The 72089-nt window shown below is 36.4% G+C and overlaps 2 protein-coding genes across 2 annotated transcripts; both read right to left on the bottom strand.

Annotated features, from left to right (window-relative positions):
- Window positions 1-25655: 25655 nt before the first annotated feature.
- Window positions 25656-34799, bottom strand: LOC145011189 (disease resistance protein Roq1-like). Its single transcript, XM_078969849.1, has 5 exons — window positions 34125-34799; window positions 32542-33625; window positions 32181-32456; window positions 26444-27217; window positions 25656-26356 (listed from the first exon to the last, which is right to left on the bottom strand). The coding sequence occupies exons 1-5, from the start codon at window positions 34622-34624 to the stop codon at window positions 25787-25789; spliced, it is 3204 nt and encodes a 1067-aa protein (XP_078825975.1). The 5' UTR covers window positions 34625-34799; the 3' UTR covers window positions 25656-25786.
- Window positions 34800-64332: 29533 nt separating this feature from the next.
- On the bottom strand, window positions 64333-70879 carry LOC145011275 (TMV resistance protein N-like). The gene is made up of 6 exons (XM_078969961.1): window positions 70729-70879; window positions 68505-69211; window positions 67053-68157; window positions 66737-66958; window positions 65416-66236; window positions 64333-65337 (listed from the first exon to the last, which is right to left on the bottom strand). The coding sequence occupies exons 2-5, from the start codon at window positions 69122-69124 to the stop codon at window positions 66135-66137; spliced, it is 2049 nt and encodes a 682-aa protein (XP_078826087.1). The 5' UTR covers window positions 69125-69211; window positions 70729-70879; the 3' UTR covers window positions 64333-65337; window positions 65416-66134.
- Window positions 70880-72089: the final 1210 nt, after the last annotated feature.

Genomic DNA, 72089 nt, shown 5'->3' with positions numbered 1-72089 from the left:
CAACAATAGTCATATGTGATTATATGCATCTAATCACATAAAGTTTATTTGGACAAGTTTCAATAGTTATTGTATTTAATAACATTTGATTATATGTATCTAATCACATACGATTTATGTGGGCAAGTATCATTTCCCTGTTCTGGATTCATAGTTGTTGTATTTAATCACATGTTATTATATGTATAATGTATCTAATCATATATTATTTATATCGGAAATATACGGTTTGTCTTTCTCGATTCAATATTTGTTCCCGTGTATTTAATGAAATATGATTTATGTACACAAGGTTTTTGTATTGTAGATTCAAAAGTTTTTTTTGGTCTAAATTAATAGTATATGATTAAATACATATTGTCACATGTGATTAAACACTTGAGAAAAATTATTTAGTTGAAAACATGAAAATGAATCAAGTCTATATAAATCATATGTGAGTAGATACATATAATCAACTATGATTATATGTATTTAATCACATGTGATTTATATAATTAAATACATATAATCACATATGATTTAGTTGATTATATGTATTTAATCACATATGGTGTTGATCGTTGTAAGTACTGGGAGGTGGGTGGTGGTGGTGGGTTGGTTGGTTGGTGGTAGTGGTGGATAATGGTGATGGATGGTGATTATGGTGGTGGTGATAGGGGTGGGTGGTAGGTTATGGGGGGTCATGGTGATAAATGGTTGGGTGGTGGTGGTTGGTAAATGATGATGGGTGATACTAGTGTTGAAGGGTGGTGGATGGTTGTTGGTGGGTGGTGGTAATGGTGGATAATGGTGACGGATGGTGGTTATGGTGGTGGTGATGGGGGTGGGTTGTGGTGGTGGTACTGGTGTGTGGTAGGTGATGGGGGGGGGAGTCATGGGTGATAAATAGTTGGGTGGTAGTGGTTGGTGAACGATGATGGATGATAGTGGTGAGGGGTAGTGGGTGGTAGTTGGTGGGTGATGGTTGTATGGTTGGTGGGTGGTGGATAATGGTGTTGTTGATGGGTGGTGGAGGTGATGGTTAGTGGCGACGTGTAGTGATGTTTGGTGGTGGGTGGTAGTTGGTGGTGACGAGTGATGGTTTATGTAGATGGTGGAAGCGGGGTAGTGGTGATGGGTGGTGCTGGTGTTTGGTGATGGGTGGTGGTGGGTGGGTAGGTGGTGGCGAGTGATGGTGATAATGGTGGGTGATGGTTTTGGTGGATGTAGTGGGGGTGGTGGTAGAGATGGTGGTGAAGGTGGATGGTGGTAAAGGGTGGTGGTGGTATGTAGTGATAGGTGATGGTAGTTAGTGGTGGCGGGTGGTAATGATGGTGATGGGTGGTGGTTTTGGTAGGCAGTGAGTAGGGATGGTGGATAGTAGGCGTTGGTGGTTGGTAGTAATGGCGGTAACAGTGGAAGGTGGTGGGTGTAGGTGTGGGTGGTTCTAATGGGAGGTGGTGGCGGGTGGTTGGGTGGTGGTAGGTGTTGGGTGGTGATGGTGGTGGCAGGTGGTGGTTTTGGTGGGTGGCGGGTGGAGGTGGTGGTGGTAAATGGTTGTAATGGGTGGTGGTGGTTGGTGGTGGTGGCTGGTAGTGGTGAGGGTGATAAAGGTGCATGGGGGAGGTACTAGTAGGTCATATTGGTGGGTGGTCTTGGTTGCTGGTGGTGGCAGATGGTGGTTTTGGTGGGTGATGGGTAGGGGTGGTGGTGGTAATAAACATTGATGGGTAGTGGTGGTGGTAGGTGGTGGGTGGTGGTGATTGGTGGTGGAGGTGGCTTGTAGGTAGTGGTGGTGGATTGTGTTGGTTACTGAGTTTTTTACTTGTTTGTAACCATTTTTGATTTATATAAAAATTATTTTATAATTTTAATTAAAAAAATTATGTGAGGTAAATTTGTTCTCAAATGTTCTCATAAGAAATGTTTTCGATTGAGCACTCATATATATATATATATATATATATATATATATATATATATATATATTATCAGTTAGTAACCAATGCCAAACTACGTTAATTGATAAATTATGTAATTATATAAAGATTATTAAAAATAAATACCTCAATTAAGCAAAAGCAAGTATGTTGACTTGATAAGAAAAATATTGTACCAACTTGATCAAGAAAACAAAAGGATATGACAAGTATATACTATAAATCCCTATTCTAATAAATGAATTGTTTAAATCTCCTTTATCCAAGTGTCACTCTAATACAACATCTTATTTATATTATGCTATGTATCATGTGTTTATATTAGGCAACTCATTTCAAAATACAAATTTATGTTTTCTAAATATATTTTAAATTTGAAGTTATAAAAACTTTAAAATTTTGATATATCTCTTAATTAATAATTTAAAACTTTTCAAAATACTAGGTTAAATTTTAACAAAGGAAAATAATCTTATCATTATCCAAATTTAACCAAATTCTTTAATTATGATAAGGATATCATATTACCTTTTAGCAAATTCAGTTTTAGGCATTAAAAACGAGTTAAGGCAATTATCCTAATCAAACTAAGATATCAAAGTCGAAAAATCAGGGATCTGGAGAGTCAACTGATAGAGTCAGGCACTGAACTTGTCGAGTTGGACCCAACTCGTTGAGTTCCTGTATGAATTGGTTGAGTTCCTGGATCAGACAACAAAAATCGATGTGCTTCTTCTTTGGACAGTTCACTATTGCATCAATTCAATTGAAAAGCATCATAGGCTCTGATACCACTGAAGGGTTTTGAGAATAACTACAAACCTTTGTGTTCATGCAACCCTAATTGCTTCGGATCTAAGTTTTTTTTTTTACTAATTAGACATGCAAATTCAATACCAGAGCAATACCACTAGATCTAGCATATATATAATTTGAAATTCATATATAAATCAGGGTTATGATGTTACCTTGCTTGTTATGTAGTAATAACAAGAACACCTTTGTATATCTTGACTCTTGAATGCTTAGTGCCTCAAATGTTTTTACCTCTAATGGCTCACAAACACTTATTGCAAGAGGATGATATAAGAGAGGAGGAATACACTTAGAATTTCGGCTAGGGTTTTCCAGATCAAGTAGTGGCCGAATTCCTTATGCCTTGGGTCTTTAAATAGTTGAGGCTGCTAGGGTTTTTAGGTGGAAACCCTAATTTCTTGCTTAGGCTTTAAGCAACCCATGGACCACTCCTCTTGAAACCCTAGACGGAATCTATAGGACCTCCCTATAGTTTTAGTCCCCTCCATTCTAAGGAAGCCATCAGCCTAATTTTGCAACTATCAATGATTTGCAAAACAGCCCCCGTTCTTTTAATCAGTTCCTTTAATCGCAAAATTAATTCAAATTTATTTTTGTTTAAATACTAATTAAATAATATGATTTCTAATTAATATATTATTTTCATAATATATTAACAAATCATATATTAACCTTTCTCTTTCCATATATCATCCTGTTAACTGGCTAAAGTGAAGGCAATGCAAAAGCACCATGCTACTATCAAATCAAGCACATAGCAATTATAGTTAAGGGCTTAGATACGTAATCCAACAATAATCATATGTGATTATATGCATCTAATCACATAAGATTTATTTCGACAAGTTTCATTTTGGCATTTTGGATTCAATAGTTATTGTATTTAATAACATTTGATTATATGTATCTAATCACATACGATTTATGTAGGCAAGTATCATTTTCCTGTTCTGGATTCATAGTTGTTGTATTTAATCACATGTGATTATATGTATAATGTATCTAATCATATATGATTTATACCGGAAAGATACATTTTGTCTTTCTTGAATCAATATTTGTTCCCGTGTACTTAATGAAATATGATTTATATACACAAAATTTGTTTTTGTATTGTAGATTTAAAAGTTTTTTTGGTCCAAATTAATAGTATATGATTAAATACATATTGTCACATGTGATTAAATACATGAGAAAAATTCTTTAATTGAAAATATGGAAATGAATCATGTCTATATAAATCGTATGTGAATAGATACATATAATCAACTATGATTATATGTATTTAATCAAATCACATGTGATTTATATGATTAAATACATATAATCACATATGATTTAGTTCATTATATGCATTTAATCACATATGGTGTTGATCGTTGTAAGTACTGGGAGGTGGGTGGTGTTGGTGGTTTGGTTGGTGGTAGTGGTCGATAATGGTGATGGATGTTGGTGGTGATATGGGTAGGTGGTGGTAGTAGTGGTGGGTGGTAGGTGATATGGGGTCATGGGTGATAAATGGTTAGGAGGTGATGGTTGGTAAATGATGATGGGTGATACTGGTGTTGAAGGGTGGTGGGTGGTTGTTGGTGGGTGATGGTTGTATGGTTGGTGGGTGGTAGATAGTGGTGTTGTTGATGAGAGGGTGGGTAGGTGGTGGTGGTGATGGGTATTGGCAGCATGTAGTGATGTGTGGTGGTGGGTGGTAGTTGGTGATGAGGAGTGGTAGTTTATGTAGATGGTGGAAGCGGGGTAGTGGTGATGGGTGGTGCTGGTGTTTGGTGATGGGTGGTGATGGGTGGTGCTGGTGTTTGGTGATGGGTGGTGGTGGGTGGGTAGGTAGTGGTAAGTGATGGTGATAATGGTGGGTGATGGTTTTGATGGATGTTTGGTGGGTGTCGTGGGGGTGGTGGTAGTGATGGTGGTGGAGGTGGATTGTGGTAATGGGTGGTGGTGGTATGTAGTGATAGGTGACGGTAGTTAGCGGTGGTGGGTGGTAGTGATGGTGATGTGTGGTGGTTTTGGTGGGTAGTGAGTAGGGATGGTGGATAGTAGGCGGTGGTGGTTGGTAGTAATGGTGGTAACAGTGGAAGGTGGTGGGTGTGGGTGGTTCTAATTGGAGGTGGTGGCGGGTGGTTGGGTGGTGGTAGCTGTTGGGTGGTGATGGTGGTGGCAGGTGGTGGTTTTGGTGGGTGGTGGGTGGAGGTGGTGGTGGTAAATGGTAGTAATGGGTGGTGGTGGCTGGTAGTGGTGAGGGTGATAAAGGTGCGTGGGGGAGGTACTGGTGGGTGATATTAGTGGGTGGTCATGGTTTCTGGTGGTGGCAGAGGGTGGTTTTGATGGGTGATGCGTAGGGGTGGTGGTGGAGGCGGGTGGTGCTAATGAGTAGTGATGGGTAGTGGTGGTGGTAGGTGGTGGGTGGTGGAGGTGGCTGGTAGGTAGTGGTGGAGCATTGTGTTGGTTAGTGAGTTTTTACTTGTTTGTAACCATTTTTGATTTATATAAAAATTGTTTTATAATTTTAATTAAAAAAATTATGTGAGGTAAATTTGTTCTCAAATGTTCTCATAAGAAATGTTCTCAATTGAACACTCATATATATATATATATATATATATATATATATATATATATATAACGGGTGTTGGTGGTTGGTGGTGGTGAGGGTGATAAAGGTGCGTGGGGGAGGTACTCGTGAGTGATATTGTTGGGTGGTCATGGTTGCTGGTGGTGGCAGATGGTGGTTTTGGTGGGTGATGGGTAGGGGTGGTGGTGGAGGCGGGTGGTGGTCATGAGTAGTGATGGGTAGTGGTGGTGGGTGGTGGTGATGGCTGGTGGAGGTGGTTGGTATGTAGTGGTGGTGGATTGTGTTGGTTAGTGACTTTTTTACTTGTTTGTAACCATTTTTGATTTATATAAAAATTATTTTATAATTTTAATTAAAAAAATTATGTGAGGTAAATTTGTTCTCAAATGTTCTCATAAGAAATGTTCTCGTCTGAACACTCATATATATATATATATATATATATATATATATATATATATATATATATATATATATATATATATATATATATATATATATATATATATATATATAGTATCAGTTAGTAACCAATGCCAAACTACATTAATTGATAAATTATGTAATTGTATAAAGATTATTGAAAATAAATACCTCAATTAAGCAAAAGCAAGTATGTTGACTTGATAAGAAAAATATTGTACCAACTTGATCAAGAAAGCAAAAGGATATGACAAGTGTATATTATAAATCCCTATTCTAATAAATGAATTGTTTTAATATCCTATTCAATTGCATCAATTCAATTGAAAAGCATCATAGGCTCTGATACCACTGAAGGGTTTTGAGAATAACTACAAACCTTTGTGTTCATGCAACCCTAATTGCTTCGGATCTAAGTTTTTTTTTTTTTTTTTTTTTTTTTTTTTTTTTTTTTTTTAATTAGACATGCAAATTCAATACCAGAGCAATACCACTAGATCTAGCATATATATAATTTGAAATTCATATATAAATCAGGGTTATGATGTTACCTTGCTTGTTATGTAGTAATAACAAGAACACCTTTGTATATCTTGACTCTTGAATGCTTAGTGCCTCAAATGTTTTACCTCTAATGGCTCACAAACACTTATTGCAAGAGGATGATATAAGAGAGGAGGAATACACTTAGAATTTCGGCTAGGGTTTTCCATATCAAGTAGTGGCCAAATTCCTTATGCCTTGGGTCTTTAAATAGCTGAGGCTGCTAGGGTTTTTAGGTGGAAACCCTAATTTCCTGCTTAGGCTTTAAGCAACCCATGGACCACTCCTCTTGAAACCCTAGACGGAATCTATAGGACCTCCCTATAGTTTTAGTCCCCTCCATTCTAAGGAGGCCAACAGCCTAATTTTGCAACTATCAATGATTTGCAAAACAGCCCCCGCTCTTTTAATCAGTTCCTTTAATCGCAAAATTAATTCAAATTTATTTTTGTTTAAATACTAATTAAATAATATGATTTCTAATTAATATATTATTTTCATAATATATTAACAAATCATATATTAACCTTTCTCTTTCCATATATCATCCTGTTAAGTGGCTAAAGTGAAGACAACGCAAAAGGACTATGACACTATCAAATCAAGCATATACCAATTATAGTTAAGGGGTTAGATACGTAATGCAACAATAATCATATGTGATTATATGCATCTAATCACATAATATTTATTTGGACAAGTTTCATTTTGGCATTTTGGATTCAATAGTTATTGTATATAATAACATTTGATTATATGTATCTAATCGCATATGATTTATGTAAGAAAGTATCATTTTCCTGTTCTGGATTCATAGTTGTTGTATTTAATCACATGTGATTATATGTATAATCTATCTAATCATATATGATTTATATCAGAAAGATACGTTTTGTAACATCCCGAAAAATCAGAGGTAAAGTTGAAGGAGTAAAAGTGTAAATAAGAGGGTTAACTCGGCAAGTCGATGGATAGACTAGGCGATTTGAGTCGCGTTTCAGGTCGCGTGTAAAGTGACCAACTCGGCGAGTTGGTGCTGTATGGAGAAAACCCTAATTCCGGGGGTTGAGCCCTATATAAAGAACATAATACCCTTTGCCCAGCGTCTTTACTCTCCCTTGAAGTCCAGAAACCCTAGTTTTCGGTTGTGAGAGAGTTGGAGAGCATTTAGAGCCTTGGAGGAGGAAATATTGGAAGGGAAGTGAAGAACAAGAAGGTTGGAGCAAGGGCTTTTCAGAGATTTAGCTTATTCTTCAGTTGGAGTTTTCATTTGAGGTAATAATCGGCTGTTTGAGCTTTTGTGCATCTAGATCTATCAATTGTGGGGGGTTTTTTGGTGAGAATGAGGTCCATCTCAAGTTTGGTGTAAGATCTGAGCTTGCTACCTCAGATCTAGGTTGTTAATGATCCAGAAAGCCATAAAGTCTATGGTCAAGAGTCGCTGGTGAAGTTCTTTTGTCCCAAACCCTAGCCCTAGAGTACATTATGCTTAGATCTGTTTGGATTCACGTAAAGTTTGCAACTTTACGTGAGGAATAGCTTGTGGAAGAGTAGATCTATGGATTGGAACCCCTGCATGGCTTGGAAAGCCTCTGTATGGGTTAAGAGCTAGTGGTACTCGGCGAGTCACATAGGTGTACTCGGCGAGTTGCATGAAGACAAGAAGAAACTCAACGAGTTGGTTGAAGATAGCCTTGGACTTGGCGAGTCTGTTCTTGGACTCGGCGAGTCTGGTCTTGAGGTCTTAGCTTTTTTTGGTTAAGCTGAGAATTGGTGAGTTAAGGGATGACTCAGTGAGTTGAGATGGGATTTTTTAAAGTTGAGGAACTCGGTGAGACAGCGGGCTGACTCGACGTGTAGGGTCAGTCAGGAAGTTTGACTTTGACTGAGGACTTTGACTTTGACCAAGAGTTAACTAGTTGACTTCCAGGGGTAATTTGGTGATTATTGTTATTTATTGAATTCAGTCTTTTGGTATTAACAGTGGTGGAGTTCGTGTCGGAGGTTGCAGCAGCGTGAAGTTATCTCTTCAGTTAGCAGTTGCGAGGTGAGTTATCCTCACTATACTATGGGGTCTTAGGCACCAAGGCCAGCCCATTGGATTTGATAACCTAGTAGTTGTTGATATGTTGAGTTGAGATAGTAATGTATGCCAACTGATATGCTAGTCGGGTAGATCTGTAGGACTGCCTGTGATACTGATTGATTACCGGTATGTGCATTTATCTATTACGTGTCGACATGTTATGTGGGATGGGTTAAGGTTGTACTACTCCGTGCTGTAGCCAACAAACCCTAGAGTATTCCAGATATGAGCTGAGGGCCCGGTAGGCATTCCAGACTCATACTGAGGACTCGGGACTATTCCAGATATGAGCTAAGGGCCCGGTAGGCATTCCAGACTCATGCTGAGGACTCGGGCGCATTCCGGATACGAGCTGAGGGCCCGGTAGGCATTCCAGACTCATACTAAGGGCTCGATGGCATTCGAGATATGAGCTGAGGGCCCGGTAGGCATTCCAGACTCGTACTGAGGCCCCAGGGGTAGTCTAGCTTGTAAAGTTGTGGACCCAGTACATGTTCTGTTTTGATTGATATGATATGATAATGTTGATATTGCTATGTGGACTGTATGTGTATCGGTATTTTGGGGGTATCTCACTAAGCTTTCGGGCTTACAGTTGTGGTTTAAATGTTTTAGGTACTTCAGGAGACCGTGGCAAGGCGAAGGCGTGATCGTACCACTCCTCATGTTCTTGTTTTATGATATGGTTCTGGGAATACTCTGATAATAAATGTATTGAAAACCTTTTTGTAATAGCTTAATGAAATTGGGTGGTTTTTGAAAAGTTTAAATTGGCTTGAATTTTTAGAGTGTTACAAGTTGGTATCAGAGCCTTGGTTTGAGTGAATTGGAGAAACATTCGTGTGAATCCAGTCTCAAATCAAGGAGAGTTTTCAAAAGAGAATTTAAAATGGTTTTCAAAAATGAATAAAGGAGGACGTGGAGGTACGATTAGCCGGAGCCAGTAAGTAGCCCAAAATACCATACAAGTTATTTGTTTATGAGATATGATAGAACATCATGCTAGTACTAGGCTAGGGATCTTCAGGAATTGCATTATAGAATTGCCTGATTATATGATCCCTGCTAGCCTGGGGTTTCCTTGTATGAAATTGACATCATTATTGTAGATATTTAGTGTATGCATCATGGCCATATGTAATTAAGATCTTATAGCTTGAGAATGTTTGATTTGCCCATTTGTTCTGTTCTTGTTTGATTGGGAGCTTAGGGTAGGATTGAATATTCGAAAGTCTATAGGTTCCAGCGTTATGTATGACTTGCATACACTAGTGCTGCAGGAGTTGGTGGAAGTTTCATGGTCGGGTGAGTTGTGGGACCGGTAGGTCAGTATGAGATATCTAGTATTCCTCTAGGATTGAGGATTTGTTGCTTGTCATGTATATTCATCTCTAGGGTGCTGTGGTGATACTTGATATAAATATGGGTAGGTGTGGAAGGTAGTATGGGCCCGTACTACTAAAAGCACATGACCCATACGCGTATTAAGGACGTCACAACCCCTAGGGTTGGGTTGGGGGTTGATTCCCGGATTAGTGGGAGGTGTGTGATGTTTTGCGATGTTTTTCAGTACGATGGTTACGACGCATGTTGGGAATGGATCCGGGTCAGGATCGGGAGTCGGAGAAGGCGGTCAGGGCGGATCGGTGCCACCTGAGGTCATCGGTCAGATGAGTACAGATGAGTTAGACGCTAGGATTCGTGTGATCCTGCATGATGAGGTTGCGACTATGTTTTGGGACGAGCTACCAGAACTGTTTGGGTCGATCAAGACCGCCATGGTCGAGTATTTTGATGAGCGCTATGTGGCTCTAGCAGAGACAGCACCCGCGGCAGCTGCAACGGATGTAACAGCAACAGGGGGAGGAGCCAGTCGGGGCTTCTAGTATCGGGACTTCGATAACACAAAGCCCCTACCTTTGATGGAGTTTAGGATCCGATGTTGCTATGAGTTGGTTGTGTGACGTGGAGGGATCTTTCTTCACATGCTCATGCCCTGCTGATCAAAGGGTGAGGTGTGCTCTGAACCTTTTGAGGCTCGGGGCGAAGGATTGGTGGAGGTTGATCACAGGATCGTATTCTGATGCGCAACGAGCTGCGGTTTCTTGGGATCAGTTCAGAGAGATATTCAGTACTTGCTATATTCTGCGAGTTGAGAGGGAGAGATTGTTGGATTAATGTCTAAGTCCATAACTATAATTGGTAAGACTTGACCTGATCCGGCATGGTCCATTTGGGTTGCATGGCATCATGCACATGGATAGACTAAGTGAGAGAAATAAGACACTTATGGTTATTAATATACTATAAGTTCTAGTATATTAATAATAAGAATAATAATATTTAATTAGTATTGATCAAGAATTAATTTAGAACTAATTATATGATCAAAATAAGACTAATTAAATATATGGGTTGATTGTGTAAATCATCCATACTTATATAGTGGGCTAATGCTCCATGGATTATCTTGTTGGGTTGAACCCATAGGATACTCCATGGATGCTCCATGGAGGTTACATAACCTATGGGTCATGGAAATGAAAAGTCAAGACAATTAGGTCTTACATGGTGTAACCATAATTGTAACACACTATATAAGCATCATATTATTCACCAAAATGGGCCACTAGTGTCTTTAAAAGGAGGGCTAGCCGATTTCATGAGTTGTAGAATTCTCTCAAGTTATTCCAAGTGTATTTGGTGTTGTGTGAACCATTTGAGGTGTCACACTTGAGGCACTAGGCACTCAAGCTTCATGAAGACATTCTACATCAAAGAGGTATGTATTCTATCTTGTTATATTAATTGTTTTGTATGCTAGATTAGGATAATACCTTGAAAGTTCATATTTGCATGTATAATAGCGAAAACATAGATCCAAGGTATTTAGGGTTGCATGTACACTTAGGAGTGTTAGAATGCTCAAAACCCAACAGTGGTATCAGAGCCTAGGCTTGTTTTCTTGTTATACTTGCAAAACTGCTTAAAAAATCGAAGTTGTTTGCTATCTGATCGTCAGACTCGGCGAGTCCATCAGGAGACTTGGCGAGTACATGCATAAAAAGTGATCAAATCGATCCAACTCGCCGAGTTGGTCCATGCACTCGACGAGTTGGACCCCCAGACAGAATAAATTCGACTTTTTTGGCTGGAATTGGACTAGGAACATTACCCTAAGATGTTTTTTGACTTACAAACTTGTTTTTGATGTGGTAATGTTCATGCTAATCCAATTTCAAAGATAATTGTCAATAGATTCATGTTTTGTATTAGTTTAAGGTTTAGACTAATTACATGAAAAAGTTTGATTTGAATTAACTTGTTCTTATGAGTTGCTTAGATTAATAGAAAAGTTGAGTGAAATAGTTGTTTTCAATCCAAATTAATCTAAGAGTTGATTATAAAATGTGTTTTTGTAACTTGTCCTCAAGTTATATGAAAAGTCACATTTAAGTTTCATAAAAGTCATAAAATTTGGCAAAGGTTACAAAAATGAAGAGTCTTGTCTCATTGAATGGTTTTATGACTCCAATACTTGTCCTCAAGTTATGGAAGTTCAAGAGTCACTTCATTAAGTAATAAAATGTGTAACCTTAATAATTCCATAAGTTATAAAATAAAGAAAAGTTACATTCTTTTATTAAGTTTAAAGTCTTCCATAACTTGTCTTCAAGTTATGGAACTTGAAGAGTTTTTGGATTAAAACTACTTTAAACACATAAGTTATGGAATTAATTAGTTTTTCTCTTATGAATATTTTAATTCAAAGTTAGCCCTTAGAATTTTAAAAGTTAAAATTCAACCCTTATACTTTATAATATTATAAGTTAATAATATATATATATATATATATATATATATATATATATATATATATATATATATATGTATGTATATATGTATAAGAGTAAAGTCAGTCTTACCGTTAGTAGGCCTCATTCACGAAGCCGGTCTATAAGGGGGTATAAGGTTACTGCCTATAAAATGGTCATTTAATGGGTGTCCACTCTCACCCACCGCTTCCTTGACCGGTGGAGGGTCGTTAGCTGAACGGGTTTGACAAGACTATAAGTCTCCATTCATTAAAAGTATTAATGATAAATACTAAGTAACTAAACTCTTAATAATACCTAATCTTAGTTACTTAGGAAAATGTGAATAAGGTGCTAATCCATGAAATTACACTTTGCACTTTGTTTAAGTCGGTTAGTGGAGTGTGTGTGGTTAACCGGCACACTAACTCATATTTAACAAGGTAGGAAAAGGGTAACTTAATGTTTATCATAGTATCGATGGAGCGTGTGTGGTTAACCGGCACATCAATTAAGGGGTAAACACTTAAGGGTACCAAGTAATTTGCATGGTTACTTCACACCTTGTTTTGTGAACCTCGGCATCTCGGTCAAAAAAACCTGAAAGGCACACTCGAGATTGAAACATGTCATTGAACAGTTCAATGAATCTCAAAAGATCTAGGAGTTTCAAATCCAATTAAAAACCTAATCATACATTTCGTTTATCTTGGTGGAAATTGGTGAATCGTCATTCACCTACCTTTAAATATTTTATAGCTTGGATTACGACATCCATCTTCTAACTTATAAAATAGTTTGTTGGGTCCTAGCCTTAATATTTCATATTGGGTGTCATATTAAGGACTTAAGATCAACTATCTTAAATATCTCCCAAAAAGATGTCTGGTCTAGACATCTATGATCTTCCCAAATCTCTTGAAACAAGCTTTCCTAAATGAAGATGATGTCCTTTGGAAATCATACTTCTTTAACCTCCTCCAATTATTCTCCCTAACCCACAAGTTCAAGGTCACTCAAGCCCTATTGGCAAGGCAAGGTCTAGGTGTGATCACATCTTGGAGATGTAGTCACATTTTGACAAGCCGGGAGAATTGGGTGTCGAAGTCTTGAAAAAGTTTGATGTTCAATCACTTTCTAAGTCACATAGTGAGTTCCTTTGGGACTCCTATGAAATAGACTATGACAAGACCCTTAATGATCTTATCTATTTGCTAAGATCAACTCCCTAAATCCTATGGACATTGACAATAATGACATTGGATATCAAGTAAAGCTCTCTCTTCCCAATGGAAAGGGATCGGCCATAGTCAACTCGTTTGACCAAATGGTAAAGAGAGAGGCTAAGTCTGAGATAGTCCCATTATCAAGGGTCTATATGTAACTATTGCCAAAGGAAGGGGCATTGGTTGCGAAGCTGCCAAATTTACCTAAGGATGTTAAAGTCAATAAGTTTGGCTCTACTTCAGGTAAAGTCCATTGTCTAACTCTATTAAGTACATGCTCGCGAAGATGGATTTCAATCGCATGGTTCGGTGATCAGAATTTTGGGCTATTACTTAAGATTTATGATATTTATATTGCTTAGGAATAGATAACAACAAGGTTTTCATATGGATTGTAAGGATAAGTTTTTCCGCAAAGTTTTAAAATAAAAGAAAAAGGTTTTGATTTTATTTATTTTAAGTATCCTTACAATGACATTTGTCAAAAGTTATTGCTTATAAGATTCCACTGATAACAATATTGGAAAAATGGATTTGATTCTTTCGGGTGTGGTGGTGTCTAATATTACCAAATAAGGAAAGATTCTCATCACCCAAGGTTCAATTGGACCGAAACTTGGAATCATGCAAGTTGTATAGTATGATGAATGAGAACTTTCAGCTTGGAAAATTAAGACTAATTCCTTATGTGAATAAGGAAAGGACTAAGGGATCGAGTACACATTCTTGTGCACTGGTCAAGTCCACCACAAAAGATCAAGAAGACTATTCGTCATGATTTACTTAAGTTCAGTAAATATGGTTATACCTATAAGTTTACGTATAAGTCTGTAGCATTGGAGATGTTTCAATGTGAGACGGAACGAATAAGAAGAATCAAAGTATGGCAGAAAGATAAAAGTTTCTCAAGTCTGAAAAGATAGGAGAGTACTTTAGTATCATGTTATATGATCATCTTAATGATTTAGAGACCTTATCACAATTCATCCTCTAAGTGCATTCTGATAGTTAAGAAGAGGAGTATTGTTGAAGTCGTTAAAATCAAGAAGATGAGTCATACTTTATTCCAATACAAGTCTTAGAGTTATACTCTAAAATTGTAACTTGAGTGACATATCTTAAAGAAGGTTTAAAACACTTGTTAAATGTAAGAGTAAAAGTTATCTACTCCTATACATTTGAAATTGGTAAGTTCTAATGTTTTCGATAAAACAAGACCAACTAAGGCCAATTGTGTGAAGTGTTTGTCTTGATTAGAATCCACACTATCTCTTGAATATTTGACAAGAGAGCCTTATATGTCAAGAGGACAGTGCGAGTATTAATGCTCTTGAAAGTTTCAAGACTTAATCAAGAATAAAACCTAAAGTCCTTCACTAGCACACGACTTGAGGTTTATAACCTATCATGTTGAAATTTTTGTGCCTATTCACATTGGCTTTGCATAGGAGTTATGAGAGTTCTCAATTGGTTGCACAACAACTTGGAAGCAATGGAAGGCCCTTGAGCTGCCAGATGGCAAGAATTTAAGATTACACAAGTTTAATCCATATGAGTTTAATTTGTCACTAACATTGTCTTGTGATTATGGTTTTGACAAATTCACATGGATAAGAACACATCACTATTAAATCTAAGTGTCATAAGGTTTCTCTCCAATTCATGAAAATGATGGTGAGGAAACACTTTCACTAAGTAGATTTTAGCTAGATAGCAATTGTGATATTTGCGTTCTCAAAGTCGTTAGTGGAGCGTGTGTGTTTTACCGACACACTAACATGGACTTGTGAGAAGTGGCAAAGGTCTAAACAATAGAGATTATGATTACGGCATCCATTTTCATAGTTCTAAAATTTTTTAAACACACATGTGACCTATCTAAGAGAGGTGTATGATTTTGATAAAGTTTTATCAAAACAATCTACTATCAGAAATCTGAACTTTGGTAAGAAAGTCAATAAAGTATTGATTTCTAGAAGTCCAGCTGATTTCTAAGTATATGTCAAAGCTAGTGGGAGCATAAGTGTTATGCTAATAATCATTAGTGGGAGCATGATAATTATGATAAAAGTTGCAAGTTAGCAATGTTAGTTATAGAAAACAAAAGTTTCAATTGGGAAAGAGTTGTTTTGCTATAAATAAGGGAGAGGAAATTATACTTCATCTCAAATCTAAAAGTTTAGATTGAGGTTTTAATCGTATTTAGTCAAGGAAATATATATGAATTTCATGTTGGAATGGCTCAACATAAGGAAATTCTGTATATGGGTCCATTATTTGCGTTCTAAAATTCGATTATGATTACGACATCCCTTTTAATAATCTGAATTATGAGAACTTGGCAAATTGAAATGAAAATATTATAGCAAAAGACTGGTTTAGTCTTTATGTGATACATCATGAATCGTGTCCCATATGCTTCGAATATAGGATCGATTACATGTGCTATATTCATCCGTTCTAAAATTTTCCAAACGCCTGGGGCATTAAGAAGGGAAAAGGTCTAGAATTGGATATGACTAAAAGGATTAAACAGTTGTTGAGGACAATCTAAGGTTTACCAAAGATTGGTTGCTCAAGGATAGTTGGAAGTATAATGATAATTCTAGAAGGACCATATTGACATAATCTGTAAGGAGGCAACTCTTGTTTAGAAGTGATAGTCAAAATGGAATATGGAAATGTTTCAAAGTTAGAAATTATTCAATCTGTGTAAGATTAGGAAACTTAATTCAAGAAGGATGTTTCCAAGGAGTTGATCTCCTTTGGAATGCTCTGTAATGTTTATTGTCAAGTCTTTGCGACTTTATGCATAATCATTACAAGAGGATCTATGCATATAAGTTTAGAATCCAACAGATTTCGGTAAATGGCATTAATTTGGAATTCTTGAATTTGCGGTAGGGATTTTGGACTGTGAAATGAGAATCATTAGAGTTACGTTCAATTGATTTGTTTCACAAAGTAAAGATCATAGACAAACATAGTATGCATACTTGGTGTGTGGCATGACTAGTGTTTAGAAAAACATAGTGTACATGCTTGGAGCATGGGACAACTATTGTTTTAATTCAAGAATAAAGTTGATAGTTGAAACAGTATACAATGAATAATGTGTAATCATATGGTGATAAATAAAAGGTGTTTTATTTATATTCATAAGTTTTGAGACCATATTGGATTCGATTATTATTGTGTTTCACTTTGCATGTTTTGACTTCCAGAATAACAAGGTTATTGTTCTGATTGACTAAGTTATTCAAACCATCCACAGTCGATCATATGTTGGAAGTAGATATGAATCAAGACTGTCATGGGTTGGGTCTGTAGAAGTCTAAGATGTTGGACAAGGTGGTGCTACAACACTCATGTGTGCTCATAAGTTATGAGTATTGGATTCAACCCGCGCTCATTGGAATCACTTCATGGATTTTTATCACGAGTGATCATGAGACGATAGTATATTATATTCTTCAAACCTAGAGATATGAGTTGTTACTATGAGTTGATAGTACATTGATTGCACGAAAACGCATTGGTAACTCGATGTTATAAAACGTGCCTTTGTGTATGATTCAACAAGTAGTAGAACAAGCCATATGAGTCGAAGTTTATCCATTCCTTTTACCTTCGGGATAAAAGCGATATCCGTGGGCCCCTCTATGATTTGATGATGACAAATGGAAGTGCTCGGCCGGGCCAGGACTGATTTGATTTGTTTAATTAGTCAATCGTCATAAATCGGAAATCGGGAAACAACAAATGGACAGAGAGAATGATTATAATCCATGTCCCAGTCCATATGATATCTAGAATGGAGGAATATATGATCCCTTATCTAATGGACAAGTCATTGACAAAAGGTCAGAGTTCATCTACAAGGTCAGAGTTCGACGAAAGCTTTTGAGAGCTACGATTGCCAGTCGGTTCTTTAAGTCATACGCAATAATAGTTTTAGACTTATCCAAGTGGGAGACTGTTTGATTAATATCTAAGTCCATAACTATAATTGGTAAGACTTGACCCGATACGGCATGGTCCATTTGGGTTGCATGGCATCATGCACTTGGATAGACTAAGTGAGAGAAATAAGACACTTATGGTTATTAATATACTATAAGTTCTAGTATATTAATAATAAGAATAATAATATTTAATTAGTATTGATCAAGAATTAATTTAGAACTAATTATGTGATCAAAAGAAGGCTAATTAAATATATGGGTTGATTGTGTAAATCATCCATACTTATATAGTGGGCTAATGCTCCATGGATTATCTAGTTGGGTTGAACCCATAGGATACTCCATGGATGCTCCATGGAGGTTACATAACCTATGGGTCATGGAAATGAAAGGTCATGAAAATTAGGGCTTACATGGTGTAACCCTAATTGTAACACACTATATAAGCATCATATTATTCACCAAAATTGGCCACTAGTGTGTGTAAAAGGAGGGCTAGCCGATTTCATGAGTTGTAGAATTCTCTCAAGTTATTCCAAGCGTATTTGGTGTTATGTGAACCATTTGAGGTGTCACACTTGAGGCACAAGACACTCAAGCTTCATGAAGAAATTCTACATCAAACAGGTATGTATTCTATCTTGTTATATTCATTGTTTTGTATGCTAGATTAGGATAATACCTTGGAAGTTAATATTTGCATGTATAATAGAGAAAACATAGTTCCAAGGTATTTACGATTGCATGTACACTTAGGAGTGTTAGAATGCTCAAAACCCAACAGTGATTAGCCCAGGAGTTCCTGGAGCTGAAGCAGGATTCCGAGTCGGTGACGGAGATCACTAGGATGTTCACTGAGAGGGCGATGTTTTGCCTTGAGTTTGCTTCTAAGCAGGCCCAGATGTCCCGATATCTGAGCATGCTGAAGAGGGATATCAAGCAGTTTGTGTCGATACAGAGGTGCGAGACATTGTTGGAGTTGCAGGAATCCGCCAGGCGGCGGGAGTTGGAGATCGAGTTACAGTTAAGAGAACAGAGGCAGGCTCCGGTAAAGTCGCAGCCGGCACCGAAACGGTTTAAGACTGTTGATTTCAGTTTGAGCAGTCAGGGCAGCCACACTTGTGGGAAGTGCGGGAAGGGACATCGGAGTTGTAGCACTAGAGGTGCATGCCGCAACTGCGGGAGAGAGGGGCATTATCTAAGGGATTGTCGTCAGTTAGTCCCGGTTCAGGATATGAGGATTTGTTACCAGTTCCATCAGGTTGGTCACATGAGGGCCAACTGTCTGCATCTTTCTGCAGGACCGGTGCAGGCTCCAGCACCGGCCACGTTGAGGATTATCGGTGGAGGTTAGGGTGGAGCAGAGCCCCCGAGGGCTCAGGGTCGTGCTTTTCAGCTTACAGCAGAGGAGGTCAGGGCAGTGCCGGATGCAACTGCAGGTATGTTTCCTTCTTGATATATGTTTATCTTGTGATTATTATGGAGTATTGTATATCTACTAGTCTCGTGGTGTGATTTTTGGTATTGTAATTGTTTTTCCTCGAGGGTTATGGTATGGTTAAGGGTCTTGGTATTGAGAGTTTCGTTGGTTATCATTCATGGAGTTTATCAGTGGGGAATCAGGTTCCTGATCTGTATGTTGGGTAGCATATGCAGTCTGAAGAATGGCTAGCTGAAGGTCGGACTTCTTTCAAGTCCGAGTTGATCAGTGTTGATATGGAATTTTATGAAGTTTGTTCGTTCGGGTGGGAATCGGTTCGCGTGTAAGGGAATGTGTTGTGTAGGGATGCTAAGGGAGGTCGGTTATGGCGATTGGTGGTTGATAGTCAGAGCTCTAATTGGAGAGAATTGGAAAATTTTCTGGAAGGTCGACAAGCATGAAAGGTTGATTAGTTGTCTGGGATTCAGCAACGATTCTGTTAGCAAGAGCGTAGGCTGGTTTGAGTAAGTGACAGGCAAGCAAGGCGGGATACAGACCAAAGGTTTTGTAAAAAGGGCGATTGATTGGGGAAGGCCTAAGATTAGGCCGGGAGTGAGTTTGTAGGATGGAGTTAGAGTTTGGAACCCCTAGAGGGCTAGAACAGTATGCATGGGAGAGTTTTTCCAAAGGGATAAATTGGGATGATAATTGCTAGTCGAGCAGTCCGGATAGACTGAAGGCCGGTGGGCGGACCAGCCGAAGGCTCGGGGGCGGTCCAGACATTCTGAAGGTTCTGAGAGTGGTCCAGGTTGGCTGAAGGTCTGGAAAGGCGGTCTAGTCATGCTGAAGACTCTGCATGTGTTGATAGATCTGTATTAGGGGATGGAATGAGTATGTTGTGATGTGATAGCATTAGAAGGTCTGGCCCTGGGTATTGATCATGATTAGTGGAAGGTAGTGCATGGACTCGAGAGTCCTTGCGAGCAGATTTAGAGTATGTGGGGTGTATGGGATAGCGGTTATGCTATAAAGGAATGGTGTAGCATGGGCAAGCACGTGACACTTGTCGTAGTGACAAGACGGCCAAGTAGATTTCCTTGGATAAGGAAAAAGGAAGGTATGTAGCTCCGAGAGGGGGTGTAAGTTCACGAAAGTGAGAACAGTAGTGTGGAGGTATGATTGAGGTGTCCCAATCATGGTTGTTGAGTAGTGTATTTGCACCGGTGGTATGGAATCTCATCTGGGTTGGATGTCTGCGGAGGTCTCGGAAGGAGTTCCGAGGGTTTAGAATCAAAGAGGCTCGGAAGGGATGCAAGGATAGAGCATTGGATTCCTAGTTTGGTGTGAACAAGAAATTATGCACGTAGTGGTAATTCATCCTGGGGGATGTTTGGAGGTGTCATCAGTGTGTCGGGTTTTCCTAACCCGAGGATGCTAAAGCTAGTTCAGCTTGTGCATGTGATTGTAGAGGAGAACTCATGGGAGTTGCTCTGAGGCTGAAGAATGTGTCATTCTGTCAGCATGGAAGGGATAGAGTTGGAATCGAAAAGGGAGCAGGTTAAGTCTCAGCCATGAATTCGGTGAAGGATATGTCTGACGAGGAAAATGATAGCAGTGCGGTACCGGGATGGGATTTCGGTGGTTCAGGGTTATATCTAGCTCGTAATAGTCAAGTGAGTGTTGTGATCTGGAACGAGTGAAGTACCATGGAGTGATACCCAGTTGACAAGTGTGGTTATCAGAGGATGAAGCCGGTGGCCAGCTTGAGGCGGTGGTCAATATACTGCATGGGAAGAGTTGGGTTTCGGGTTTTGATGGTAGTGCTTTGAGGAACCTGGTTTTGTTAATGCCAGGTGGTGCATTGCGAGAATAGTTTCTGGAGTTGTGTTGCCGCAGGCTTCGAGGACGAAGCCTAATTTAAGTGGGGGAGAATTGTAACATCCCGAAAATTCAGAGGTAAAGTTGAAGGACTAAAAGTGTAAATAATAGGGTTAACTCGGTGAGTCAATGGATAGACTCGACGAGTTGAGTCGCGTTTCAGGTCGCGTGTTAAGTGACCAACTCGGCGAGTCGCATGGGTGGACTCGGCGAGTTGGTGTTGTGTGGAGAAAACCCTAATTCCGGTGGTTGAGCCCTATATAAAGAACATAATACCCTCTCCCCAGCCTCTTTACTCTCCCTTGAAGTCCAGAAACCCTAGTTTTCGGTTGTGAGAGAGTTGGAGAGCATTTAGAGCCTTGGAGGAGGAAATATTGGAAGGGAAGTGAAGAACAAGAAGGTTGGAGCAAGGGGCTTTTCAGAGATTTAGCTTATTCTTCAGTTGGAGTTTTCATTTGAGGTAATAATCGGCTGTTTGAGCTTTTGTGCATCTAGATCTATCAATTGTGGGGGTTTTTTTGGTGAGAATGAGGTCCATCTCAAGTTTGGTGTAAGATCTGAGGTTGCTACCTCAGATCTAGGTTGTTAATGATCCAGAAAGCCATAAAGTCTATGCTCAAGAGTCGCTGGTGAAGTTCTTTTGTCCCAATCCCTAGCCCTAGAGTACATTATGCTTAGATCTTTTTGGATTCACGTAAAGTTTGCAACTTTACGTGAGGAATAGCTTGTGGAAGAGTAGATCTATGGATTGGAACCCCTGCATGGCTTGGAAATCCTCTGTATGGGTTAAGAGCTAGTGGTACTCGACGAGTCACATGGGTGTACTCGGCGAGTTGCATGAAGACAAGAAGAAACTCGGCGAGTTGGAAGAACAACTCGGTGAGTTGGTTGAAGATAGCCTTGGACTCGGCGAGTCTGGTCTTGAGGTCTTAGCTTTTTTTGGTTTAGTTGAGAATCGGTGAGTCAAGGGATGACTCAGTGAGTTGAGATGGGATTTTTCAGAGTTGAGGAACTCGGCGAGTCAGCGGGTTGACTCGGCGAGTAGGGTCAGTCAGGAAGTTTGAATTTGATTGAGGACTTTGACGTTGACCAAGAGTTGACTAGTTGACTTCCAGGGGTAATTTGGTAATTAATGGTATTTATTGAATTTAGTCTTTTGGTATTAACAGTGGTAGAGTTCGTGTCGGAGGTTGCAACAGCGTGATCTTATCTCTTCAGTCAGCAGTTGCGAGGTGAGTTATCCTCACTATACTAAGGGGTCTAAGGCACCAAGGCTGGCCCATTGGATTTGATAACCTAGTTGTTGTTGATATGTTGAGTTGAGTTAGTATTGTATGCTAGTTGATATGCTGGTCGGGTAGATCTGTAGGACTGCATGTGATACTGATTGATTACCGCTATGTGCATTTATTTGTTACATGTCGACATGTTATGTGGGATTGGTTGAGGTTGTACTGCTCTGTGCAGTAGCCAACAAACCCTAGAGTATTCCAGATATGAGCTGAGGGCCCGATAGGCATTCCAGACTTATACTTAGGACTCGAGAGTATTCCAGATATCAGCCGAGGGCCCGGTAGGCATTCCAGACTCATGATGAGGACTTAGGAGCATTCCATATATGAGCTGAGGGCCCGATAGGCATTCCAGACTCGTACTGAGGGCTCGATGGCATTTGAGATACGAGCTGAGGGTCTGGTAGGCATTCCAAACTCGTACTGAGGGCCCAGGGGTAGTCCAGCTTGTAAAGTTGTGGACCCAGTACATGCTGTTCTGTTTTGATTGATATGATATGATAATGTTGATATTGCTATGTGGATTGTATGTGTATGGGTGTTTTAGGGGTATCTCACTAAGCTTTCGGGCTTACAGTTGTGGTTTAAATGTTTCAGGTACTTCAGGAGACTGTGGCAAGGCGAAGGCGTGATCGTACCACTCCTCATGTTCTTGTTTTATGATATGGTTTTGGGAATACTCTGATAATTAATGTATTGAAAACCTTTTTGTAATAACTTAATGAAATTGGGTGGTTTTTAAAAAGTTTAAATTGGCTTGAATTTTTAGAGTGTTACACGTTTTGTCTTTCTTGATTCAATATTTGTTCCCGTGTACTTAATGAAATATGATTTATATACACAATATTTGTTTTTGTATTGTATATTTAAAAGTTTTTTTGGTCCAAATTAATAGTATATGATTAAATACATATTGTCACATATGATTAAATACATGAGAAAATTATTTAATTGAAAACATGAAAATGAATCATGTCTATATAAATCGTATGTGAATAGATACATATAATCAACTATGATTATATGTATTTAATCAATTCACATGTGATTTATATGATTAAATACATATAATCACATATGATTTAGTTGATTATATGCATTTAATCACATATGGTGTTGATCATTGTAATTACGAGGAGGTGGGTGGTGTTGGTGGTTTGGTTGGTGGTAGTGGTGGATAATGGTGATGGATGGTGGTGGTGATAGGGGTAGGTGGTGGTGGTAGTGGTAGGTAGTAGGTGATGTGGAGTCATAGGTGATAAATGGTTAGGTGGTGGTGGTTGGTAAATGATGATGGGTGATACTGGTGTTGAAGGGTGGTGGATGGTTGTTGGTGGGTGATGGTTGTATGGTTGGTGGGTGGTGGATAGTGGTGTTTTTGATGAGAGGGTGGGTAGGTGGTGGTGGTGAAGGGTATTGGCGGTGTTTAGTGATGTTCGGTGGTGGGTGGTAGTTGTTGGTGATGGGTGGTGGTTTTTGTAGATGGTGGAAGTGAGGTGGTGATGGGTGGGTTGGTGGTAGCGAGTGGTGGTGATAATGGTGGGTTGTGCTTTTGGTGGATGTTAGGTAGGTGTAGTAGGGTTGGTGGAGTGATGATGGTGGAGGTGGATGGTCATAATGTGTGGTGGTGGTATGTAGTAATGGGTGACGGTAGTTAGCGGTGGCGGGTGGTAGTAATGGTGATGGGTGATGGTTTTGGTGGGCAGTGGGTGGGGTGGTGGATAGTTAAGGTTGTAGAACTCGTTACTCGGTACCTGCTCGGCCGACTACCAAGTAGCGAGTACTCGGGAGTACTCAGGAGTACTCGGGGAGTACTCGGATTTGGTAATTCATGTAGTAATATTTTTAGGGAAATTATATATGTCAAAATCATAAGTTGATTGAAATATATAAAAAAATTAGATACATGTGAATACACAAAAACTAAAAAAACAAATAATGGTCTCACTTCGTGAATAATTACTAAAATTTAAGATATATATGTAGTAATAATCACATGTGTGTATGTTCAATAATAATAAATCATTAAGTATATTATACATATTAATCACCGCGTTGACCGAGTTTTACAACATTGCTCAGTTCAGTAAGGGGCCGATCGGGGAGTACTCGGGATTCTGTAACTCGCCTCGGCAAGGGGCCGAGTAGCGAGTACTCGGAGGAGTAATCGGCCAACTCAACGAGTTTTACAACACTGTGGATAGTAAGCAGTGGTGGTTGGTGGCAATTGCGGTGACAGTGGAAGGTGGTGGGTATGGGTGGTTGTGATGGGTGGTGGCAGCAGGTGGTTGGGTGGTGGTAGGTGTTGGGTGGTAATTGTGGTGGCAGATGGTGGTTTTGGTGGGTGGTGGTGGCTGGTGGTGGTGATGGGTGATAAAGGTGGGTGGGGGAAGTGGTGGTGGGTGGTTGAGGTAGGTGGTCATGGTGGCGGGTGGTGGTTTTAGTAGGTGATGTGTAGGGGTGGTGGTGTTGGTGGTGGAAGCGGGTGGTGGTAATGAGTAGTGATGGGTGATGATGGTGGTGGAGGTGGGTGGTAGGTAGTGATGGTGGGTCCTGTTGGTTATTGAGTTTTTTAATTGTTTGTAACCATTTTTTGATTATTATGAATATTATTTTATAATTTTAATTTAAAAATTTTTGTGATCTAAATTTGTTCTCAAATGTTCTCATAAGAAATGTTTTAGATTGAACGCTAATATATATATATATATATATATATATATATATATATATATATATATATATATATATATATATATATATATATATATATATATATATATATATATAGTAACCAATGCCAAACTACGTTAATTGCTAAATTATGTAATTATATAAAGATTATTAAAGAAAAATAAAATATACCTCAATTAAGCAAAAGCAAGTATATCGATTTGATAAGAAAAATATTGTACTAACTTGATCAAGAAAAATAAGATATGGTAAGTGTATACTATAAATCTCTATTCTAATAAATAAATAGTTGTAATCTTCTTTTGCCAAGTGTTATTCTAATACAAAATTTTATTAATATTATGCCATGTGTGTTGTAGATCTATTAGGTAATTAATTCAAATTTCAAATTTATATTTTCTAATTATATGTTAAATTTGAAGTTATAATAATTTTAAAATTTTGATATATCTTTTAATTAATAATTTATTTAAAATAATTGATTAATAATTATAAACTTTTATTATGAAAGTTTAATTAATTTTATAATCCGTGGTTTCTATGGGTTATAAACTAGTTCATATATAATAGGGTTGAAGTGATTATCAACAAGAATGTTAGTAAATACCGCTCAAGAATTTTAACGATTGAATACGATTTGTTAGATATACACGACCTTTAGAAAAAAATAAAACTAAATGGAATAAAATACACCAAACACCATCACAAATACAACACACCGAATAGAATATCCTTACTTTGTTGCTATATTCTATATCTCAAATAAAACATGGTTCCTAATCTACCCGTATTCTATTTCACAATACACCATATAAAATACGGTTAACATGTGGGAGGCAGATGGAGGAAATAAAACATTATTCATCTACGGTTGATAAATGTATAAGCTTTATAATATAGAACCTAATTAAATATGTATATACATATGAGCCTAAAATGTATATTAGTATAGAACCTTGTTTATTGGTTAAATGTCTTATTGGTAGAACAAAGGAAAACAAAACTAAAGAACAAATCATAATGGTCGAATAAGAGTCAACAAAAATAGTGAAAGAGTTCATAATGATTGAATAGAGGAATATATAGATCACCACAAACCTATAACAAATCACTAACAAGTTAGTGTAAGCTCTTTTCGAGTCGCCATATAATCTTGATAGAAGACTTTGAATCTTGTTGAACCGTAAATGGTGGTTGTATATAATTAAGTTCCTTATCCCAAAACTCTGAGGAATCTATTGCAACTTTTGTTGTTTGTTGATATTTCCGAGGAAGGAGCTCAGCTACAATATAACTCTCACCTTCAAACGGATTCCCATACACACAGTCTAAGGAAACTGAAATCATGGTGTAGGATGAATTTGAAAATGCGGTGTGCCTTAATGAACCAAATGAAACATATCCTACATATGTCCTTGTTCTATCATATTTAGGCTCCACCGCTTCATTAGACTCCTGCAAAAGCTCAAATAGAGAATCTTCATCTACCGCTTGGTTGATGACTATATTAATATACCTAGCTTTCTTTTCGGTAACAACACATATTAAGAACCCGCAAAAGTCATTGTACCAATCATCTGGAAAATGCAGTATAAATGTACTCCCCATAAACAACCTGCCGACTAACCCCTTTGGAATAATGTGATGTTCAAGAGTGACACGGATAAAATGATCTTCAATAGCCTTTCCCTGCCATGGAAAAGATATTCAATTATGATTCTTATGTTCGGGTTTAGATGATAAAGATTGAAATTTAAATGATACGTAGGGCCAAACCTTCAACATGGAGTTTAGTAATATGTCACCATCACCAAGTTTTTTCCCCCACCGGTGTGAGACGTTCCACAACCATTTACAGTTTGAAATATCACCAAAGCTTTCAAGTGATGTACACCAATCTGCCTTAACAACAGCTATACTTGATGGTAGCTCTGACAATTCAACAAGGCCTTGGCACAAAGTCAAGTTAAGCCATTTGAGTCGAGGAAGTTGCAAGAGACTAAAATTTAATCGGGAAAATTTATTTTCACTTAGATCAAGTTCTTGCAAATTGGGCAACTCCCAAACAGCAGAGGTGATTTCTTCGTCTCCCAAACTACACCGGCTAAGATTCAAATATCTTAAGTCCTTGAGAAAAAACCGCAACCCTACACAACATTGTACACCAAGAATATTGTTGCAACCACACCTCCAACAAGTAACAAAATATTTTGGACCTGATTCTATATAGGATGCAACTTCTTTCCCACTATTATCCAACTCAAGATGTGGTAAATTGTCCATGTTCTTAAAAAGTTCGATGCACCCGGAAAATGAAAGTGTCTGAAGTTTCTTTAGTTGGGTAATAGGTGGAAACATATCCAAAATGGGACAATCTTTTATAGATAAGGAAACAAGCTTTCTTATACGTCCAATCGATGGATGAACCACTTCTAGACACCGAGATCTATTAAGCCTCAATCTTTCAAGATTTGGAAGATTATCAAAATCTGGTGTCATGATTAGGTTATCCAAGCCCCAAAGTTCAATTGTTCTCAAATTTGGCAGCAACTGTTGTTTACAAGTGCAAACAAGTCAAAATTATGGCACATACATACACACACACACACACACACATATATATATATATATATATATATATATATATATATATATATATATATATATAATCAAAGAATTCTAAAATGTGTACACTATTTCTCAATGGGATGAAGATTAGGCAATAACAAAAAAGAATTCATTCTATCTGTAAATGGAAAGCATTTAAAATGTTTGTTAAATTAACAATCTATGTATCACTTAATATAAAAAAAAAGATATTTGAACAAAAATCAAAGATATCAATGTTTTGTTATAGTAATCAATCAACAAAAAAAAAAGGTATTTATATGGAGGATGATCTTTACATAAAAACTTAAAAAGTTGGTCGGTCTCGGTTGTGCTCATGGCTAGATCTAGTGAATGAGGTGAAGCACCCGTGATCTGGGAATAAAAGAACGACCACATTTTAACAACTCGGGGAGAAGCATTCACGACCTGGCGAATGAAGCGGAACTTTTAGCTTTTAACCAGAGCACTTGGTACAGGTCGCGCAATGGCCGGTTAAGGGAATGTTTGAACTCGTCGTAATATTAGCCTCTCGCTAGCTTTTTCTAATAAAGTTTTCATGGCATTATAAAAGTTGTATTGTACCAAGTTTATCATATAACACTTCAAAAAATAAATTGCATCATCTGAGCGGCCCACATCAACATGCCCCAAAACGTACATGAGAGATCAATAAAAGAACATTAGTGGTATTTTGCATGTGTCTGGAATTCCACACCCATCCACTAGACTTTCATAATAAGGAAAATTCTAGGTTATGCTTTCAATTATATATATATATATATATATATATATATATATATATATATATATATATATATATATATATATATATATATATATATATATATATATATATATATACACACACAAAGGATCAACTTAAACTCATAAAAACAGATAACTACATTTATATTTCATGATTCGTAAGCTAATTAATACATATTTAAATTATTGAGTGTACGCGTATCTGATCCAAAAGGCTGATTAACCCCGTTAATCATGTGAGATCTTAATTTCTTATTCTAATGCTTTAGACGTGACCTATTTTTCTTATACATTTTATTTAAGTGCCAAATTATTTAATCACTTCGATATGCGTAACAAAGTGATGTCCCCTGAAATGTTCTAATGTTTTCGAATTGAATTTTTTTTCTATATATTGTATGCTTTCTTTATGCTAATCTGCTCATTTATTTTGTAAGGAATTAAAAAACGATTAATTATCACCACCAAATTTTATTATTGTACTTTGATTTAGATTTATTGCTTACATGATGAGTGAACCAGTAGCCGTTGTTTATGAACACGATTTATCAAAACATTCATACATGTTTAGTTATGAACATGACTAATTTCTGTGTTTCTCTAAAATATGTTCATTTATGAACATTATCAATTTATGGATATTTATTCATATATGATCAAGAATTTCATACATGTTCAGCTATAAACATTTATTCATATATGATCATAACATTCATACATGTTTAGTGATGAACGTTATCACTTTTTGGACATTTATTCATATCTTATTACTCGTGGGAACCACGATTACAAAATAAATTTAGTTTTCATAAAAAACTAATGATTACTAATAGATTATTTTAAATAAATTATTAATAAAGATACTTTTAATGATTATAAAAATATCTTTAATAGATATTTTAGTTAAATTGAGATTAAAATTTAGTTTTTGCATTTAACACTATAATTTATAACTTTTAACTATTCACAAAATATTTTTTGGGTTTTTAAGTGGATCTGAAATTTATATTTAAGTTGACCATGTAATATTATATTTAAATTAACAATTTAAGTATTTTATCCAAACTGTTCAAAAGTTGTAGCTTTAAACTGATAATGATTTATATACAACAACATATTAAATCTAATAAATTAAGTATAATATGTTAAAATATAAAGTCATAACTTTATAACTAGACATAAAAATATTATTTTAATATTGAAATTTAGTTTATTTATGATTACAGTTTAGGTTTGATATTTATTTAACCGTATTAACCTATCTATAATCATTAATAGAAAGACAATATAACTTATCATGTTTAACTATTTACAAAATATTCTTTTGGTTCTTTAAGTTGAACTATAATTTATAATTAAGTTGACCGTGTAATGTTATATTTAAATTAATATTTTAAGTATTTTATCCAAATTGTTTAAAAATTATGGCTTTAAAAAGATAATAGTTTAAATACATAATATTTTAAAACTAATAAATTAAATATAATATGTTAAAAGTTAAAGACATAACTTTAAAAGTAAAAGTACATATATTATTTTAATATTGAAATTTAGTTTATATATGATTACACTTTAGGTTAGATGTTTATTTAACCTTATTAACCAACTTATAATCATTATTAGAAAGAAATTGAAAAATCATAAAAGTTTCAAATGAATGTTGTGAAAGGAAAAATGCTTCTTTATAAGTATATATATAGATATAGATAGATACATGCTCAATTATAAACATTTATTTATATATGATCATAACATACATGTTTAATTATGAACATTTTTTCATTTCTGGGGTTTTCTAAAATATGTTCATTTATGAAGATTATCAGGATATTTATTCATATTTGATCAAAAATTTCATACATGTCCAATAATAAACATTTATTCATATATGATCATAACATTCATACATATTTAATGATGAAAATTATAACTTTTGGACATTTATTCATATCTTATTATAACTTTCAAACATGTCAGTTATGAACATTTATTCATATATGATCATAACGTACATGTTTAATTACAAACACTTTTAAATTTTCATATAATTTTCAATGGTCATCTATGAACAGTAAGCATCAATCTTAACCTATCAACATAGTTATAATGTGAATATTTGATGTTTGATGTTTGAATTTTTTTTATTGATTCGTGTGATTAGAATTTTTTTATGCATGATGTTTAAATTTTTCATTCCTATTTTATTGAGATTAATTTCAAATAAATGTTATAATTTAGGAACATCATTAATAAGTTTTGTTTTATTTTTTTAAATAAAATAGTTATTTTACGATCATACCTTTTTATTCATAAATGATCCAATTGTAATAAGGTGGTTTTATGGTTCTATGTTGAACCCACTTTTATATATATATATATATATATATATATATATATATATATATATATATATATATATATAGAGAGAGAGAGAGAGAGAGAGAGAGACTTAGGATCATATATAACCAACAAATAGTGTGTGAATGTATGACCAATTTTGGTCTAATCAATAGTTAGGGATAATTATAGAAATTTGAAATTATTTTATTTATTTTCATTAATTAAATAAGCTATATATATGGAATTGCTAATGTTACGTTATTGTTTCCAAATATTCATCATATTTGTTCTTATATAACAATCTCACCGTAGCTATTAAAAAAAACTCACAAAGGTAATCAACTAGAAAATGAGAAAAAGCATTTTCAATCTCCTCATTGACGCAGATTATTTCAAAACTATGGGAAGGAAGGTATTTTTTTGGTATGTTTACAACTAACGTTAGTTCTTAGAGAATGAATTTTGATTAAAAAAAACTTTTTAAAATACGAGTTAAGGTTTCGATGTTGGAGTTTAATTGTATGTGATTAAGGTTCCAACGTTGGAGACTACTTGTATTGGATTAGATTATTCTTAAAGAATGTATTTACTATTAGCACGTATTGTAGGTTAAACTGGATTTGAATCTAACAAAACATATTCTTTAAGAATGTATTTATTTCTTTTACAACATACTGTATGTTTAATTGATTTTATGTGAAACTGAACACATTCTTTAAGAATATATTTAGTTTTACCATGTACACATTCTTAAGTATATATTTAGTTTTACTATGTACTGTAAGTTCAATTAATTTTGTGTGCAACCAAACACATTCTTTAAGAATTATTATGTACTAATAATTTACTTTCTATAACAAATATCTATTATGTTTATAATTTTTTTCCACAACAATAAGAATCAAATATTTTCATTTGCATGTTAGTGTTTGTTACTAATTGTAGTCTTAGGTAATTCAGTCTTTAACAATGCACCATACTCTTCAAGAATATGAAAACAATGATAAAAAGCACTTGGAGAAGATGATGAATAATACTCTCTGAGAAAGAATCTTTATCATTATGTTTTAGAATGCATATTCTTTTCATATTCTTTTAGAATGGCCATTATGTTGAAATTCATACCAAAAATGGCTTATTTACTATATATTCTTTAAAATTATGATATATTGTTTAAAATTTGATTATATTTAAAATGAATATTTCATATTCCTCAAGAATTTTCATTTGGTGTTATAACTTTTGTTTGTGTAGAATGAATATTTCATTTTCTTCAAGAATATGTTAGATAATAGTCATGAATCATTCTTAAAGAATCAAATCAACTCCATGTATGAAACTAGTTTTATGGACTTGCGTTTCTAAAACTAAATGATGTAATTATCCATGCTTAATTTTGTAAAATAAGATAAATAAGTATTTAATGAAACTCCAATTAAATTATGCAATAAATAAGTAGTCTTTCTTTTTTAAATATAGGTTACTTGACTAAAATACTTTAATAATTATCAAGTGCAGTTATACAGTGCATGTTATCCCATGTTAATCATATGTACACTCATATCATACCCATTCATTTTTATAATCCAATGGATAAGAAATGGTTATACATTCACACAATATTTGTAGTTTATATTTAATCCTAGTCCTATATATATATATATATATATATATATATATATATATATATATATATATATATATATATATATATATAATGACACCAAAAATAATGCAGGGTGAACATTCACCATCCACTTTGTTTTCATCTCTTAATTAGATAGACAATAACAATTACCTTATTACCCTCCCATAGCTGTTTTTGCAAGCTGTTATGCAATACTAGATGACAAAGTGTCCTTTGTGGAAAGTTAGTAAGCAATGGACTTGCAAGATCACCTTCCCATTCAATCCACCTAAGGTTCTTCGCGTTTGCAACAATCGGATGAAGAAGACGTTTATACCTTTTTAATTGATTCTCACTGCCGTATCTAAAATTCCTCTGAAGTTTATTCCTTTGTAGCTGACCCTCACTACTATATTTAAATCTTATTGCTTGAATCATGTCAAGTTCCTGTGGAACAAATTAAATGGTGTCAAGGTTGAGTTAGAAGTATTTCTTCATACATATATATCATGAAAAGCTAGCTTAACGTTACCGTGGTTGCATCCATAGAGCATATTTTCACAACATCTTCTACCTTCCAGATTCTACTATGTTTTTCAGGATTGTTAGGGTGTTCCCCTCTAACAATGTGGTGTCCCATTTCTTGCACCAGATCGTGCATATCAAACTTTCCATCTTCTGAAATAGTTATAAGAGCCTTTTGTATCAAAACCTTCACCCCTATAATAGGATGAAAACCACAAGCATCAAAGATCCTCATTGCATTATCTTTCTTATACCCCCTTAAAAAACATGCAATATCTAGGAACAACTCTTTCTCAATGGGTTTAAGCCCATCAAAGCTGATTTTTAGCTTTTCCACAATATCATTATCTGGTATCTCTTTTAGTCTCACTAATGCACTCTTCCACTCATTAATTTCCGTGTCACACAGAAAAGAACCAAGAACTGTCAGGGCTAACGGAAGCCCACCCGCATAAGAGACCACCTCTTTAGAAAGATTTTCATAATCTTCTACACTTCTGTTATCCCGAGGTGCATGCTTGCAAAAGAGCTTAATAGCCTCATCATTGTCTAACAACCTAATACTATGTATCACATTTACTTTGTGTGCAACTAATAAATGCTTATTTCGAGTTGTTATAATTATTCTACTTCCTTCACCAAACCAATCATGTGATCCGGCTAATGCTTTTAGTTGCCCAAGGTGATCGACATCATCTAGAACAATTAAGACTTTTCTATGATGAAACCTATTATTTATCAAGCATCTTCCTCCTCCAACTCTATTTACTCCCATTTTTGAAAGTATATCTTCTTCTAACTTTCCCAGACCATGCATGCTTGATTCCTCTCGAATATTTGGAATAAAGCAGCAACCATCAAACTGCCGACAAATTTCATCATAAATAAAAGATGCAAGAGTAGTCTTACCAGCACCCCCAATCCCCCATACTCCAATCATAAGCACACCACCTGACTCAATTTGCAACTCTGATTTCAAACGTTGCATGCGAGCCACTATTCCAACTAGGTTCTCATTTGCACTTGAAGCTACTTGTTGCACCTTCTGCGAAATTTCGACAACAATTTGTTTGATGCCTTGTGATTCATGCCTATGCAATGGATATACAAGGATAATTAACATATGCTCACATTGAAAAAAGAGGTCATTTGTCTCATGGTCCATAAAATAAGGAAAAAGAAACCTAATACCATCCGTATTTCACAATCCGATAGAATGCAAAAACTTAAACAAGATGAATGTCTATTGTAGCTTGACGTGAGGTGTTAAGTACGGAACTAGAACTAGAACTCAATAGATTACATCATATCTTATTCTGAGCTTATACATAATCCTAGGACTTGGGATGTCTTTTAAACTTGCGCACTAGCATAACAAACCACATCTACTGAAACCATCTCATAATTAATCTTCTAAATGTTTATATTCAGCTCTGATCTAGCGGCGTAGTCAAAACCTCTCTATTTATAGAGGTCATCAACTTCATAAAAAATTATTAAAACATTTGTATAAACTCTTAAAAGAAGTATATATGTGTCGTATAGCACACATATCTTAAGCATACAAAGTGCAAAAACGAAGAAAATTACCCGTTAGCAATGTTCCTCGTTTCCCATCCAGAAATGCTACTTGCATCCACAAGTGCTTTTCTCCAAGATTTAACCTTGGTCTTGTTATCACGCTCATGTTTGGTAAATGCTTCTTTATACCTCCGTTTTTGTTTTCGGACTTCAGAGGGATCTACGTCATAAAATATGGGCATAACGATTTGCCCTCTTATATCCCAACATGTCATAATATGTGCAAGCTCGTCCAAGCACCACGACGAATCTGCATAGCTTTTAGAGAATATGATGACAACAATATATGATTCTTTGATTGCCTTCTTAAGGGATGGGCCGATCGATTCACCCCGAGGAAGTGCTACGTTGTCCTTGTAAGTGTTAATCCCTTGTTGTTCAAGAGCCGTGTAGAGGTGATCAACAAAAGTGCGACGAGTATCTTCTCCTCTAAAACTAAGGAAAACATCATAACTCCAGGAATGAGATGAAAAGGCTGGAGCAGAGGGAGAAGATGATGAAGATGCCATCGATGAGTTGATTTTTTGAGATTGAAAGTACGTGGTCTGTGCACCTCAGGGAAATGAAATTATATGTATAAAGATGTGGGTTTCCCAGAAATTTCAGTTTCAGGAAAAGGCTCAAGAAATTTCTTATCCCTTGACATGTTCAATGAAGGGAGTTGGTTTCACATTGATAATGTCGTTATGATAATAAACAATTATTTCTGAAAATATGGAGGAAATTTTCTGATGGGAACATGTTCATTAGAAACAGGGAAATGGAAATAAACGTAGCTTTTTGTTAGAATTCCAATTTCATAATTCTTTTGTGAAAATTGAATGAGGCATTATTTTCAAATAAATTAGAAAGAAATATATAAATTAGAATATATCTACAGTAAAAATTCCAATTTCATACTTTTTTCTGTGAAAATTGAATGATGCATTATTTCGAACATTGTTGACTTCGAATATTAAAAGTAGATAAGCACAAAATATGCTAAGACGATAGTTCAGTTGAATCAGATTTCACAGGTGGAATGATATATTTCTTTTTTCAAAAAGACAAATGGAAAAAACAAAAAGAAAATCTACGGTTCATATCATTTTATTGTCGAATTACTATAAATATTTTATGGTAATGAATTTTAACTATATTATTGGACATGATGTCAACATTTTGTTGATTAATTAATGATTATCTTTAACCATCACTATCTTTTTATCTCAAAATAAATTGTGAATGGAAATATGTTGTTCAGGAAATCACTATCCACTTGAACCGGCCTAAAAAAACAGATTTTGTTACCTTTTAATTAAAAAAAAAATTAAAAATATGTCAAAATTATTTTCAGTGCCATCATTTTGTCAAGAAACATAAATGAATATATTAAATTACAATTTTAATTCCATCTTTGTAATTACATCTTCAAGGTCAGGGTTCAATTCCATTTCTATCAAGAAAGTGTTATTTTTTGCTTCATTTGGAAGATTGCTGGCGATTACGGTTTCGAACTAATTGGATGTGATTTCGGTGCCAAAAGATTGTGGAGCGCCAGCATAAACCCACTAAACCCACTACTTTTGTAAATATAATTGGACCTTCAAATTGAGTGATAATGACGACTGAATCCAAAATAAACCAAAAGTACAAGGATCCTCCGTGTCAAAAAAAATATTTTAGGGATCTAATCCATAATTTCCATCTCAGCACAGGAAAAAAAATGGAATTTACTCAACATGTAATAGAATTGAAATTCATGTTCGCATTTGTCATTGTTGATTAAAATATGATTATCTTTCACTATCATAATTTTTTCGTCAAACCAAAATATGAAAGAATATATGGTGAGGAAACAAACCACTATCCAATAAAAAAGTAGAACTTATCTACCTTAATAAACTAAATATAACCAGCTGATAGCAGACTTGTATTCCATGTTTTTTTAGATTCTTTCTATCTTTTCTATTTATTGGTTGGTTGACATTTTAAAGAAAATACAATATGAAACTCACACTTAAAATATGTGCCACATAAATAAAAATATACAAATTATGATCTTCCGTCTTTTGTGATTTATAGGGCTCAAATAATTGCCTATGATTTACAACTTTTTTGTGAAAATTTGCTTTGACATGTTCAAGATCTAACTTTGCGAATCCTTTTATATTTATTTTGTAAACCAATTGTCGAATAAAATAAAGAAAGGCTGTAACCAAAATTACTATCCACTAAAGCTGGTTTTAAAATAAGATGGATTGTTTACCAAGCTAGTAAACTAAATACAACCAGCTCTTAGCTGAGTTGTGTTCCATGTTTTTTAAGTTTCGACATTAGATTCTTTGTATTGGTTGGTTGACCTTTTAAAGAAAATAATGACACTCATTTTTAGGAGTTTCATATTTTGTCAACAAAAATAAACAAATATATATTATGATCTTCCATCTTTTGTAATTATATGGCTCAAACAATTGTGTCTGCATTTTATGTGAAAAATTGTTTCGACCTGTTCAAAACCTAACTTGGTGACTTCATATATATTCACTTTGTGTGAACAAATGTTAGATTAAATAACGTAACCAAAATGACTATCAACTTTAACCCGTTTAAAACAAAAGATGAAGACTATTTACGGTATTTACCTACCTAATAAACTAAATATAAAGAGCTATCAGCTGAGTTGTGTTCCGTATTTTTGAAGTTCAGACATTCAATTTTACTGGTTTGTTGAATTTTTAAAGATAACACAACTATCAACCCAACTGTATTCTATATTGATCTTCAAGTCTAGACATTGTTTTTTGGTTCTTTTCTTTTTACTAATTGGTTGACTTTTTAAAGAATAAACAGCTGATCGTGTTCCGTCGTAGAGTTGTATTTCATACCTTTGAAGTTTAGCCATAAGATATTGGGTGGTTCATTTTAAAAAAAAATAAAATACAGCTATAGTTAAGTGGCATTCGATATTTTTGAAGTTTAGACACTGACTAATTTTTTATTTTTCTATTGTTGGTTGACATTTTAAAGAAATTACAAATATATAAAACTTGCATGTTAATGTTGTTCCATTATTTTGTAAAAAAACATAAACGAATATATAAATTATGATCTTCCATATTTTGTAATTATAGGGCTCAAATACTTGTCTCTTGATTTACATTGTTTGTGAAAAGTTGTTTTGATGACCTCTTCAAGACCAAACTTAGTGGTTTTATATGTATTCATTTTTTAGTAAACAGTTGTTGAATTGAATTACAAGGAAACGTTATAATCTAATTCCAAGACGTAGAGATGATTAGATTGGGCTTTGTCTTCTTTTATTTAGGTCTCGTTGATAAGCATCTTTCCAGATCCAAACAGATCTTTCTAGCTGAATGGATCGGAAAGACTGTTTGATTTGTACAAAAAAATGAATCTTTCCCAGTAATATAATATGTCTTTCCAAGAAAGCCCCAAAATCATATCTTTCCGGTTGAATGGGTTGGAAAGACAATTATACCTCAAACCCCGCCTCTTTATTTCTTTCTCGGATTATTAATTTTTTTAAATAACTTTTTTTTAAATTGATTTTTTATTGAATTATTACTTTTTTAATGTATTATTTTATATTAAGAAATATTATTTTAATATATAATATTTATGTATTAATAAATATTATTTTATTGAATTATTAATTTCATTTCAATAATTCGTTTTTTATTTCCTTTTTATGGATTAATTCTTTTATTGGATTATTATCAATTAATAAATATTATTTATAATATATAATATTTATATAATAATAAATATTACTTTATTGGATTATTAATTCTTTTAGTTAATTTTTTTAATTCATTTTTTTGGATTAGTTCATTTTTTTGGACAATACCACCACCATCCTAATTTATTTAAAAAATCTCATCCATTCCACAACTATCGGACATAAACCGGGTCATTTTTCATCATCAGCACAGTCAGTCAGATATACAATCAAACAACATGGTTTCTTTCCCAGTAAGAAAACTTTCCCAGACAACACTTTACCAGACAACACTTTCCCAAACAGAAACTATCAAACGGGACCTTAGTTTAAGAATCGGTAACTAACTCCTGTTATAAATATTATAAAAATAAAAGCAGTAACCAACCAAACTTACCTGAGCATAAACACAATATCTAATTTCTCCTCATTATCACACACATGATTCTATAAAAACCTCCATATACACCCACCAATCACCGTATACACAAGGTATAATGGACCACCATTATGTGAGACTAAAGATTTTAACTTTGTATTCTGAAGTAGAATTGAATAAGATGCATATGTTGATAAAATTGTGGTTTAAACTTTAAAGATAAGACGGGTATACATTTTATTTAATGTTACTCTCACAACTGGATGCCCCAAGGATAACTTTATGGTGATGTAAGTTCACCCAATTTAGTATGAGATGATATACCATTACAAGTTAATACCGGTATTCTAAGAACCTGAAACAGAGTATAATATCACCAAACTAAAATCAAACTTTACAAACCAAACTAATATGTATCCTAGCAATGCATTGTTTGAAATAAAAAATAAAATAAAATATAAAATAAAATATAAATAACTCTCTCCCAAAATTTTCTAACCATGATTAATTATATTTTGCTCCATAACTATCCAAACTGTATTACATAAATCCTTGAAACAACATATACATATTTAGGATTACTAACTTATTCATTCATAGGTGTCACATTTTTACCAAAATGTGCAACAAGCCAGCAAAGTCGATTTCTTACCGATTTATGCAGTTATATTTCAATTTGTTCAAAAACATTTACTAAAGTTATGATATTACTTTATTTCACAATTTGGTAATAACATGAAACATCATGATTACATAAATAGATAAAAAAAAGTGTAAGGTTGTTGCATAAGTAAGGTGCCGTTTGTTTTTTCGAAGCGAAAATATCTGAAGTCCGCGGACCGCCTTTGCAACCCTCTGTAGCAAACGAGGGAGACGAAATGTTGCAACATGTAATAAAAAGTTTGTTTGTTTTTTTAACCTCTGCAGACTGCTGCAATAAGTTAAAGTAAGGTGTGAAGATATTTGAAGTAGAGGGTCAACTATTGCACCACGCAACACATGCGTAACAAATTTTAAGTCAGAAGCCTTTTGGAAAACAAACAGTTGTGAATGCCAAGTGATATACGTGTGCTGCACAGCGCAACAATAAGTGGTCATAAGTGGTTTTTTAGAGCTAAGGCTGGTATTTTTTTTTTCTTCATTTGAACTAGTTATGGGTCCCTAGAAGCATGATGCTGCATGTTGACCAAAGCCTCTATGACTAAGAGTAAGGCCTTAATGATTCGATGTATACCTATCGTTTCTTCCCAATCGAGCTGCTACATTTAACTCAAGTCAAGAGCTACCTTACTCTTCTCATATGAGTTAAGAGTTTTCTGCTTTGTTATATTTATATAGCAGAGGTACTTTCAGTTCTTTATATCATCTTCATTCTATTCTCCATCAACTTTCAGTTCACCACTGTAACCCTTGAGACTCTCGGTCCTTACCACTGAGGTTTATGGTTGCATAAAATTTGTGTTTGTGATCTTAGATACGTATACCACGTGCTGAGTGAATCCCAAAATCAACACCTACAATGCATTGACGGTGAATTATTATATTCAAGATCTTACTGCGTACCTATTGAAATATCATTTATTTTTGCGTGGTCTTTTATGAAATCGTTTAACACCAAGGCCTTTCTTCCCAAAAGGATCTAGTTTATTTTTTTTTCTTTTTGATTTCTATCACTTCTTTAGTCACTATGAATTATATCCAACCTAGTTGTTCAACATACCACATCGGTCTCACAAGTACTTCTACCAACGATCGATCTTATGTTAAGTATTCATGTTCGGTTGAAGATAAGCTACCCTTAGCCTACAAATTAAAAGAAGCCTTTCGATGTTTCTCTACAAACAATTGATCGTACTTTCTCGGGAAACCACACAAGCACTTCAAGTCTCTCTTGACTTTGAAGGAAGTGATTCTTGCCCGGAATCATCTGCTTCATGTCTTCTAATAAGACATCACTCACATCCCATACACATTTTGGTTTATTTCTTTATCTTTTGTCACCCTATTGCACGAAAATTTTTATTTTCCTATATTCTGGTTGTTGTTGGTTCGGTTTTTGTTTATTTTTAGAGAGAAGCTGAATTTCAAATGACGATTGAGGATAAGATTTTAGGCGCGTGAATTTGAACGGTTAATTAAACCACGCATGCTGACGTATACCTGGGAGAAAACAACCTGTCACATCGCGCTTTTTCAGCCAACGTGTTAGTGTTCTCATCAATATGATGATGACTCTTTCTCTCTCTTGGCAGCGGTATATAAAGGAGTTCTAATTCCATTTATCTCTTTCACCTGCAACAAAGTCTCTATATCTACACGGTGATTCACAACTGTTCATCTTCTTCATTCAATCAACAATGGAGACTTCTTCATCGGCTCACGACCAAACTGCTTCATCCCAATTGCTCTCTACCAAGCCAAATCAGAACATGATTATTGAACTCAATCTGTTTCTGTATGATTCGTATATGCTACAAGTGGTTGAGTGTTTGAAATATTCACCTTTGGTTATAGCCCTAACATAGGTGGAAGTTGTTCCTATGTCACTTCTATCACAAGTTTACTCTACTGCCTCATATGACAAGAACAAGGAAAGAATCTACTTTCAAATCCATTCTAAAAAGGCTTCTATTTCAAAAGGGAGATATTGTTCCCTATTGCACCTTGCAGTGGATTCGTCTGTGATTTCACCAGACTTCATCACTACTAGTCAACTGTTATCTATGCTCTACGAGATGGGATATACTGATGTGCTAACCACAGTTACAAAATTTAAGAAGTCATGCTTACCGTCCCCATGGAATGGATTGCTTACTCTTCTCATCAAGAGTTTGGCAGAGAGGAGTGGTGGATCTGATGGCACCAGCAAGGGTTTTCTAACCCCTCTATACGGTCTTTATAATGGTATCAATCTTGACTATGGGTCGATTCTCTGGTCTCAAGTGGTGCAAAGCCTCAACATTTCTACGAGGCATTCTGAAATTTCATGTGGTCGATTCTGGACTCTCATTACACAAAGGGCGATTAATTCTTTGGAAATTCCGGTCATGAAGGATGCCCTAGTTGCGTCTATTGCCACGTTTCACACCAAGAAAACCATAACTTCCGATCCTAAGAAGTTCCCTCACATTGGCTCTATCCTGGAGACAATGTACCGGTGTGTTACAACCGAGAGTACAGTCATGGAAACTTATCGCAAGTTTCCTCCCAAGAAACCGAGAGTCTTATCTCCCGAACAGCAGGCTGCCCTGGATGATATGGACAAGCCTGGAAACCGAGGGAAATGGACTACTACCAAGAAAGAGACTACGGATGATGATAAGTCCAAGAAGCTAAAGTCTCAAAAAGGGGATTCTTCTAAACCAAAGAAGATTAAGAAGATGGCAAAAAGGTCCAAGAGTCCCACTCCTCCCAGTTCAGAAAATGAGGAGGAGGATGACGAAGAGGAAATTCATCATGAATCACCGAGAGGTAACACCCCTCCCCGTTCCCCATCTCCAACAAACTCTCTTCATGACAAACTTCCTACACCACCTCCATCACCGAAACAGACAGTTTTAGTTTCGGTTTCTCCTATTCACCCACCTACCACATCTCAAACAACAACTTCAACAACTTCCTTACCACCACCACCACAACTTACTTCTGTTCCTATATCCACAACCCCCTTACCACCTCCCATTATTTCCCAATCAACTACCACTACCATTCCTAAATCGACAGTAGATGTCAATGTATCTGATATGGGGGTAACTACTAGAACTGAACCTCCAGTTACTTCTAAACCTCTTTCTCCCACCCACTCAACTGATTCCGGTGCCACTCTCAATGGTGCTAATGATGAGTTTGATTCTACATACTATAGTCCCTATAGGCTTCCTACCGATGAAGATGATGATGCTTCCATCACAAGCCAACACTTGCAGACCATTAATGAGAAACTGGATAAACTACTTGATGACAACAAGTCCTATAGTGGTGTTGTGCTAAAAGCCTTTTTCGACACTGCTCTTGAGCAATACATAGAGTCCATTGACAAATCCACACAGGCTGTTAATGACTCTTCTTTTGCTTGCAAGAAGGCTACTGATGATGTTGCAGATGTTGTTCATACAACTTAGATCTTTCTCGAGTCACTCAAGGGGCATGCTGATTCAAATGCAGCTAAGGTGCAAGCCTATATGGATTCATTCTTCAAGTTCCTTCAAGAGGAGCAAACAAAGTTTGAGGCTGTTTGTTCTTCCATCCAAGCAGAGAACACTTCACTTCTCAGTTCTGTGTCTTCTCAGCTGGAATCCCTTCACGCTGCTTTAGCAAACGAAAGTAATCTGAAGGAAGAACTTGCCCGACAAGCATCTACTATTGAAGTTCAGAAGGTTCAGCTTGCTCAAGCTGAAAAGGAGATTTCTTTATTGAAAACAGAGCGAGCTGTTTTTAGGAGCTGTGCTGGGGATGTTAAGGATATGATGACCAACATTATTGGTTCTCACGATCCTATCCTTCCTTTGACCATAAGGAATCATCTCACTATAAAATTTCTTCCCACCCTTGCATCGTTACACGAGATGAAGGGTGTTTTGGAGAGATTCTTACCTCCAAAACAAGGGGGAGAAGGTGCTCAACCGAAGGCGAAGGTGATTGTGAAAACCGAATCTGCCCAACTGAATGTCAAAATCACAACCGAACCTTAGGGTAATGAAGCTTCGGTTTCTGGTTCTCAAGATAAGCAGAATGAGATTGAAGATGATAGTGATGATGATGTTGAAGAAACCATTGTTGAGGCTCTTAAAAGAAAGAAGAGAGACAAAGAGTTGGATGAAACTCTAAAGGTTGCGAAGGATGCTGAGGAGAGGGAAAGGAGGAACAAGGAGGAAGAAGAAGCCTTAAACTGCAAAAAGGCCTTATTTCCCCTTTGGACAAAAGAGATACTTATCAATCAGGATATAGAGTTTCCAAGTGTTTAGTGGTTGGAACCTATTGCTTCGTTTGACTATAACAATTCTAAGGACTCACAGTTCGACATGCCAATAACACGATAGGCATTCACATTTCACTGTTTCGATTCGACTGTTGATGTTCCTTTTCCTCATCCAAAAGTTGATCGTGAGCTAATCGACTTTTATTTGAAGTATGGTCAACCACAGTACTTGACATGGAGCGCACATAAGATTATCACTATCAAGGTACTCAAGCCCTCGCCTGCTGGGAAGTTCATAAATGTTAATTTCAAAATCACATGAGGATTAGCAAACTCGGTGTCGATTATTTCTCTAGCAGATCTTCCGAATTTAAATCCTTACGAATGGATTCTTTTGTTTAATATTCTGCTCACTAATCCAAAAGAATATGAGCCGATAATGGATCACTTGAAGAGGATGTTAGCTTCCTACATCCATGAGGTTGCTGCTATGGATAAGGAGATAGCGAAAGTAATGAACAAGAAACCAACTGCCAAGCCAACACTGAAACCAGGAGATGTGAACAACATGAAAATGGGCCAAATAGATTCTAAACATCTCACTGTGATGTTTACAAAAGGCAAAGCTCACATATTTCTGTTCGCTCTTGTTGTAAACATCTGTTTTCAACAGACTGCTTGGAGCATATTATCAACATTATTCATTGGTGTAAGCAGAACTCAAATGCAGATAAGAAGAACTTCACGGACATACTGCGGTGGTACATAATGTTTCGACATCATCTGTTGGCCATCATACCGAATGTGTTCAAAACAATAAAGAAGTTCTCTATAGCTCAACCAAAGTGAGCTTTCGGCTCCATTGACGCAAAGGGGGAGATTGTTGAGTTTAAGTGTGTTGCGTCATGGGCTTGTATTTTGTATCCGGATTGAGCCTGTCCATCTGTGATTATCTAGTAGGGTTATACTATAAATATGCATGCGTGTATGCGTTAGAAGAGAAGAGTTTATTATGTTTATTATTTTGTAAACCTAAACACCTCTACAGTCGAAGTTCTTAATCGAGCTCTTCTGAGGTGTTGAAGTATTAATCATACGACACATTCAAATCCATTCTCTTGTTCATAATTACATTCTTAATTGTTTGTCTACATAGAATCTAACGATCTTGATTGAAATTTGATTCAACAGAAATGACATCCCAACCTTGCAAGAGGTCAAGTCCTGGCTTGGGAAGTGTTTTGCTATGAAGGACCTCAGAGAAGCTGCTTATATTCTTGGGATACGAATATGGAGAAACTGGAGTAAAAGGCTAATAGGACTTAGTCAAAGTACCTACTTAGACAAGGTGCTGAAACCTTTCAGCATGGAGAACTCCAAGAAAGGTAACCTACCTATCCTAAGCAATACCAAACTGAGTAACACTCAGAGTCTGAGTACAGAGGATGAGATATTAGAAATGATTCGAATACCATATGCTTCAACAGTTGGTTCGATCATGTATGCTATGACTTGTACTCGCCCTGATGTTGCCTTTGCTTTAAGCATGGTCAGTAGATATCAAGGGAACCCTGATAAAGCTCATTGGACTACGGTTAAGAACATTATTAAGTACATACGGAGGACTAAGGACTGGATCCTTACCCTCAGTGAGAGTGATGACTTGAGAGTAACAACGTATAGTGATGCTGGATTTCAGACCGATAGAGATAATTTCCGTTCTCAGTCAGACTGGGTGTTTACCCTGAATGGAGGAGCAGTGACATAGAAAAGTTTCAAGCAGGAGACTTTAGCTGATCAACGTGTGAGTCAGAGTACATATTAGCAAGCGAAGCAGCGAAGGAGGCGATATGGTTAATCAAAAACTTCATCGAAGACCCTAGAGTCATTCCATCCATAAAGGAGCCTGTGGAAATTTTCTGCGTTAATGAAGGGACGGTTGCCTTAACCAAGGAACCGAGAGATCATGGAAGATCCAGACATATCGACAGAAAGTACCATTTCATAAGACATCAAGTAGAAGAATGGCACCTCGTGGTGAAGAGGATATCTTCAGAAGAAAACCCAGCAGGCCCTCTACAAAAGGACTGACTTGGGGTAAGCACTTGCAACACGCGAGGGGCATTGGGCTAAAGGATGATATTAGTTTTAATGATTAGATAAATTGAAACTTGTAATAGCTAAATTGTAATTGACATTTGGTGTTGAATAAAAGGAGTTTTATTTACTAGTAAAGTTACTGTCTTTTGTCAATTCTTTAGTATTGTTTCACTTTGCATGTTTTGACTTCCAAAATAAATAAGATTTATTCAAACTATCCACAGTCGATCATACATTGGAAGTAGGTATGAATCAAGACTATCATGAGTTGGCATGTATGATTGTCTAAGAAGTTAGGCATAGCAACAGGTTTGCTACACCATTCATGAGTACTTCTTAAATAAGATTTGAGTACTGGATTCAACCCATAATCACCTGAATCACTTCATGAAATTTATCATGAGTGATTGTGAGATGATAATATCATATAATCTTCAAACCAAGATATATGAGTTGTTGACTATGAGTTGGTTGTGCATTGATGGCACGAAAACGCATCAGTAACTTGATGTTATGAAACATGTTGTTGTGCATGATTTAATGAATAGTTAGTACATGCATATAATGTCAAAGTTTATCTGTTCCCTTTTATCCTAAGAGGATTAAAATCGATATCTGGGCCCCTCGATGATTCTGATTTGACTTATGTGTCGAGCCTGGTCAGAACTAATTTGATGTGTTCAATTATGTTCTATGTCAGACGAATCGGAAATCGGGAAACAAACTGCTAGACAATAAGAATGACATTGTTCCATGTATTTGTCCGGCTGATATCTTGAGAACAAAGGAGTATATGATCCCTTATCTAAAAGGATGCGTCATTGACTGGGTCAGAGTTGACAACGGCTTTTGAAAGCTTACGATTGCTAAGTCGTATATGGAAAGGATATTGGCAGTTATAGTTATTAGACTTATCAAAGTGGGAGACTGTTGGATTTGGTGTCTAAGCACATAACTATAACTGGGATATACTTGACCCGATTGTAGCATGATCCCTTTTTGGGTTGCCTTCACCAGTGCAACTTGATAGGATGGAATTTAGAGAATAAGGTTATTTATGAATTATTAATATATTATAAGGATAATATTAATATGGTTAGTTAATTAGTATTGTGAGGTCAAAAGAGACTAATTAAATATGGAGGGATTCATTATGTAAATCAATGATTCTATAAGTGTGGGATAATGGTCCATAATTATGCAACTTGAGCTAAACCAATAAAATGGTCCATGGATAGTCCATGGAGGTTAAACCGATGGAGCATGTAGGGTTTACAAAGTGTAACCCAAGCACTTGACACAACTATAAAAAGCCTCCTCCATGCACCAAAATTGCTTACACCATATATTGGCACAAGTAACTTATTCTCTAGAATCCTCCTTTTGCAACTTGGTGTTTGGGAACCAATAGAGGAATTACAGTTGAGGTGCTCAAGCTTTCAAAGGTCAAGAACTCTACCATACTCAAGAGGTAAGCATCCAAACTAAATTTTATGTTATATAGCGTCAAATATATGCTAGTTATGGTGAATGCTTTGAAAAAAGAAAATGCATGTATAATTAGAGAAAACTTAGATCCAAAGCATTTAGGATTGCATGTGCACTTAGGAAGTGTTATAGTGATCAAAACCCAACAAGCTCTTGGCATAATTTATGATTGTAGGTATTCCAGACTACGGTTCGATGTCGGGTGGTGCCTGAGGAATGCTTATATGTATGTTTCCGGACTACAGTCTGATGTTGGGTGGTACCCGATTACTATGTGCATGTTTAGTTATACTTGTTGTCTGTGTGATACTTGTATGTGTCTAGATAGGGAAGTGAGTGTGGGCGGGGGCCCGTATCTCACCAGTAGCGGAGTTTGAACGGGGTTCCATATCTCATCATCAGCAGAGTAGGGCAGGGCCCATGATAGGAGGGAAGTGAGTGTGGGCGGGGGCCCGTATCTCACAACTAGCTGAATGTGGACGGGGTTCCATATATCATCATTAGCAGAGTAGGGGTGGGCCCATGATAGGCGAGGCCTTAGGATAGGAACACATGGTACTGCGTATATTTTCTTTAAGTGCTAGCATGATTATGTGATTTTAATTGTATATGTATAGCGGGCGAGGCCCAGTGACAGGCGAGGCTTGGGATAAACAGATCTGTATATTGAGTGGGGCTCGATGTCAGGCGCAACCTAATGCCAAGAAGAGCCTGATGTCGGGCGAGGCCCGATGTAGGGGCGGGGGCCCAGTATATGTGATTATATGTATAGTATATAGTAGAATGGGGAACTCACTAAGCTTAGTGCTTACGATTTTCATTTTTGGTTTCAGGTACTTCCAGTTATGGAGGGAAGAGCTCGGGGTGACTGTATTGCACACACCATGATGTTTAGCCTGGGATGTTTACTCTAATCTTTTGATTTGGAAACTCTAATACCTTGACTTAAGTTTTGAAAGGATGTTTTGATAACTATGGTTTTATTTAATAGTTAAAAAGGAAATTTTTGGTCTTAAAATTTGGGATGTTACAAGTTGGTATCAGAGCCTTGTTTTGAGGGATTCGGGTACACTCTCGGGTATGTCTAAACTCAAACTAAGGACTTGTTATGAAATTTTTTAAAATAAAATCATTTTTATAAAAAGGATTTTTAAAATGGAGAAAAGGGTGTGGTTCATGCAATCATTCGAGCTCAAGTAAGTTCTCCCAAATTACTCATACATGTTTACGTTATGATATGAATTGTGAATATATGAAATGCATGCTAGATTAGGGCTAAGGATATAAGAAGGATGCCTTGTACGCCTACTATATAAGCTTGTAGATTTGCATGCTAGAACTGATCAGTCAGTGGTAGGATGGCCTTTTTAGGTTATGTCTGATTGTATGAGCCTTAGAATTGCATGCTAGTATGGATTCCTAATAAGTGGATAGAATGGCTTGATTAGTGTTTATGGTCAGATTTTATGTTGCTTGAATGCTGCTTGGTTTGTGCTTTGTGGGATTTTGAGGTGATGGGAGTTAGCTACTAAGTGAATACATTAAGTCACATGTGACAAGGGTTGAATAAACTCAGAGTGATGGATTTGACCTTATTGCGCAACTCTTGTTTGAGTCTTAACCATTGTAGGGATGAGTCCTTTACTCGAAGGATTATCCGAGGCTTGTTACATATGATGGTATTCATGAAGTGGCTAATTGGCATTATGAGGAGTCATTCAGCAGCTGAGGGTTGGGTTGGGGTTGGAGATTACCCTAGGGTAAGCCTAGGATGAGATTAGCATGGAAAGTAGCAGTAGTGAAAGGGACTTGGTGGAGTCAAGGAAAATGTTGAGGAAAGTAAAGATATATGTGGAAGGTAGTACGGACCTGTACTACTGAAAGCAGAGGATCCGTACTCGAGTCAAGGAGGGCTGAGATGAAACCGGAGAACTTGTAGTGCGTGTGTGATCCCTCGATAGATGATGAGTATTCTGATGGTTGTTATGGTATGTTTTCAGCATAGTGACGCTACGTACTAGACCAGTTGACAGTTCTGGTGCCGGCGAGGGATCTGGATCGGGCAGCTTGATGATCAGTTGAGAGAGTTTATTTTAGCTGAGATTACACGCAACATTATTGACCAGACTCGAGTGATCTTCGGTACGTTCAAGAAGGGTATATTGGAGATCCTTGATGAGAAGATGAGTGCCTTCTCTACTAAGATGGTGGTTATGATGGGGGTACGTACGTTGACATTCCGAGAGTTACAAACTTATGGAGCTCCAGACTATCATGGGGCTAGGGACCCCAATGCTAGCAATCGGTGGCTGACTGATGTCGCCAACGCTTTTCATACCAGTTGTCCCGAGGGGGACAAGTTCCAGACTGAAAGTGCTCATTTTGCTAGTACCTTTAAAAATAAGGGTAAAAGAAAGAGAAAATAAGTTGCTACTAAGGGACTAGTGTAAAAGAAACAACATTTAGGTAGTGATCAAAAGAAAAAGAAAATCGGGACTTCATAAATGCTTCTTTCGTCAAAAACTTTGTCATTTGAAGTTGGATTGTCCTAAATACCACACTTGGCGGGTTAAGAAACACATAATACATGTTTTGGTCTATTTTAAGATTAATTTAGTTTATGTACCTAGAAATACTTGCTGGATAGATTCTGGTGCTACTACTTACATAAGTGTTTCTATGTAGAGTACCTGAGTTACCGAATACCAAATGATGCTGAAAGATACATCTATGTATCACTACCCACCCGAACTGGTAGGTATTATTGTTCCTTCCGCATCCTAACAATGCAATATTGCTATCTACCAACCTAGTGAATGCTACGGCTACACCCGCATACTTACAACACTCTATCACTATCTGGCTGCTAGTGAATGTTACGGCTACACCTGCAGACTTACAACACTCTAACGCTATCTGGATGAATGCTACGGCTACACCCGTAGACCTACAACACTCTAACACTATCTGGCTGCTAGTGAATGCTACAGTTACACCCACAGACTTACAACACTCTAACACTATCTGGCTGCTAGTGAATGCTACGTCTACAACCGTAAACTTACAACACTCTAACACTATCTGGCTGCTAGTGAATGTTACGGCTACACCCGTAGTCTTACAACACTTTCCATACTGGGTCAAACACCCACTCAACCTAACACACAACTAAACTTGAATCCTAAGTGGAGTTCTACCCTGGTTCCCGAAACCTGCTGTCTGAGAGTCTCGAAGGATGTCTATGATGGGTTTTGTACAAACAATACTATGTGTGCATGCAACCCTAGAATTGGATCTATGTTTTCACTATTAGATACACAACATTATGAACACATGAAGAAACCCTAGCATGTCCTAGTATTTTCGAAATACACATAAAGGTTAGATCACATACCTCTTGTTGTTATATTGCAATAACAACTCAAGTCTTCAAACCCTAAGTCTTGAAAGCAAGTATCACAAGTGTAGTACCTCTAATGGCTCACAAACACCAAAAGCAATTGGATAGGCTAGAGAGAGAGAGAGAGAGAGAGAGAGAGAGAAAGAAGAGGTATGAAATTCGTCCCTAGGAACCCTAGACAAGGCATGGCCGAATTCTTATGGCCTTAGAAGTCTTTATATAGGTGTAGAGATTAGGGTTTAAGTCCTTATCCTTATCTAGTTGCTTGCCCACCAAGTGACCATAAGATAAGCCTTGAAAACCGTTATCCTTATCCTTTTGACGATTTCAAGGATATCTTATCTCTTGAATGCGTCCAACCCATATCAAGGATAATCATTACCCTATTTTGTAACTATCACATAATTACAATTCAACCCCTCTGGTTTAATTAATTACACTTGATCACTAAATTAATTCTTAATTAATTATTGACCAATATTAATTAAACAAATATAATTTATCCATTAATATATTATTCTTATAACATATTAATACATCATAATAACCTCTTTCTCTATTATTTCTCCAGTCAAGTTGCTCTGGTGAAGGCAACCGAAAAGGACCATGCACAATCGGGTCAAGTACTTGACAAATATGGTTACATGCTTAGAAACTAATCCAACAGTCTCCCACTTGGATAAGTATAGTAACTATAATAGTAAGTACAACCCGATTAGCAATCATAGCTCTTAAAGACGCTGTCGAACATTGATCTTATTAGTAACCTGTCCTTTAGATAAGGGATCATATATTCCTCCATTCCTTATATCGTATAGACGTGAGACATGGATTGAAATCATTCTCTCAGTCTATGTGTTGTTTCCCGATTTCCGATTTACGACGACCGACTAATTGAACAAATCAAATTAGCCCTAGCCCAGCCGAGCATTTATGTTTGTCATCACTAAATCATTGAGGAGCCCACAGATATCACTTTTATCCTACTTTGGGTAAAATGAACGGACAAACTTCGACTCAATGTTTGCTTGCACTCACTCACCGAATTACACACAACAATAAGATTTATCACACCAAGTTACTAGTGTGTTTACATATTATCAATGTGCAACCGATTCGCAAGATACAACTCACACATCTTGGTTTCAAGAATACTAGATATTATCGTCTCACCAATCGCTCGTGATAAAATCCATGAAACAATCTAGGTGAGCGAGGGTTTAATCCAATGCTCAAAATCATATTGATAAGCACTCATGAACGTTGCAACAAACATTTTCTATGTCCAATACACTTTAGACAATCTACAAACCAATTCATGACAGTCTTCTTTTATACCTACTTCCAACGTATGACCGACTGTGGACCATTTGAATAATTCAATTATTCTTAATAAAGTCAATTATTCTGGAAGTCAAAACATGCAAAGAGAAACACAATGATAATACTTAATCTTATATGACCCCAAACTTGTGAGTATAAATAAAACACATTTATTTAATCACCATATTGATTACTCATTATCCATTGTTTAACGTTTCAGATAATCAACTTTATAACTCGAATCATAACCACAATTATCCCATGCTCCAAGCATGCACACTTTGGTTTCCTATGGTCCATACTTTGTGAAATAGATCAATTAAAACTTTTCAAATGAAACTCATTTCACAATCCCCAATCTTTATTATTAGTGTAAGAATACCAAATTCTTGCCACCTTTTAGAATATGTCAAATTCTAATATTCTATGCAATGGTTCTCTTGTGAAGTCACGACACAAAAATCACAAAGACTCGGCCAACGAAATCACAAGGTACTATATCAAAATTTTTACAGAACAATTCTATAAATGTGATGTCTCTCACTCAAAGTACATTCCTTTGAACATTCTTTTGCATAAAATTTTCTAATCTAGACATAAATTCTTAATTTCCAACTCCCAACAATTTCTTAAGTTCATATTGTTGAATTAGTGTCTAAGTCCATAACTATTTTGGTATGTACTTGACCCGATGGTACATGGTCCTTTTGGGTTGCCTTCACCAAAGCAACTTGATTGGAGAAATAAATAAAGAGAGAGAGGTTATTATTATTTATTAATATGTTATAAGAATAATATATTAAAGGAGAAATCATATTTGCTTAATTAATATTGGTCAATAATTAATTAGGAATTAATTTTGTGATCAAGTGTAATTAATTAAACTAGAGGGGCTGAATTGTAATTATGTGATAGTTACAAAATATGGTAATGGTTATCCTAAATATGGGTTGAACGGATTCAAGGAGATAAGGATCCTTGAAATCGTCCAAAGGATAAAGGATAAGGGTTTTCAAGGCTTATCTTATGGTTGCTTTGTGGATAAGCAACTAGATAAGGATAATGACTGAAACTCTATCTCTACACCTATATAAAGACCCTAAGGCCTTAGAATTCGTGTACTTGTTCCCAAGGAGTCCTACGGATGAATTCTAACCTCTCTCCTCTCTCTTTATACCTTCTCCATTTGCTCTTGGTGTTTGTAAGCCATTAGAGGAGTGACACTTGTGACTCTAAGCATTCCAAAGTCTATTCAAGGAGGAATTGGGATTGTTATTGCTACATAACAATCAAGGTATGATCTTAAACCTAATTACATATTAATATGATTACTTGAATTCTAGAATTAGGGTTTATAGTCTTGGATTCAAAGAATGTACAATAGAGAAACCTAGATCCGAGCATTAGGGTTTGTATGAGCATATAGGATGTCTTATGACCATAACCCATCACATATTTCTAATACTAGATGCTTCGATAAGACTCTATCTAAGCTTCTCAAACTCATACACTTTTCCTTAGACAGCTCATATGTATATGTCTAAATGATTCTAGGACTCATATCAACAAGTCTAAAATGTTCAGACCCATTTGCCATTTCCCACAATTCGAACTATGATGAGGTATGCCGTAATCATAGTTGAATTTGTGAAACCCAAATCACATAATGCTATCTTCAAAATCTCTCTTAGTGAAAGCGTTTCCTCACAACCATTCTCATGAATGAAAGAAACCTTATGACACTTAGATTTTGTGTTGTATACATTCCCATCCATGTGAATTCGTCATAACCATAATCACAAGATAATGTCATTGACAAATCCAAACTCTTATGGATAGAAATTGTTCTTCTTAATTTCTTACCATCAAGGGTCCCACCATTACTTCCAAGTTATTGAGCAGCCCACCCCTTCATTTCAATGTACTTTCCATTGAACAAGGTGTCTTGCCCCTATACAATCCATTGAGAACTCATAGAACTCACATATACAGAAAACTCAATTGGAATGGCACAGAAAACAAAATAGTGTCAACACGATAGGTTGTAAACCTCAAGTCGTATGCTAGTGATGATTGATAAGGTTTATTCTTGATTTGTTCTTGAAACCTTTCAAGACCATTAAGACTCCCACTGACTCCTTGACATATAAGGTTCTCTTGTCAAGAAACATTTCTTGACAAACATATATTCAAGAGTTAGTGTAGTTTTATCAATACAAAACATTTCACATGATTGGTCCTAGTTGGTCTTTGTCTTATCCATGACATCACAACTTTTCAAATGTGCAAGAATAAGAAAACCTTTTCCCAAATTCTACATTTGATGAATGTTATAAACCTTCTTAATACTTGTCACTCAATTCACAATCTTGGAGTATTACTCTCTAAGACTTGATATTGGAACGGAGTATGACTGACTTCTTGATTTAACCATTTCCACAATTCTCGATTCCTCTTTTTAGACATACAAATTGTACTAAGACTCACTTAGAGGATCAATTGAGATAAGGTTCTTAATCATTAAGACTTATCATAAAACATAATAAAATGTACTCTCCCTTCTTCTTAGAGTAGAGAAACTTTTATCTTTCTGCCTGCTTGATTCTTCTTATTCGTTCTGTTATTGATTGAACTCTTTTAATCAACCTAGAATTATACTCAATCTTATAAGTATAACCATATTCACTAAACTTTAGTAAATCATGACAAATATCTTTGTCACTCTTGTGGTAGACTTGATCGATGTACGACCTAGTGTACTCAATCTCTCAGTCCTGAAATTGACACTTTGTCATAAATCTGTCTAAATTTCCCAAGTGTGAAAGTTTTCATTCATCATGCAATACTTGTTGCACGATTCCAAGTTCCTATCCACTTGAAACTTGGGGGACGAGAAACTCTCCCTATTTGGTAAACTCTTGATACTTCCACAAATAACCTAATTCAGAATCAAATCCATTTAGCTAAGTACACAAACATCAATTTTTCATATATGTCATTGTAAGGATAAACAAATAAGATAAAACCAAAATTTATTTTATTTATAAAAGAAACGGAAAACATGTCCTTTCAATGCAAAATTCGAATGAAAAACTATGTAAACAAATACTCCTAACAAATCTATCATAACTTCCTAAGCTCAAACTTTGATCTTCGAATCATGCGATTGTAATCCATTTCTTCGTGATCAGACTCATCTTGCTCTTCCATCAAACTTCCTCTCTTTTCTCTAATCCTCCAAAACATGCAAATGTAATCTTATCACATTATGTATAAAGAATAGGAATTTAAAGGAGTTAGATAGTGGATTTTATACCTGAAGTAGAGTCATACTTCTTGACTCTCTCATCTCTTAGACTCTTCAGTTCCTATGGGTAGCTTTGTATCCATTGCCCCTTCTTTTGGCAGCAGAAACAGGTGGGTTTTTCTAGAGTGTCCATGAAAGCATGGTTGGTTGAATTAACAAACAAATATGCTCCATTACTTTGCCAAATCATTTCTGATTCAGTAGCAATAAGCATGTAAGTTAAGTCAATGAGGGTCGCGTCAAGATCCATTATATAATACTCTCTTATGAACTTATCATATGATTTAGGGAGTGATTGAAGAACCCAGTCCACAGCCAACTTATTAGGAAAAGACGCACCTAACATAATCAACCTATCAATGTGTGATTTCATCCCTAGGACATGAGCACACACAGGTTTACCATCTTCATGTTCCATTGCCAAAAGGGTTTCAGTGATCTTGAACCTCTCAAATCTTCGATCTTGTGGGTCGGGGAGAACAACGGGAGGAGGAGGAGGGAGTGAAATCAAGCTACTCCACATTGACCCTTCACTTTGAAAGAAGATTTTACTTTCAACATGAACACTTTTTCCTTGGGATTCGGGAAGACCACGGTTAGAGTCAGACATCTACAAAATGGGATAAATTTCAAGTTAGTTGATTGAATCCTTAATGAAACACCAAAATGAGACATTAAGGCTAGGATCCAACAACATTATTTACACATTAGAAGAGGGATGTCGTAATCCAATATGCAAATAATTTGTAGGTTAGTGAATGATGATTCACTAATTCTTCACCATGAAAAACATAAAGGCTTAAGTTTTAAACGTATTAAGAATTCCTAGATTTCCTTTGAGATTCATTAAACTTTTTCAATTGCATGTTTAAATCTCGATATGCCCCTCTCGTTTGTGACTGGGATGCCGAGGATCACAAAGTGGGTGTGAATAACCATGCAAATCTACATGGTGCCCTCATTGTAACAATCACCTATTCGATGTGCCTGTAAACCACACATGCTCCATCGAACTATGACAAACAATGAGTCACCCTTTTCCACCTTTGCTTAGAACCCAATTAGTGTTCCGGCTAACCACACACGCTCCACTAACTTCTTAGAAAGGTTGCAAAGTGCAATTTCATGGGATTGCATCAATTTCACTTTTGCCTAAAGTAACTAGGATTGCGAATTTGCAAAAGCGTTTAGTTACTTTACATAGATTCATTATACTTATTAATGAAGAGAGGATTGCCCTATCCAACCCGTTCGGCTAACGACCCTGCACCAATTAAGGAAGCGGTGGGTAACAGTGGATACCCATTAAACGACCATTTCATAGGTCATAACCTTATACCCCCCCTTATAGATCGGCTTCTTGAATGAGGCCTACTAACGGTAAGACTAGCATTTTAGTTATACATATATAATATTAGACTTTTAATGTTATACATAGTATAAGAGTGTATTTTACACTTTTAAAATACTAGGTGGTTTAAATTTTATAAATTACACTTTTTAAAATTTAAACCATATCATTATGGATTTATTAACTTTCTTTTAATTATACACTTAATTAATTTAATAAACCATAATGGTGTAATTTGAACTTTTCAAAATTAGGGTTTTAGAATTTAAACTTTCAAAATTAAACTTTTAATCAAACAATTTAAATTCCAAAACTATAGGGTAGTTTTGAAACTTTTCAAAATAATTAGATTTTAATCTCACTTTAAAATTTTTGAATTTAAGACTATTTAAATTAAAATTTTAAATATTAAAACTCTTGATTTAATAATTATCTTGAATTAAACTATTAATTTAAATTATTAAATCATAGGGGATTATCTAAATCATAAAGGATAATTACAAATTAAACAATTAATTTATCCTAATCATTTTAATCCCTCTAAATTTCGAAAATCATAGGATAGGATAATTCAAAATCTTTAATTACCATATATAACCATTAAAGGATAATTACAAGATATGGGATAATCCAAATCCCTAAAATTTAGGATCTTATCTTGGGGAGGAGGCTAATTTTGAAAATCATTGGGTTTTTCAAACCCTAGATTTTGAAATCTTGAGGCTTAAGGAAAGGATTTAAAAACCCTTTCAGATTTTCGCAAATTAGGGTATAGAAACCCTAATCTCGAAATTTCTAGCCTCCCAGGGTTTATTGGCTATAAACCCTAATATGTCAAGTTCATACAATTGAATAATACTAATTGAAAGCAAGTTAACCAAATGCTTTAATACCACTGATGGGTTTTGCACAAACAATCCTATGTGTGCATGCAACCCTAGAATTGGATCTATGTTTTCACTATTAGATACACAACATTATGAACACATGAAGAAACCCTAGCATGTCCTAGTATTTTCAAAATACATATAAAGGTTAGATCACATACCTCTTGTTGTTATATTGCAATAACAACTCAAATCTTCAAACCCTAAGTGTTGAAAGCAAGTACCACAAGTGTAGTACCTCTAATGGCTCACAAACACCAAAAGCAATTGGAGAGGCTATAAAGAGAGAGAGAGAGAGAGATAGAGAGAGAGAGAGAGAAGAGTTATGAAATCCGTCCCTAGGAACCCTAGACAAGGCATGGCCGAATTCTTATGGACTTATGAGTCTTTATATAGGTGTAGAGATTAGGGTTTCAATCCTTATCCTTATCTAGTTGCTTGCCCACCAAGTAACCATAAGATAAGCCTTGAAAACCCTTATCCTTATCCTTTGGACGATTTCAAGGACATCTTATCTCTTGAATTCGTCCAACACATATCAAGGATAATCATTACCCTCTTTTGTAACTATCACATAATTACAATTCAGCCCCTCTAGTTTAATTAGTTACACTTGATCACTAAATTAATTCTTAATTAATTATTGACCAATATTAATTAAACAAATATAATTTCTCCATTAATATATTATTCTTATAACATATTAATAAATCATAATAACCTCTTTCTCTATTATTTCTCCAGTTAAGTTGCTCTGGTGAAGGCAACCAAAAAGGACCATGCACAATCGGGTCAAGTACTTGACAAATATGGTTACGGGCTTAGACAATAATCCAACAGTCTGCTGCTTAGGCCCCCAGCGAAAGGCCACCGACTTCTTGGTCAGTCAAGTCAAAAGAAATGCAATCTCGAAGAAGTCCTGTATACATCTCCAATAATAACCCGCTAGACCCAGCAAACTCCGAATCTCAGATGGAGACCTCGGAATCTCCCACTGCATCATGACCTTTATCTTGGCCGGATCGCCTAGAATACCCCTTCTGGTGGACAAGGTGACCAAGAGATTGCACCTCGCGCAACCAAAACTCACATTTGGGGAACTTTACAAAAAGTCTCTCCCCCACTTAGATTCGACTAAGTCTTCACTGCACGTGAGAGCTGAAGGATTCCCAATCCTTCTTACTTCCTAATAGTCCATTGCCGACAATCTGAGCTTACCAATGCTAATGATCAATTACCAGTCAAATCTTGAGATCGCCCATCCTCGGAAATATTGATGAGTACTCTTGAAATCTGGTCCAGCCTGACACCTCGATCCACCTCCCTTGCTGACAACTAGAGGCCTTCATCTTCACTCTAGCTGATGAGTCCTCGTTCCTACTTCCAATCTTGCAGTACCACTAAACTCTAACCAAACACAGCCAATGCGAAAATACAATTCTCTTGAACATCCAATGACCAACCACTTATGCATCTAACACGGGCAACTGACATCACTATCTTCATGCTACCGATCCTTTCCTAGCAACAGTAGTGCCTTGAACTCCAAAGTTCATCCATAGACCATTGTCGACCACACCTGAACCATGATAGAGCAATTGAACGCTAACTTCACTGAAGAACTATCGCTCTAACTTTGACTGGGTATCCTCTAAATAATACTCCCACACAAATCCCGACAAAGATCTGGAATGATAACGATCCACGCGGAACCCACTCCGTAAAATGTGTCGCTCTGTGGGTTCATCAAGGACTTTTTGGCATGCAGGATGACATATGTGATCCTTGATAACCCAAATACTGGCAGAAATATGACCCGAGATCTGGCATATCCAAACTTACTCACAATTCCAAAGTGATACATATTCCCATCATCCATCTATTAGCAGTAGAAGATGATATACCCGTAATATATGGAGGAATACTGATCACCTTTAGCTGACATGATCAACCCTGCCACACCTGTAGCAGCCTAAACCCTTGGGGGTGACAAACTCCCTTGTGCACTTTCTCGTACGTGCTGCACTGAATCCGTCCCTGCTGGCCTTTCACCCGATGATCGGAGGTGACGGGCCTCTTCCCAGGACCCTCTAGTATACGTACCTGTCATGAACCTCTCTTCTCAAAGTGCTCTAATTCGATCTCGCATTTGCAACCTTTTGGAAATCATATCCTTCAGGGTCTGACACCCTGCCACGCTCACTAGCTCACAACCAATGGCTAAGCTGCAACAGCTGGAACATCCTCTGTCCCCAAACTAGGTCACAAACTCTTCCCCGAAGCTTCTCAGATTCTCCAAGACTCTCACCAATTCGAGTATGGATCTCGTGCTTTCAGTAGTATGGGCCCAATACTACCTTCCACACCTATCCTTACTTTCCTCAACAATCCTCATGAATCCTCTAAGTCACTTCCTCAAACTAGTACACCCAAGTCTCACTGAGCCTCACTACTAACCCACTGAAACATATCCTAGGTTTTCCTAGGTTCCTGTATCCACCCAGTCCTCAGCTGTTGAAAGATTCCCAATAATGTCAATGGGCTACCTCATGAATATAGCCACATGCAACAAAGATCAGATAATCCTTCGAGTAATAGACCCATCCCTAGAACGGTTGGACTCAGACAAAAGTTGCGCAATAGGGTCAAATCTATCACTTTGAGATTATCCAGTTTGTGCCACATGTAACTTAGCATATTCACTTAATAGCTAGCTCACATTACTAAGAGTCCCACAAAGCACAAAACAAGCAACATGTAGGCAATGGAAAATCTAACCAAAATATTCCAATCAAACCATCATATCCTCTAATCAGGAATCTATACATGCAATTCAAAGGCTCATACAATCAGACATAACCTAAACAGGCTATCGTATCACCGACTGATCAGTACTAGCATGCAAGTCTACAAGCACATATAATAGGCATATAAGGCATCCTCTTAGATCCTTAGCCCTAACACACCTTGTTCTTTTCAAAGTTCTTTTCTCTTTTCAAATTTCTTTTTATAAAAAGGGTTTTACTTTTGAAAATGTTCATTCCAGGTCCTTAGTTTAAGTTCAAACACACCTGAGAGTGTGCCCGAATCCCTCAAACCAAGGATCTTATACCAACTTGTAACATCACAAAAATACAGGCCAAAAATTTCGTTTTAATTAAGTTATTACATAAAACTATCAGTATAAAATCATTCATAATAATACATAATGTCAAAATCAAAGTGTCAATAATCAAAACATGGTATCATAAAACCATATCAGAGTGTAATCCCAAAGATCTCGTCTACGGAAAACACGGGGTGATGCGTTGTGATCAAGCCGACTCCTTTCCTTTTAAAATGAAGTACCTGAAGCCAAAATTCAAAACCGTAAGCACAAAGCTTAGTGAGTTCCCCCATCATACCACATACCATACAATACACATACTGCCAAGCATATTTGGGTGTCGGCCTACCCCTTCGGTATCTTTTAACCGGTATCTGGGGATGGTTTCACCCCTATCATTACCACATAATAACATAGCATAACATACATAAATATACTATCAAGCATATCTGGGTACCCGACCTACCCATTTGCTATCTTTCAACCGGTAACCGGGAGCTAACCTCCCCTTCGGTATCTTTCAACCGGTAACCAGGGGACTATTTCACCCCTACCACTACCACATAATAACAAAACATAACGTACTGCTAGGCATGCATGGGTTCTGACGACCCCTTCGGTATCTTTCAACCGGTATCTGGGGGCTATTTCACCCCTAAAAACTACTAACACATATAACAGAGCATCCTAGCACATAGAGCATATCAGATAGTTGCAAACCAGACAATTATGACAAAGACAATCATCTCATACATAGTCACCTATTAATGGGCCGACATTGGTGCCTTAGACCCACCTCTACTGGAAGATAACTCACCTCACATTGCTGAAGTCCCATAGACATAACCCCCAGCTGCTGGATGAAAGATTCCCGAACTGTCAATATCAAAATATCACCCAATTAATAATTGGGCTCCAACACATAAACATAAATACATACTTTGGGGTAAATACTACTTTACCCCTAACTTAGCTTTATCCAAGCCCAAGGCCTAATCTAAAGGCCCAAAAGTCAATTGTGAGTCAAAGCCTAACATATGGCCCAATTTTCCAAATTGGGCCCAAACCTTTACACGGTCTTATTCAAAGGCCCAACCATTTAGTCTAGTCCATACACTTGGCATTTCAATGGCCCAATGTCACATAATCATCTAGGCCCAAACTATGGCTCATCTATGGCCTAATTTTCCAAATTTGCCCCAACCTCATATGGGCCCTACCCTAAAGCCCATCTAATTATTATGGTCTATTGATTATTCTTGGATGGCCCATTATTGGGCCAAACCCCAAAATCCAATAGAAAGGCTCAACACAAAGCCCAAGTGAAACTAGGGTTTCACATAAAATGATAATTAGGGTTAGGTGTTTCTCACTTAATCCATTAACAACTTAATCTATTAATTCCATTACTCTACTAGGTATATCATATGGTGAAGTTGGGCTTATTACATAATTCCATTCAAATGGCCCAAATGTGGGTCCCGATAGGTCCAAGCCCATAAACCAATATTAGGGTTTTCTAAACCCTAATTAGGGTTTCCAACGCCATCTTAGCCCAATTGGCCAAATAGTTAGGTCTTTTGATCAATTAAGGTTTATTAGGCCCATTAGGGTTTCACTAGGCCCATTAGTCACATGTTTAGGCTTTTAGGCCCATTAAGCTTCATTGGGCCCATTAGGGTTTATTAGGCCCATTAGGGTTTTAGTCCCTTATCCAAACTTCCCAAACGACATCCAAACACCAACAAGCACACCGCCACCCAACACGGTGGCTGGTGGCGGCAGGAGGCGACACCCACCACCTCACGGTGGTGGTTAGGGTTTCTTTCTTATTATTCCATTTTTTGTTACAATTTACAATGGAAATACCAAAAGTAACACACACACAACCACCCTAGTGGCAGGTTGGTTGGCGGTGGCAGGTGGTGGTAGCCACCACCTCACGATGGTGGTGGTGGCTTTTCCCGATTTTCCGGCCAAACAACACCATACACACATACACACCAATAATGGAAACACACCTACCCATGCTTCTGTTTACAAGCACCTAGCCACCCTCCCAATGGCGCACAACGACGGCAACAACGGTTGATGGCGGCGTTAACTGCAATAACCACCATGACCGGCTGCCATGGTGGTTCTTCACGACATTACTCGGCAAAAGGCCTGCTTATGCGCACACAACAACCCCTTAGGGTGGTAAACGATAACCGGAGCAACAAGGTGAGTACACCGACAATGGTCTCGGTGGTTTTATGGCTCCAACACGGTAACAGTGGCCTGAGACGCAACAAGAGAAAGACGGAGGAAGGGGCGATGATGAGACCGACGGCGTGGCAACAGGCAAGCAGCAATAATGACGAACACAACACCCTCCGTCAGCTGTGAGACAACAACAACAACCTCGCGATGGTGAATCTCGACCGTAACAATCGAATGTGAGTTGTATTAGCGGGGAGTAGCCGTGACTTGCTGCTGTGGGACGATCTCGGAAGCAAAAGGTGGTCGGAACGGACCAGCAATGGCCGAGTAGGGCTTGAGCGGCAACAGAAGAGTATAAAAAGAAGAAGAACGACGGAAAGGTGGCAGTGGCGCTCACGGCTTCACCAGTGGTCTTCCTTGTCACCGATAGCAGGGGCACAACGATGGTTTAGGGTCTCGACGATGGAGGAAGAAGCGGCTGAAGATGAGGGTGGCGGCCGGCGACTAGAAGTTATAAGGTGGCGGCTGAGTGTTATCATTTAGGGTTAGGTTCTAATACACCTAACCATATATATGGAGGCTGCATGAGAGGGGTAGCGGGTGTAACCGTGTTCATCAAACTTCTGCCCATTTTAACCATATCAGCCCCTCCCCACCAGAATTATTTCCGAACATATCCTAGAATTTACCATTTAAACCCTGACCTCGAAAATCCTTTTCAAATCAAGTCCCATAAATTAACAAACAACCCATATCTTCTAAAATCTTTACAATTCAGCTCCCTATGATACCCCTATAGCCCCCAATATCTTAATTATGACATATTCATCCCTTCCACCTCTTTTCCTTTCAAATTAAATCCAAATAATTACCACGGAGCCCCTGTCTTCATAAATATTTACAACCTAAGTCCGAAACTTACACTTTTAACCCCAAACTTCTAGTATTATGACAATTAGCCTTTCGAGACCAACCTTTGATATATAATTATTTATTTTAGGGCTATTATTCGTTCATTAAGTTTATCTCTTTAATTATTTAATAAATGGGGTGTTACATCATCAAAGACTAATTATTGACTATTGATATTGATTATGTCAGCCTATGAAACTCTTTTTCTTGTAGTGATATGTAGGAATACATAGATGATATAATGTTCTGAAATATGAGGGAATAAGTAGGTTTCATATCAGATTCTACTCATGAGATTATCAGGTGCTTTGCACACATTAACTAATATATATTGTACAACTATACTAAATTTGCTTAATAGGACCAATACTCAATGCCACAATAAGCAATTACACCAATATATCTACGAAAAAACTATAGCATAAACTAGACAGACTTTTAATACAGGATCCACAAATTTTATATGTTAACCAAAGAAACAATATTTATCTGACAACCCCTCCAAAATTGTTCTTGCAATCTCCGATGCAACCGTAGAGCAACAAGCCTCTTGGGTTGGAAACTGGCTATCAAATTTGTAGGATAACAAGACCAACAAATAAGTTGCAACTTATTAGAAAGATAATTAGGCCCTTCAACATGTTGGTGATAGAAGAGGGGCACATAAAGGAACTTTGGCTTCATGTTTTCAACAAGCTTAGGATAACATGATGAAGAACCTTGATGTATTATCTATTTAATCTTGTCATTTGCCTGCAATAAAGAAATAAAATGATGAAAGGGCTGAGCTAGAATATACGTGATATGCATGTCTATGAAAGACCTAAATAGCCTCATTATGTTATAATAAACTGGCACCATACATCATGTCTACCTTGTGATTTATATTGAATATTAATTTCTAGTAGTAATTAATTACTATTACTATTGGCCTGGTGTATTTCAAATAGAGGATCATATATGCATATAGAGGTAAAGTACATTGGTCAATGCTGTTTAGATGTGTTCAAACAAGCTAATGCAAAGGTTAAGTGATTTTAGGTTATTTTACATGTTATTTCAGTTTAGTAGAGTATAAGTACAAGTCTTGTATTTGAGGGTACGTATCTTTGAACAAAACTAGTTGTGTGAGAGATCACTCGGGAGAGACTTGGCCTTTCAAAAGCCAAGAACCTTTGGTATTTCTTTTTTATTTCAGTTTCAATCGAAGGAATAAAAGTTTACAATTTGGCAAATAAACCCTGTCATGGAATAGAAGTAGTGCTTTCCTTTATAAATACAAAGTGTAGTCATATGAATTAGCTAAAGATTATATACAAATCATTCTCTTTCAATACTCAAAATATTTTATGGTATCAAATCAGGAGTTTTTACTGTGATATGCAATCATCTTCAGGACATTTGTTCTCCTCCATTTGCAATTTATTTCTCAATGTATATTGCAGTGTAATCACAATCATAAGTTCAGAGTGCGGACTATACAAACTGGCAAAGAGTCGAGATATCTATTGGTGTACGGGTTTTGTTAGATGTTATATTGCCATATAATATTGATATAAGACTTTGAATCATCTTGGATAATAAATGCCTTATACTCATCATTTTCCTCATCCCAAAATTCTGAGGAATCTGTTGAAACTTTTGTTGTTTGCATGGGATCATCCTTACTTTTTCTAGGAACAAGCTCAGCTGCAAACGAAGACCAACTGCTCTTTATGGAAAATGAAATAATATTGTATGATGGACTCAATGATGTAGTCCGCCTCAAAGAACAAAAGGAAACATATCCCACGTGTGTCCTAACATCTCCACCATATTCAGGCTCTGGTACCTCATTAGACTCCTGCCAAATCTCAAACCCAGAATCTTCTTCATCTGGATAGTGCTTGATGATTACATCTATATCCAGATGTCTGACAATGGTAACAACACGTATTAAAAGCCCACAAAAGTCATTGCACCAATCATCTGGAAGACGCAGTCTAAACGTGTCGTCATCAAATAGGTTCCAAATAGCATGTGGGGGATGCTTTGTAAATGTTTTCCCTCTAAAGAACCTGCCTGCAAACCCCTTTGGAATCTGATGCAGAATACTAAAACTGATAAAATGATTGTCAATAGCATTCCCCTGCCATGGAAAACACATATTCATTTATTTGTATGTTTGGATTAATTATTATGATAAAGATTGAAATTCAAAAGGTACCTGGAGCATGGAGTCTAGTAATATCTCACCAACAAGTGGACCTACTTTGTTGTCCCCTCGAAGTGAGACTTTCCACAACCATTTACAGTTTGAGATATCTCGAAAGCTTTCAAGCGAGTCACAATAATCCGCTATAACAATAGCTATACTTTGTGGCAGCTCTGATAATTCTACAAGTTCTTTGCAGAATGACACGTCGAGCCATTTGAGCCGAGGAAATCGCAAGCAACTAAAACTTAACTGTGAAAACTTATTTCCATATAGATTGAGTTCTTGTAAGTTGGGAAACTCTAAAACATCAGAGCCTATGTCTTCATCTCCCAAATTGCTCCAGCAGAGATCCAACTTCCTTAAGAAACGAAGTTCTTGCAAGTTGTGAAAAAACCCTAACCGACATAAACAAGGCTCCTCAACACAACATTCTACACCAGGAAGATTGCTGCAACCACACCTCCAACAATTAACAAAAATTTTTGAACACGATTCTATGTAGGATGCAACCTCATGATCACCACTATTATCCAAATTAAGATGTGGTAAATTCTCCATCTTCTTTTGTTGGATCTTTGGAAACTGAACAAATTTGAGGTGCCCTTTGAATGAAAGGGTCTTGAGTTTCTTTAATCCCATAATGGGTGGAAACATATCAAGACCCCCACATTGTTCTATAGATAAGAAAACAAGCTTTTCCAAGTAGCCAATTGAAGGATGAATTTCTTCTACACACGGAATCTTTCAAGATTTGGAAGGCCATTAAAATCTGGTGTCATGATTAGGTTATACATATCACAAATTCTCAATAACTTCAAACTTGGCAGCAACTGTTGAATACAAGTGCAAACAAGTCAAAAATGTATCAAGGTGATAAGATTCTGAGGAAAATGGCACGCACAGAGACAGACAAACACAGCTATAGACTTTTTATATGTGATATAATAATTAGACAGAAATACTAGTTCCTTCCATCCGCAAATGGAAATCATCTGAAGTGTTCAACTGGTTAATAAGATATCTATAATATAATCAACAAAAAATAGATTAAAATTTTACCTAAATAGTAACATAGAATTTATTTTTGAAAAACAAAAGGAAATTTGTATCTATGTTAAGACAAAAGGATATTTAGACGGAGGATGGGTATTTACATAAATACCATGGATTACAATGAATAATATATCAATAAACAAGTTATATTTTGAATATTTTATAATTATTAAGACCAAGGACAGTCACAGAAGTGATACACATCAACATCAGATTATTCATCATCAACTTTGTTATCATCTGTTAATTAGATAAAGTGACAAACAATAAGAATTACCTTACAACCCTCCCAAAGTTGGTTTTGCGAACCCGAGAACAATATAAGACAACAAAGCTCCCTTAGTGGAATGTCATTAAACAATGATTTTGCAGGATCACCAAACGATTCTATATACCGAAGGTTCTTCATGTATGCAACAACCGAATGAAGATCTTGTTCTTGATTTTTTGCTGGCTGAAACCGGAAAACCATTATAATTGCTTCAATATTGTCAAGTTCCTGTGATAGAGGAACAAAATAGTGTCAGGATTAATTCAAAAATGTTTGTTTATACATACATAATATATCATGCAAAGCTTAGCTTAAACATTACCTTGGTTGCATCTATATCACATATTTTTGCAACATCTTCCTCCTTCCAAACTCTGCTATGTTTTTCAGGATTGTTAGGACGTTCCCCTCTAACAATGTGGTGTCCCATTTCTTGCACCAGATCATGCATCTCAAAATGTCCATCTTTTGAAATAGTTATGAGAGCCTTTTGTATTAACACCTTCACTCCTATAACTGGATGAAAACCACAAGCCTCAAGTATCTCCATTGCCTCGTCTTTCTCCCTCCCCCTAAAGAAACATGCAATATCAAGGAACAACTCTCTTTCAACCTTTGTAAGTCCATCAAAGCTGATTTTTAGTGTTTCCACAATGTTATCATTTGGAATCTCTTTCAGCCTGGCTAACGCACTCCTCCACTCATTAATGTTTTTGTCACATAGAAAGGAACCAAGAACTGCAAGTGCTAATGGAAGCCCACCAGCATAAGAGACCACCTCTTTTATAAGCTGCTCATATTCTTCCATGGATGTGTAATCCCGGCGTGCATGCTTGCGAAAGAGCTTAATAGCTTCATCATTGTTTAACAAGCTAATATTGTGCTTAACATCGACTCTGTTTGCATTTAATACATGCTCATCTCTAGTTGTGATTATTATTCGGCTTCCTTCACCAAACCATTCATGTGATCCAGCTAACGCTTCTAGTTGGTCAAGCTTATCGACATCATCAAGAACAATAAAGACCTTTCTATGGCATAATCTATCAATTATCATGCGTCTTCCTTCCTCAACTCTCTCTAATTCCTGTACTTCCTTTTGTTTCAAAACGCCAGAAATAAGTTTTTTTTGCAAGCTTACCAAACCATTCTTGCTTGATTTCTCCCGGATATTTTTCACAAAGCAACACCCATCGAAATTGCTAGAGATCTCATCATAAATGGAAGATGCAAGAGTAGTCTTACCACCACCCCCAACCCCCCATATTCCGATCATGCGCACACCTCCCGACCCAATTTGTAACTCTAATTTCAAACGTTGCATCCGAGCCGCCATTCCGACCAAATTCTTATTGGCACTTAAGGGTACTAATTGCAACCTATGTGAAATCGTGTCAACAATTTCTTTGATAACCCTTGATTCATGCCTATACATTGGATATACAAGGATTATTAACACATACTCGAATTGACAAAAGACTACTGTGTTTAATGCTCCATAAAATTTCAGTCTCAAAATAGGACCTTTAAAGTTAATATCACAACTATATGTAGCATTTTTCTTGGGACACATTGAATACTTTCAAATAGCAAAAAACAAAGCAAGATGGATTTTTTGTTGTAGCTTGAAGCGATGCGTTAAGTAAGTAATTAGATTTAGAAGTCAATGAAGTCCATCATAACTTTAATTAGGCTTACAAGGTACAAGTGTCGGTGAGTTGTAGAGCATGCATATTCTAGGCATAAAAAGTACAAAAACAAAAAAGAACATTACCCGTTGGCAACATGCTTGGGTTCCCATCCAGAAAGGTTACTTGCATCCACAAGTGCTTTTCTCCAAGACTCAACCTTGGTTTTGTTCTCCAACTCATGTTTAGCAAATGCTTCTCTGTATTTTCGGTTTTGTTCTCGGGGGTTAAAGAGCCATCCCCAAAGGTCCTCCGTAACTGCTTGTCCCCAAGATTTAGCTTTCTTCTTGTTCTCTAACTCATGTTTGGCAAATGCTTCTCCGTATTTTCGTTTTTGTTTTCGTACATCAGAGGGATCCACACCATAGAATATGGGGATAATGATTTGGCTTTTTGTATCCTTGCATTTCATAATATATGCAAGTTCATCTAAGCACCATGAAGAGTCTGCATAGTTCTCTGAGAATATGATGACAGCAATCTGAGATTCTTCTATAGCTTTCATAAGAGATGGACCGATCGATTTGCCTCGAGGAAGTGTTTCTTCGTCCTTGTAGGTGTAGATCCCTTGCTGTTCAAGAGCTGAGTAGAGATGATCTACAAAATTCCTGCGAGTATCTTCTCCTCTAAAGCTAAGAAAAACATGGTACTTCCATGATTGAGAAGAAAATGCCGGAGCAGAAGGAGAAGATGATGAAGATGCCATGGATTTGTTGAGATAGAATGTATGTGGTTTGCGCACCTCAATGAAATGAACTTTATACCGAGAGATGTGACTAATTTTCAGTAAAACCTGTTATATCATGTAGAAAAATCTTTTCAGAACTCATAACTGCTCACAGTTGAAGTAACAGGTTACCATGTAGAAAATCTCATAACCAGTCCTTACATTTACTTTTTCATTTTTCGGTCGTAAAAACTCCTTTGAAGTCTAATACAAGTGAGAATTCTAAAGATAGGCATGAACTGATATAGGTAAAGTGAGTTACACAAACTAATGTTTTACTTTTAATTCTACATATTATTTTTCTTATACGACAAGAAGCAAGTTTCCCAGAAAAAAGAAAAAAAATTTAGCAGACTCCCTTTCTAAACTCAATAATTTAATTTTGTTTCTTTCAAAGTTCAGATCCCAATGATTCCCTTCTATTGTGTGAATAAAGTTGGTCACTTTGTTTACAAATAGCCTCTCCTCTTCAGTTCATGCTAAGAGTACACCCCATGAGTCAATTGAATAGATCCTACTACATAATTTCTTGTTTAGCGGAGTATCAATAAACAACAAAGTTACTTCAATCTTGATTTCCTAAACAGTCCCATTTTCATCTTCACCATTCTGATCCTCTAGGAAACTTCACACTCATATCATGGGTGCCTAGATTCAATTCTCTTTGGAGAGCAAGATATATGTTCACATTTATAATTTGATGTCAACATTTGTCTCTCGTAAGACAAGAGGACATATATTACAATTTTAAAGAGAAAATCACTAAGTCACTGTATTACAACTTTTACAATCATACAATCTACTAAAATTCACATTCGTAATCATCATTAAGTATAAGTCTATTGATTTACTCCCATTGTGTAAACATCCAACTGGGACATTATAGGTTTCAGAAGGCTTATTTTATGAAGTTATGCTTTTCCAATATCCACCAACACCTATAACTTGTATCCGTTTTAAAAAGGTTACCTTGAACTCACCAAAACCTATGTTTACACCAAAAGGAGTATTTGCATCACTAACCAGACTCGATTTGAAACACCACGATTGGTAATCAGTAAATGACTAGTACCTTTGATCAAATTATGATGTTATGTACTAATAATGAGTTTCATAAGTATTTGGTGCTTAAGTGTAGCAATATACAAATTCAAGTTGGGGCAAGCATACTTGGATTTGCTCAGCAAACACACAGGAGCGCGACAAAGGACCAACTCCCTGTTTCACTTTCTTTTTGTATCCACAACCCATACACACGTCATTAGTCATTTTCCTCCAAATTCCATTCATTTATAACATACACAACAGTATATTAACTTCACAGATTGTTTAATTTGATCATCTACTACACTAATTCAAAAACTTCACAACTTTGACTAAATTAGGTCAAAATACGTTTCTCACATTCCTGGCCGACATTTTTTTTAACTATTTGATAAAATTTACTCAATAAATTTATTAAAAAAAAAAAAAAAAAAAAAAAAAAAAAAAAAAAAAAAAAAAAAAAAAAAAAACTTCATTAACACTTCCGTTTCTTTCTTGGTAACTTATAATTCATCAATTTATCAATTTGAGGAACGTACCTCAGATCCCCAGAAACATCACACTTTAGCAGAAACCCTTTTTAGCTCTTTACATTGCAAGCTTATACTTCATCTCCATAGGATTCCTTAATATGTTCTTTTACATTGGATCAATTTGAGTAGGTAAGTACCGTTGACTCTTTCGGATCGATTAACGAGAGAATGAAAACAATAAGGAAGTAATTATAATCCTTTATATATTTACTCAAGTTTCAGAGTTTCATTATTAACCATCATACTTCTTCACGCTATCACCCCGTAACCCTTAAGATTGGGATATTTACAAAAATGGTCGCCTGATTTTGAAAGATATACAGAAATAATCTAGTTTTTTGGCTATTTGCAAAAACACATAAATACGACGATTGTGATTTTAAATATATAATAGTAAATATGTTGTACCAATTTTCTACCAATTATCTCATTGATGAGTCATTTCTCAAAAAAAATTATCTACCAATTTTCGACAATTATAAAATTCCTAATGTCATCAATGTTATATTTTGATGCGATTGTATCACGAGGTGTTTGTTTTTCCTTTTAAAATGGTTTTTTGACTTTTAACTTTTTCAAAAAGTTATAAAATTCCAAAAGTTGTTTGGTAAGCGATAAAGTATTTTTAAAAACAACTTTTATCAAAGCATAAAAACTGACATTTGCAAAAGTCATACATCTGTGATTTTTTGTGTCTTTTTGAACTTTTGAGGCTGGAAAAGCAAAAAGAATCTCAAACATTTTTTAAAAAACATCTTTTGAAAACATCTTGCGTCGGGTACTACACCGAGTACTGGATTCTGCCTCATGGTGTTCCTTTCCTTTCAAATGCTCTTCAGTGTAGTCTGATGTTCTTTAAGTGCTCTTATCTTAGCTTGGGCAGCCATCATCTCTCTTTGAAGTGATACTACAAGGTTCCTAGTTTGACCATGTTCTTCGTCTAGATGACGAAGATTTGCAGTGTTAACTTGTGGAGAGGTGTTGGCTTCCAGTGTCCGGTTAATTGATATCCTCGCTTGGTCAGTCTGGCGAGTGATGTGTTGTACTATTACAAGGAGGGCCCTGTCAGATGATCCTCCATTACTTATGTTATAGAAATCTCTGTTCATACAAATGGAGGGCGTTGTCCTTGTTGGTGACTCCACCTTTATAGTTCCTTACCCCATGCTGGTGTCGAACCTTCAACATGTGGTCTGGTTGCTGGGTGTTGTACTCCTTGTGGTGGATTATATAGTTATGGTTCCGAGTCTATGCCACTTGAATCTTTTTCTTCACTATCCTCCATTGGTTCTTCATCTGAATCTTCCTCAACCCAACCTCCATTTCCTTGATTGGGGTAGTAGGGGTCTCCAGGTAAATGAAATCCA

This window comes from Lactuca saligna, chromosome 8 (genome assembly GCF_052625555.1).
Source record: "Lactuca saligna cultivar CGN05327 chromosome 8, ASM5262555v1, whole genome shotgun sequence".
NCBI lineage: Eukaryota > Viridiplantae > Streptophyta > Magnoliopsida > Asterales > Asteraceae > Lactuca > Lactuca saligna.
The sequence above is the reverse complement of the archived record's forward strand: the minus strand, read 5'-3'. Positions and strand labels throughout refer to the sequence as shown.

Bases quoted from the DNA above. Each gene is read 5' to 3' on its own strand.
- LOC145011189 (XM_078969849.1), bottom strand. From the start codon at position 34,624: ATGGCATCTTCATCATCTTCTCCCTCTGCTCCAGCCTTTTCATCTCAT. The intron at 33,626-34,124 runs GTAATTTTCTTC...TCCATTGCATAG, and splicing joins ACGAGGAACATTGCTAACGG to GCATGAATCACAAGGCATCA. The intron at 27,218-32,180 runs GTAATTGTTATT...TGTAAACAACAG, and splicing joins AGCTATGGGAGGGTAATAAG to TTGCTGCCAAATTTGAGAAC.
- LOC145011275 (XM_078969961.1), bottom strand. From the start codon at position 69,124: ATGGCATCTTCATCATCTTCTCCTTCTGCTCCGGCATTTTCTTCTCAA. The intron at 66,959-67,052 runs GTAATGTTTAAG...CCTCTATCACAG, and splicing joins GTGATATAGATGCAACCAAG to GAACTTGACAATATTGAAGC. The intron at 66,237-66,736 runs GTAATTCTTATT...TGTATTCAACAG, and splicing joins AACTTTGGGAGGGTTGTAAG to TTGCTGCCAAGTTTGAAGTT.